The sequence below is a fragment of the Scyliorhinus torazame genome, chromosome 8 (assembly GCF_047496885.1).
Source record: "Scyliorhinus torazame isolate Kashiwa2021f chromosome 8, sScyTor2.1, whole genome shotgun sequence".
In the NCBI taxonomy this organism is placed as follows: domain Eukaryota; kingdom Metazoa; phylum Chordata; class Chondrichthyes; order Carcharhiniformes; family Scyliorhinidae; genus Scyliorhinus; species Scyliorhinus torazame.
Window position 1 is genome coordinate 101,568,616 of NC_092714.1, and position 61,287 is coordinate 101,629,902.

Sequence of the window (61,287 nt, forward strand, 5' to 3'; positions counted from 1 at the left end):
TGTGTCAATCTGTCTGGAAGGTACGGGAAATGAAGGATGTACCCCACAACTATGTAACAATCATGAAAAAGAGGAATCACTCTACCAACCACTTTAATGAATGTCTCTCGTCTGGTTGACCGAACATGATGGAGTGTACTCTGCTGGGAAGTTTACTTCTTCTACATTGTTCATTAATCACAGTTAAGTCATCCTGTTGTGTAGTGTTGCTTTTTTTCTAGTATTACTGGTTTGCCTGGTCAGGGCCTGTTTTATCACCGTCCTGTTTTACTGCCCTACGTAGTATTGGAATTGTGACTCTTTCCCAAGAGTGTGCTAGTTTTCAAATAGGTTTGGGTGGCACTGACTATTTAACTTTTAGGATGCAGCAAAAATACTGTGTTAGATGGGAAAATGATTGTTCTCATGGCCAATTTGTCTTCATAATATTTATGTGTTATACGATCGATAATTAGTAGATTAATTATAATTACCATAGAATCATATAATTACAATTCTTTAAAAATCCTAAATTGGGGCAAGCAATAATTTGAAATATACCTTTCTTAGGAAGGGGGTTTCAGTCATGGCAGTAAATTTTTTATTATTTCCTTACAAACTAACTCTTAAATTCCCATTAAATTGTTAGCTGAGTTATTGAGGCCCATTCTCCTCTTAAAACTTTTGAAGGTGTTTATAATTATTATCGTATATAAATAACTATTATAAAATATAAGACTTTTGTTTCTCCTTGAACAGGTTAGGCACTCTGCTTCACATTGCTACTATTCAGTGGTTATGTAAGTTGTATTTTCCACTAACTGGATGCTATTGTCAGTTCAAAAAATACATTCTGCCACCATAAAATGACAACATCATGACCATAAAATTGATAACATTGTGTGTGAATTTCAGTACCAGTGTGATGCCAGGTGTGTAGGCCGTACATACCAACGATTGACTGATCAAATCAAGCAACATGTTCCTTTGCTTATTCACATTAGTGAGAGTACAGACTGCACTCAACCACCTGGCACTTGAAAAACCCAAAGCAAAACATCTACTGCTAAATGTGATTCTGCAATTGGGCAGCACTTGCTCAACAATCCTGAATGTGATAAGGAGGTATACAAGATGATAAAAGGTATGCATAAAGTAGATGTGGAGTGGATGCTTCCTCTTGAGGGGCATTCTAGAACAAGGGGCTGGATTCTCCGCAGCCCCGCGCTGAAATCGTGTTTGCCGCGGGGGCGAAGAATCAACCTTCGTGTCAAATTCGAGCCCGGAGCCGGTCCGGCGATTCTCCGGGACCCGAGAATCGGCGTTCTCGCGAATTACTCTGCGTGGCTGGGGGACATTGCCAGAGGCCCACCCAGCAATCCTCCGCTCCCGACCGCCCAAGTTCCCGACGGCGTGTAACTAACATGCGATAGTTAGTCGGGACTCTAGTGTGAGTCCGCAGCCGCTCTGGTCGGGGACAGTGGGATTGGGCACCACGGGGGTGGGGGGGGGGGGGGGACCTTATGAGCAGCCGGAGGACAGATCAGTCGGGTCGGTTGCAAGGGCACGCGACCGATCGGGGGAGCCTACATCTTGCAGCTGCCTCCGCAGTCTGAGTCCGCCATGGACGGGGCCCGTATCCACAGCTAAAGCGTGAATTACTCTGGATCCCTGCTAGCCCCCTGAATCGGCTAAAACTTTCTTCAGGAATCTTTGGAGTGAAACGCCAGCGTATTTACGCCGGCGTGGTAACATAGCCCCATTTTGGGAGAATCCAACCCAAGAGGTTTAGAATAAGAGGCAGCAAATTTAAAACGGAGTTGAGGAAAAACTACTTCTCCCAAAAGGTTATGGATTTTTGGAATTCTCTATCCCAGAGTGTGTTGGATGCTAGGATAGTGAGTAAATTTCAGGAGGAGTTAAACAGATTTTTTAATTGGTAATTGGTTGGAAGGTTATGGAGAATGGGCAGGACAGTGGCGGTGAGGCCAAAATGAGATCAGCCATAATCAAATTGCGAGCAGACTCGATAGGCCGATGGCCTAATTCTGCTCCTATATCTTACAAAGTTATGAACAACTAAATTAAGATAATCAATTGTGCTCTTTGGGTGACTTACGTATGCTGCTGGAAGCAACCTGCATCCATATGCAGGGACCTGGGGCGAAATTCTCCTACCCGCCCCGTCACATTTCTGCGCCGACCGGCCGGCGGGAGTCTCCGTAACACCGGCCGGTCAATGGGGTTTCCCATTGTGGGGCAGCCCCACGCCGTCGGGAAACCCCCAGGCGCCGGCAAAACGGAGACTCCCGCCGGCGGAGAATGACGCCCCTGTTCTCTGCAAACAAAATAAATATGTTCGAGCCTTGTACCCTTTTTGGATTACCTGTGAGCTCAAAGAACCTATCGTTCCCATGGCTCGCCCCATGATAATCAGGGCACCTTCATCAAACGGTCAGCACTCCTTCTGTAGTATAAATTGTTATGACCAATTGAAATTTGGTATCCTTGTATTTGTCCTGATGAGTGCAGGAGGAAAAGCTTTAGCAACATGTTTCTCTTTTAAGCAATATTCAAGTCCTGTACAGCCAAGTGACTTTGATAAATGTTATTAAAGCATGTGCTGGCTCAGATTTTGTTGCCAAAAGAACAGAGATATGAGTGGTATTACTCTTATCAATGTGTAAATTGGTCAGCAGCTTGTGGTGAATAAGGGAACCCAACAAATTCCGAACTGCCTTTTTGCAGTAGGATCCAAGTTTTGTAAAATCCTCCGGTCCGCCAACAGTTTTCCTGGGCAGTGCGTCCTCGCTGGCAGGGGAATCCTCCATTCCCCCTGCCGGGAAACCCATGGGTGTGGGTGCGCTACCAGCGCAATGGAGAATCTTGCCGGCGGAGAATCCCACTGCTTGTATTTGTTTTTATTTATCAAATACTTTACATACAATTTATTATGTGGATTTAAAGGGCAGCACTGTGGTTAGCACAGTTGCTTCACAGCTCCAGGGTCCCAGGTTCAATTCCTGGCTTGGGTCACTGTCTGTGCGAAGTCTACACGTTCTCCCCGTGTCTGCGTGGGTTTTCTTCGGGTGCTCCGGTTTCCTCCCACAATCCAAAGATGTGCAGGTTAGAGTGAGGATAGATAGAGTGGAGGTGTGGGCTTAAGTAGGGTGCTTTTTCCAAGAGCCAGTGCAGACTCGATGGGCCAAATGGCCTCCTTCTGCACTGTACATTCTATGATTCTATGACAGGATTTTGTGGTAAGAATAATCAGTGAAGCAATTAGCACTCACTGTTAGTAAGGAGTAAATTGAGCAGCAACTAACAGCATCGGCAGAAGCATAGTTGAATGTGAAAATCCGACAGTTGCTGTCCTCTTAGAATGAGATGTCCTGCTCCTCTACAAACTTTGCTTCATCAGTACCTCAGCAAGAGACTTGGTATTTGTACATATGCCACGATGTGAAGTTGTGAGACTCACTAAATATCCATTCAAGTGTAAATAAACTTTTAACAGCACAGTCAGGATTATAATCACTGCCAATCAACCTCTCTGACACTGAAAATTTACTTTCATAAGTTCAGATTCCTTAAGATATTAATCATCATTGGAGATATGAAAAAATGAAAAAAAGAATTTTACATTGTCCCATGGCTGCTTGCTTGCGGCGGGAAGCCAAGGGCCGCCGATTGTGAAATAGAAATGTGCGCACTTACCTGCGCTCCTATATTTTGAGGAACTTTCCTTTCTCTTCAGCAGCCTGGGGCCTCCAGCGCCCAGGTTTGTGCAGACTCCAGCGCAGAAGGAGTACATCCCCATCCCCTTATGACACGAACAGCCTGCGAACACCCATTGAAACATATAGAAAATAACAGGCAACCATTTAACAAGTGTTTTAAAGGTATGTAGACATTTTTTTAACTGATTTATTTGCTCATTCATTTAAACAGGCATTGCTGTTGTTGTTGATTCTTTTAAAGTAATTTTTACTTTTTTTTATGATTATGGTTGATTAGTTATAAGTGAACATAGGCTTGGCTATTTGTTTTAAATCTGTGAAACCATTTAAATCTGCACGATATTATTATATAATTTTACATGTGGCATGCTTAAAAATATTTGTATGTTTTAATTTAGATTATGGTCACAAGATTTTAAAAGCACCCCAGGTTTTTTTTGCTGTCACTGTCCTTGTGACAGCTGATTTTTTTGATTTGTGTTTATAGAATCACTGCAGTGCAGAAGAAAGCCATTCAGCCCATCAAGTCTGCACTGGCATTCTGAAAGAGCACCCAGGCCCAGGTCCCCACCCCCACCCTATCCCCATAACCCCGGCTAACCTTTGGACACTAAGGGGCAATTTAGCAAGGCTAATCCACCTAACCTGCACATCTATGGACTGTGTACTGAAACCGAAGCACGCAGAAGAAATGGCGACAGAACGATAGCACTACTCCCTCATAGCGCCAGGGACCCAGGTTCAATTCCGGCCTTGAGTGACTGTCTGTGTGGACTTTGTGCTTTCTCCCTATGTCTGCGTGGGTTTCCTCCGGGTTCTCTGGTTTCTTTCCACAGACCAAAGATGTGAAGGTTCGGTGGATTAGCCATGCTAAGTTGCCCCTTAATGTCCAGGCATGTACAGGTTTGGTTCCGGGGTTAGGCCAGGGGAGTTGACTCAGGTAGGGTAATCTTTCAGAGGGTCGATGCAGACTTGGTGGTCCGAATAGCCTCCTTCTGCACTGTAGGGATTCTATGGTTCTATGTCATGGTTCTAGGAAACCCATACAGACACGGGGAGAACATACAAACACCACACAGTCACCCAAGGTCCGAATTGAACACAGGTCCCGGTGTTGTGAGGCAGCAGTGCTAACTAGTGTGCCTCTGTGTTTCTGCCTTGTTTACTTCAATTATCTTATTCATTTATAATTATCTCAATTAAATGTTATGTTCCAATGTTTCAGTGAGACATTTTGTAGAAGCTTGTAAAGTTTAATGTAAAACATTTATTAACGAAAATTATACTATAAATACAAAACTTTAAACCAGTTAACATTTAACTTAACGTTTAACTTTATCAGCTGAAAAATTACAGAAAACTGCCTCAACTTTTACAAATTTCTTGCAATAAAATATATTTTCTCACTTAAACACAACGGCCTTGTCTATTTTTAAAGTGGAGTGAGGATTGGGGGGGTGAGGGAGGGAACAGAGGGGAAGGGTAGGGAGGGAAGAGGGGGAAGGGGTGGGAGGCAAGATGAGGGACGGAGGGAAGGGGGGGTTTTGACAATTGTTAATTGACAAGCTCAAGAGCCGAAAGCAACAGCTGCTGAAGTGCAGTGTCCTGGCACATATCCCTCTGACATCATTTCGGAATGTACTTTGGCAGTACACTCTTATGGGTGGATGATTGGTTCGCAGCAATACCTGTCAGACAGATAGTTCACATTAGCTTACACAAGGCTTGCATATATCAACTAAGGCATTAAACTTTGTTAACACATTTTAAGTAATCACTGAAGCTTCTAACGATGAACATTGCATCAGGGTGACTCATAAACAATTCAACTTAAAATGCATTGCAAAATCCAAATGTACTTTAGCTCTGAACCTGCTGAGAGGACATTAATGTCCTTGAAGGAGCCAATAGCGCCATGATCATCCGAAACCAACTCCGCTGCACCGTCCATATGCTTAGGATGTCAGAGACCCGACTGCCAAAGCAAATCTTCACCCAGATCAAGGAAAGATCCCGAACAAGAGGAGGACAAAGGAATCTCTTCAAAAACACCTTGTAGGCTTACCTCAAGAAATGGAACATAGGTGTCAATGCCTGGGAGACCTTTGTTCAGAACAGACCTACTTGCAGGAGCCTCCTGATTGAAGGGTCACAATTCGAGAATACCCGACAGCAAGAGGAGACCCGGAAAAGGAACTTGAGAAAGGAATACCTGCAACTTAGCATTCAAGGACCCACCTTTTGGAAACTCCTGCCAAGTGAGTGATTGAAGATGCAGCTCTTGGATCGGGCTCTTCAGCCACGCAAGGACCCACAGAATCCGTGACCAGTAACACGGAGTATCTTCGGTGGGCAATCATACCCGTTAGTGAGTGATCACCACATTCTATCCATTATAGTTCCTTTAATGGAATCAACATCCTCATGACCAACCAAATTTAAAAAAAAAAGTTATTTCACCTTCTTTAACTTCAAGCTCACTTTATACAGTAAAGTACCTTTTTAATGGAATTAACAGCCTCATGACAAACCACAGTTTAAAAAAAATAAAAAATGTATCTTCTTTTCATTTTATTTGCATTTTAAACATATATATATATAAACGCTAAGCAATAATAATAAAATACTTTAACCAAACAATAAAATGTCTCCTGATGTCTCCTGCCTCTGCTAGGCTGAAAAGTCTCTGTGTAAATAGCACTTCAACTGGATTTTTCATTCAGCAACGCAGGGCTTCAAGCCAACAAAAAAAAATTGTCCGGGAGTTTAAACGCTGCGCGCTTTCAGCGCAAATGTCTGTGCATGCGCATGTCCGAGTCATAGCGCCGTGCATGTGCAGTGCAGCAGTGACTTAAGTCGCAAATCCTGCAGGAGGTTAGGGGACTATTCTTTCTTTCACTCTTATCTCCCTCATTTAATCATATCTTTCCTTCCCTCTCTTTATATCACATTCCATACATCAATCTTACATTGAATGCAATATTCTAACTTCCATTTCCTTTTTTGGACTCTGCGTTTCTCAGTTTGATTGTTTGAGGAGGCACACCATTCCTTTCTCTGTTCACACATGTGTGAGAGCCCCTGTAGAGGACCCACATTATTTTGCCTCTCTAGCAACCCAAATGCAGTATGAAGGCCACAGGTGGACAAGTGTAAGTGTCATGAATAGTAAGCACCATTTGTTCACCACCGACTGCAGAATCCACACCATGAAGTCAAGTGTCACCTCTGAGCAACAAATGATGGTTCAGGCTTTACTGGAACAGGTCACCTCCTGGTATGCCCCATTCTGTATTTTTCCTCAAACTTCGACTCCAAAAACATCCTCAATGTGATTTAGGAATTGAGAAAGAAACAAAGGAATGGCGGAGAAGGAAATAGGTTGATTTGGAGTCAAATCAGGCACAGTATGAGAAATAAGGACTAAAAAAGAAAATGCTGGAAAAACCCAGCAGGATAAACCCAGCTGGATAAACCCAGCAGGATAATGCTGGATAAACCCAGCAGGATAAACCCAGCAGGATAATGCTGGATAAACCCAGCAGGTCTGGCAGCATCAGTCGAGAGAAACAAAGTTAACTTTGCAGATTTAAATGATGCTTCAACAAAAACGTTAGGCATGATTTTCCTTCCCCGTTGCGCCCGACACCGATCCCGTTGCGCCAGGAAAATAGCGGCCAAAATCATGATTCATGCCCATTTTGAAAATCACCCGCCCTGTTCCCAATAGTGAGATCCAGATCACGTCCAAAACAGCTCATTAAACCGAATTTGCATTCATTCTCTAATTCCTTCCAAATACAAAAATGATTGCTGGTGTTGATCCTGTGGAGGTTGTGCTTGTCGCAGCCGAGGCAGGCAGACGCCGAAGATGAAGTAAGACCAAGATAGGCTGGAGGCATCAACACATGTGTAGGGGGCCACCAGACACCCTCAAGACACGGCCGCCATTAGGCTGAGGAGGGGGCTAGAAGGAGAGGCCAGCGACATGCCAGTGTGTACAGGAGTAATTGGTCCTTCGATGAGCTGACGGACAGCACACACGCAGAAGACTGCGTCTCAACAGAGAGACAGTGCAGCACCTGTGGTACATCCTCCTGGTCTTGGCACCACGTGGACGAGGACACCCGCTTCTGGTGGCTGTGAACATCACTGCAACCTTAAAATTCTGTTCCACTGGGTCATTCCAGGGCTCGAGGAGAGACCTGTGTGACATTTCACAGTCATCAGCCCACAAGTGTATACAAGAGGTGACGGATGCTCTGTACTCCCGGGCACTAGACTATATCATCTTCAACTTGGACCAGACCCATCAAGATGCCTGGGCTGCAGGATTCACCGTCATTACTGGGATGCCACAAGTCCAAGGAGCTATCAATGGCACACATGTCGCCCTGTGAGCACCGGGGCATCAGGGAATGCCCTATATTAGCAGGAAGAGGTTCCGCTTCCTGAATGTTCAGATTGTACGCAACTACCGCCTCAGGATCATGCATGGGTGTGCCCATTATCCTGGGCGCATCCATGAAAACTACACCCTGGGACACTTGGAGATCCCCGCTGTCTTCGAGGACCACCCCAGGATGACGGGTTGGCTTGTGAGGGCTACCCTTTGAGGTCACAACTGATGACGCCAGTGCAGAGGCCTAAAATCAAAGTGGAGACCCGATACAATAAGGTCCACGTGGTGCCCTCATGGCTGCTGAATATTGGTTTCGCTGCCTGGACCAGTCTGGCGGGGCGCTACAGTACACCCACAGACGGTCTCCTGCTTTGTGGTGGTCTGCTGTGCCCTCCTCAATCTGGCACAGCAGCGAGGTGACATGCTGGATGAGAAGGAGGAAGAGAAACACACATCTGAGGAGGTGTAAGAGGACCAAGAAGGGCTAGAGGACGAGCCCAAGGAGGGATCGGAGGTTGGAGGACAGGCAGTGGCAAGAGTCCAACATGCCTCACCGTCTTGAGATTCTCATGAGCCGAGGCTCTGTCCTTCAGCTCAACACTCGCATACCCATTCCATCCCCGCTCGCTCCTCACAAAGCACACCGCCCCTTCCCCAACCAGCCTGTTCCACTCTCCAAGGGTCTAGGTAACATCACTCCAGGGTGATGGGCCTGTGTCAGCACAGTCAGTGGGTCCCTATATAAGGCAGGAGAATGATGACCACTCGCTGAGATTTGGGTGGGGGGCGGGCAAGCCCACTGTGAAGGTTAACATGACAGAAACTTCACATGCATTAGGTATGAGATGTTTTAATATTAAACATTTTAATGTGACATATTCCCATTCCCCCGAGTAATGGATAGTGATCCCACTCAATGCTCCTCTCTCTTCTTGATCCTCTGTGGTCTAGTGCTATCGCTAGGTGTGTCCCCAGGATGCACATTAGAGATGGAGGCAACCTGGTTTTGCGTGGTCTTTGATGCCTCTGGCGGTCATCCTCTGGGAACCTGGAGCCAGAGTGGCCAGGCTGACTAACCTGTGTCACAGGCGTCGCCGTGCCACCGTGTTCTGCTTGTGACAGGAGAAGAGGATTCAGAAGAACTGGAGACTGCACTAATCTATTTGGTGGACGGCCTGTGAATGGGCTCCAGCACTTCCTCCTCCTTGAGAGTGCCGGGAGGGTCCTGGGTGACTCCATGGGATGGAGGGGCAGCTGAAGTGAACACCAGAAACCTCTGAGCCATCTGCGCTGCCAGTCTTGGAGGTTCTCATTGTGTGCACGCTAGTGTCAACACCCTGGCCGATGGTCCTCAGTGACTGGGCCACGTTCTGGAGTGCCTCCGCAATGTTCACCTTTGTCTGGGACATGTCCCTCAACAAATGAGATGTCGAGGCCCTCAGTCATGGTCGTCACAGACTGAGGATCAGTGTGGACACCACCACTCTAGGCGTGGACATCGTGCTCTAGGTTTTTCAATGCGGTCACCACCCTAGCAGTTGTGGCCTGGGATCCACGTTGTCCTGCACCACCTCCTGCGCTTGAAGGCTTTGGGACTCCTCCAAGCGGCCTTGCAGTCACTGGAATGTCACTGATACCCCTTCCTGAATGTCATGGCTATGTCCTATCATCTGCATCAGCTCTGAGAGAACCTTGTCCAGTGGCTCGGCATCTAGCTGATACCCAGCTGAGTCCAGGAATCCAGGAGACCTTCGACTGCTGTCTCCTTTGGATGTTCCTGTCCTCACCTGATCTGCATCAGCAGCTGTGTGGTACTCACCAGATAGTGTCCCTGAAGCCTGTCCACTAATGTCGCCCATCGAGGTGTGTGTCTTTGAGCTGGTGGAAGTTTGGGTGATAGCTGTGACGCATTGCCAGTGTTCTCCTCGGAGCTCTCCTCCGAATGTTCTCGTTCTCTTGAGAGCCAGGGGAGGCAATGACTCCAGATGTCCCAGCCCCATCAGATGGTGATCCTGCAAGACAATGGACATGGACATGTGGTCAGTGAAAGGAACGGATAATTGTGTGCAACATCTACAACTCACAGGAGACAGCTCATCTGGATGAAGGGACGAATCACTGAGTGTTTTTCAGACAGAGATCGATAGGTTCTTGATTAATAAGGGGATTAAGGGTTATGGGGAGAAGGCAGGAGAATGGGGATGAGAACGTATCAGCCAAGATTGAATGGCGGAGCAGACTCGATGGGCCGAGTGGCCTAATTCTGCTCCTATGTCTTATAGATTTATGGACAATCCTCACTTCTCTGGTGCAGGCCAGCCTCGCTGTCGGTCTCTGCTCTCTCCTTGGCCAACCTCGCTGTCGGTCTCTGCTCTCTCCTTGGCCAACCCCGCGATCTCCAAGGCCCTTTCCTAAAGAGGGTAAGGAATTGGATCTCTGGGATTCCGCCACCCTGTCTTCGCCCTTTCCCTCTTATTATGGGCTATTTTCTCCTGCAGGGACAAAGAGAGGGCCTTTTAAACCGCATGCTTGATGGATCAGGGGGTTATATCAGGTGGTATGTGTGGGCAACACACCTACACATGAATGGGTTGTGACTGTGAATGCCAGTGGATTCTGAGAAACAAGCTTGTAGATCAGATGTTGGGAGGGTGCGAGGTCTCGGCCAGTAGATTTTGGAGGGGTAGGTTGGGAAATTGAAGTGTAACAGGTGGAACTGATGCCAGCAGAGAGGTGGCAACTTACCCTTGCAGCTCGTTGGAGGATATTCATCTTCTTCCTACATCGGACGGTGGTCCTCCTGGTCATGCTGCCTGCACTCACTGCAGCTGCCTCCCAGTGGGCATTGCTGACCTGCTGCTGGTTCTCCGACCCCCTAAGGGGAACATCCATGGCATCGAGAAGCTTGGCCAGGTCGGGTTCCCCAAAGTGAGGAGTAGGTCTCCATGCCGCCATCTATTGTATTGACTTGGTTGAGTGCTTTGAGAGCGTTTAAGATTTCTAAGTGTTGTAGTGAGCGGGAACTGCTGCAAGCTTCCCGCCGCTGGGACCAGCGAGGCCGGCAACGCTATTCAACGATAATTGGACCACTTATCGAGGCCTCACGGGATTCTCGCCGTAAATGAAGGCTCGCCAGCAGATTCGCTGGCACCACGCTCGCCAGCCCCCCCACCGCTAACAACATCGAGCAGCACATAAATTGCACTTGTTCAGCCAACCCCAGCCAGCTCACAACAATGGTGCCTCGGAAACCGGTCCCGAGATTCAGGAATGCTGATCTGGGGAGGCTGCTAGACGCAGTGGAGTCCAGGAGGGATGTCCTGTTCCCCCGAGGATCCCGGAGGGTCAACCATAGGGCAGTTAGTGCTGCCTTGGATGAGGTGGCGGTGGCTGTGAGTGGCGGAAGTGTGACCAGGAGGACTGGCATCCAGTGTCAGAAAAAGGTCAACAACCTACACCAGGCAGCACAAGTAGACACCAACGCAACCACAGCCTAACCACCCTCTCGAGACTTTCCGCCCCCACGCGAGCATCCATCACCCAACGCTCCATGTGACCCCCAACCCTCTCTCCATCCCCCTCTCACTTCAACCCTCCCAACTCTGCCTTCGCAACCCCTCCCACCACTGCAAACCACGCATGTGGCGAACAATGTCCTCTCTGTGTCTCCTCAGGAAAAGGTCTCCCACAATCGCCGGGTGAGGGCCCAGACTGGCGGTGGGGTGCAGGACATAAGAATTCTCATCATCTTTGAAGAGCGTGCTCTGGAGTGACTGGCGTGGCCGAGGACAGGGCAGTCACCAAACGCGGAGGTTGGTGGACCCCACAGAGGTGGGGAACCAACGGGCTCCACCCAGAGGGCCTGTCAAATGTGAGTAGTGATTGCCGTACTGACTGACCCATCCCTCCCACTGACCACATGTCCATTCTCCAGTAGATCCTCCAGTCGACAGCACTGGTGATCATCCCAGGTGATCCACCTCTAGCTGCCCAGGAGAACAGCTCAGAGGAGAGCTCCGAGGAAGACACGATTGATGTGTCACAGCTGTCATTTCATCCTCCACCAGCGCAGATAAACGCACCATGGTAGGAACAATGGTGGTCAAGTTTATGGGACACAATCTGGTGAGCACGACACAGCTGATGATGCGCATTAGGTGGAGGCAGGAACCTCCAGGCAAGTCAGCAGTCGGAGGGCTGCTGGATCCCAGGACCCAGCTGGGTCCCAGCCTAATGCTCAGCGTGTGGAACAGGGTTAGCCGGAGCTGTTTGAGACAATAGGGAGTGGCCGGGACGTTCAGAGGAAATGTCAGCATCACTCCAGATACTCCAAGGTCCATAGCCGCTTGGAGGCATCCCAGAGGCTACGGGTGCAGGAGATGGCACCGGCAAAGCGGGAAACCGAGGCTAATACTGCGAGGGTGGCGACTGCAGTGGAAAGCCTGGTGCACGACGTCGGCCCCATTAGTGAAGGTGTCCAGGGTGTTGTGTAGTCGGTGACTGGTCTCGACAGAATGTCCACCTCGTTGGGGGATGTGACCTAGTACCAGGCTGCCTTGATGAGGTTCTGCGGGACATTTCCCACTCTCGGATGGAAAATATCTGAGGCGCTGCGGGGCTGTCCCAGTCACAGGTGAGCTTTGCCGAGGCACTGCAAAGCATGTCCCAGTCACTGAGGAGCATCAGCGGGGTGTCGACACGATGGTGCAGATCATGGGGAATCGCCAGGGCTGGCAAAGCCAGATGATGCAGGTGCAGCCGGGGCTCGAACCAGCTGCCCCTCCATCCCAAGGCGAACCCCAGGGCACTATGAGCGGGAGGAGGGGGCGCTGGGTGCCAACCCAGACCTGTCCCATGGAGTGGCGATGGTGGCTTCCAGCTCCCCTGAGTTCCACCCCTCTGATGAGACTGCATCTCAAGGTCAGTACATGGGACAGGGTGACACGGCTGTGCATGTGCCGCCGGCAAATAAGCCAGGGCCCTCCGGCCCCAGAGCCCCCAGAGGACGCCCGCCAGGGGCATCGAAGGCCACGGGATGAGGTAAACAGCTGTCTGCCTTCACCTCAGATATGCATCCTTGGGACTCACCTAGACATAGTGGTAGAGCTAGGAGGGCCAAGCACATTCAGGCTCACTGAGGGCACTGAGGGAGAGGGAAGAGGGTAGGTGGATGAGAGGGGTGGGGGAAGGTTGCGGCACCATCGGGAGAGTGGGGAATTGTTACACACAATAAATACCTTAACCACAATTGCCAATTCCCTATTCGCAATAGCCTTTAGCCGCGCAGCCAGAGGCCTTTGTTGTCAGTGGGAGTTATGGGTGGTTGGTGGGGCAGACGAGCAGGGACATGGCTTGCCCCTGAATTTTCTCCCCCCAGCGTACCCCCCAAAACCCTCCAATGGCAACCCACACCCACGAAGCATCCTCCACCCCCCCGCCGAGCACTGTGTTGGCAAGCCCAGCGCCCTCAGGCTCTTTGCCTGTGAGCTTGGCTCCCCACCAAAGCCTTTCTGCCAGGTTCACACTTTTCAAAAGGAGTTCTAATCGGCGTCAGCATGAACCTTTGCTGGGCAGGTCACTGAATGACGGGAGGCCTTTGGATATGGGGTGGTGGCTCTCGTTAGTTGTATGGAAATAGCGCTTAAGTGGTGATAATTAGTTTCTCACCACGCGACGGCGAGATCCTGATTACACCTATGGGAGCGGGCCAGTTGCATCGTAAACTGCTTGCCGTCTGGCGCGGTTCTCGTTTTCAGCCTCTTCCGTTATTCACCGGCGTCATTGCGTTCAAGCGATAGCGCAGCGAGGCCATATAATTGCGCCCTTAGTCATTTCTCGGGTGAATCATGCTCTTTAACTCTATGTCTCTCCACAGATGCTGTCAGACCTGCTGAGATTATCCAGCATTTTCTGTTTTTATTTCAGATTTCCAGCATCTGCAGTATTTTGCTATTATTTGAGAAAAAAGGACAGATGGCAGTTGGGGTGTCCAATGGTGGTTAGGGTGAGGGGACACAGAAGCGGATGGGCATCCATGGTGGTTGGCAGTGAGGTGGGGGAAGTTGGTGGGTGATGGTGTTAGGAGTGGGGGGAACACAGGGTCACGGTAGGTTTACTGGGTAGTTTGTTGGGCCTTCAGGAAACACTCCTACTTCTCCTAGCCCTTTAGCAGTGCTGTAGAGCCCTTATCTCATGCATTCAGCCCTTCTTGATGCATTGCAGCTGCCAGGTATCCCATAGCCCAGAAAATATGGTCAACATGATTTAAAACAGAATGACAAATGAAGGTGTACAGGCTCAATATATTATCTAAATGAACAACCTGTTGGTCTTGAACTAAATTGTTCTTGGGTGATAGAACAAAACAAGAAATGGTAAATTGGTAGTTTATTTTTTACTCTGTCCATTTTATTTAACAATGACTTCAAAAGTGTGTAAAATGAGCTGCCAATTGACCACCACACATTTTGTGCCAATATCCAAAATAAAGACTCCCCATACAATCTCTTACTGCTACTGAGAATCTTAAAGCAGTGGAATATATTACTGCACAAAGAACCTCATAATGCTCCATTTATATGAGGGCAGCATGGTGGCACAATGGCTGGCACTGGTGCCTCACGACGCCCAGGTCCCAGGTTTGATCCTGGCCCTGGGTCACTGTCAAAGAACAAAGAACAAAGAAATGTACAGCACAGGAACAGGCCCTTCGGCCCTCCAAGCCCGTGCCGACCATACTGCCCGACTAAACTACAATCTTCTACACTTCCTGGGTCCGTATCCTTCTATTCCCATCCTATTCATATATTTGTCAAGATGCCCCTTAAATGTCCCTATCGTCCCTGCTTCCACTACCTCCTCCGGTAGTGAGTTCCAGGCACCCACTACCCTCTGCGTAAAAAACTTGCCTCGTACATCTACTCTAAACTTTGCCCCTCTCACCTTAAACCTATGCCCCCTAGTAATTGACCCCTCTACCCTGGGGAAAAGCCTCTGACTATCCACTCTGTCTATGCCCCTCATAATTTTGTATACCTCTATCAGGTCGCCCCTCAACCTCCTTCGTTCCAGTGAGAACAAACCGAGTTTATTCAATCGCTCCTCATAGCTTATGCCCTCCATACCAGGCAACATTCTGGTAAATCTCTTCTGCACCCTCTCTAAAGCCTCCACATCCTTCTGGTAGTGTGGCGACCAGAATTGAACACTATACTCCAAGTGTGGCCTAACTAAGGTTCTATACAGCTGCAACATGACTTGCCAATTCTTATACTCAATGCCCCGGCCAATGAAGGCAAGCATGCCGTATGCCTTCTTGACTACCTTCTCCACCTGTGTAGCCCCTTTCAGTGATCTGTGGACCTGTACTCCTAGATCTCTTTGACTTTCAATACTCTTGAGGGTTCTACCATTCACTGTATATTCCCTACCTGCATTAGCCCTTCCAAAATGCATTACCTCACATTTGTCCAGGTTAAACTCCATCTGCCATCTCTCCGCCCAAGTCTCCAGACAATCTAAATCCTGCTGTATCCTCAGACAGTCCTCATCGCTATCCGCAATTCCACCAACCTTTGTGTCGTCTGCAAACTTACTAATCAGACCAGTTACATTTTCCTCCAAATCATTTATATATACTACAAAGAGCAAAGGTCCCAGCACTGATCCCTGTGGAACACCACTGGTCACAGCCCTCCAATTAGAAAAGCATCCCTCCATTGCTACCCTCTGCCTTCTATGGCCTAGCCAGTTCTGTATCCACCTTGCCAGTTCACCCCTGATCCCGTGTGACTTCACCTTTTGTACTAGTCTACCATGAGGGACCTTGTCAAAGGCCTTACTGAAGTCCATATAGACAACATCTACTGCCCTACCTGCATCAATCATCTTAGTGACCTCCTCGAAAAACTCTATCAAGTTAGTGAGACACGACCTCCCCTTCAGAAAACCGTGCTGCCTCTCACTAATACGTCCATTTGCTTCCAAATGGGAGTAGATCCTGTCTCTAAGAATTCTCTCCAGTAATTTCCCTACCACTGAAGTAAGGCTCACCGGCCTGTAGTTCCCGGGATTATCCCTGCCACCCTTCTTAAACAGAGGAACAACATTGGCTATTCTCCAGTCCTCCGGGACATCCCCTGAAGACAGCGAGGATCCAAAGATTTCTGTCAAGGCCTCAGCAATTTCCTCTCCAGCCTCCTTCAGTATTCTGGGGTAGATCCCATCCGGCCCTGGGGACTTATCTACCTTAATATTTTTTAAGACACCCAACACCTCGTCTTTTTGGATCACAATGTGACCCAGGCTATCTACACCCCCTTCTCCAGACTCAACATCTACCAATTCCTTCTCTTTGGTGAATACTGATGCAAAGTATTCATTTAGTACCTCGCCCATTTCCTCTGGCTCCACACATAGATTCCCTTGCCTATCCTTCAGTGGGCCAACCCTTTCCCTGGCTACCCTCTTGCTTTTTATGTAAGTGTAAAAAGCCTTGGGATTTTCCTTAACCCTATTTGCCAATGACTTTTCATGACCCCTTCTAGCCCTCCTGACTCCTTGCTTAAGTCCGTGTGGAGTTTGCACGTTCTCCCCGTGTTTGCGTGGGTTTCGCCCCCACAACCTAAAGATGTGCAGGGTAAATGGATTGGCCACGCTAAATTGCCCCGAAATTGGAAAAAATGAATTGGGTACTCTAAATTTATAAAAAAACAACATAAATGCCTCAGTTCCAAAACCAAAAATATCACTTTTATTTTAGAATTAAACGGAGCATTTAACTGAAAAGAATGAAAATGTATTGATGTACACCAATGATAAAGCACCAGATTTTTGTTTTAAATGCTCTTGAGATGTGAGCATAGCTGGCAAGCCAGCATTTATTGCCCATCTCTAATTGCCCTTGAACAGCTGGTGGAGAGCCATCTACAACTGAATGGCTTGTTAGGCCATTCAGAGGGCAATTAAAGTCAACCACACTGCTGTAGGTCTGGAGTCAATACAGACCTGACTAGATAAGAATGATAAATCTTCTCCCCGGAAGGACATGAATGAACCAGATAAGTTCTTACATCAATCTGGTAAGTTCATGATCAAGATTAGGTTCATGGTAAAGAGACTGAAGTTTAATTCTAGATTTAATTAGTTTTAATTTAAAGTACCCAATCCTTATTTTTCCAATTTAAGGGGCAATTTAGCGTGGGCCAATCCACCTACCCTGCACATCTTTGGGTTGTGGGGGTGAGATCCATGCAAACACGAGGAGAATTTGTAAACTCCACATGGACAGTGACCCGGGGCCGGGATCAAACCCGGATCCTCAGTGCTGTGATTCTAGATTTATTAAGTGAATTTAAATTTGTGATGTGATTTTAATTCATAGCCAGGATTTTTGGAATGGTGGGGTTTCCCTTCCTGCCATCTGAGGAGTTGACAGCGATCCCATTGGCACCATTATTGCCTGCACCATAGCCATTTAACCCTTGTTAGCATTAAATAATTGAGATGGAACCTCCACCCCTCACTTGGGATGAAGCCCTGCCTCAGAGAGCTGCAGGCCAATCTGATTGGCACGGACCTCTCTAGTCCCAGCAGGGTCAGAAACTGCAGTGAACAGGACTGGGACTGCAGGCAGTCCCCTAAGTCCCAGGAATCCAGGAACGGGTAAGTTTTGGAGAGTTCAGGGCAGGGAGAGGAGGTGAAGCCTGGGAATTGGGCAGAGAGGGGTGGAAGAGTTGGTGGAGAGGCCTGGGAGGGAGGAAGCACCTGCAGGGGGCAGACATTTTGGTGGCGCAAGCACCCGATGTTAAAGCAGGCTATAGACGGAGGTAAAAGCAAATTACTGCGGTTGCTGGAATCTGAAATCAGATGTAAATGGAGATGCCCTCCTCTCCTTCTCGTCCAGGGCATGAGCATGGTCACTTTTCAGGCTCCCCCCACCCCCCTCACAAACTCCTCCCACCAGCTTGAAAATTGAGGCTGGGTGGGAAACGGTCCTTATGTGATCTTTAATGAGCCATTGAAGGGCCTCAATTGGGCGTAGGATGGACGTGAAGGGAGGATGTAGCAGCATCGGCCTCACCTGTCCCCCTGTAAAATTGCTGAGGTTGGGGTGGGCAAGGGCCCAGTGGAAATGCCATCTGCAGGATTCTACAGCAACCCCCCGCCTACAAACCAGCCAGTGGGGGAATGTAAAATTTTGCTTCCAGTCTCCAGAACATTTTCTCAGGCCCCTGGATTACTATAGTAACATTACCACAAGGCCATTACCATCTCATTACCATCTCACATTACCATCTCATGCACGCAACATGCGTAATCCTGGTTGACTCTCCAAATACATTTTAGCATATTGGCAGGCCAGCTAATATACAATATATATTATGCTGTATCCATATTGCTTCTATTTTGGATTTGCTTCTTTTAAGCAATACTTTCCCACTTGCTTTGGCCCTTCTCCCACTCCTGAAAATTTAGTTCTCATTATTATTGTTATTATGAATACATTGATTGGGTGTACACAGGGTACGACCATAAAAGAATGCAGGAACATTTACACAGGAGAACGTTCCCACATATTCCGGTTTCTTTGCTAACATTTTGGGTTCCCAGCAGCATTGATAGTGGGCTGAACGAAGATCAGTGGCTGCCTCCTTCATAAATGAATGGCTTGTGACACAAGTGAACCAAAAGAAAAAAAGATTACTTCTTAAAAACCCTGAAAAACATGTTTGTCTGAATTTATATTCAAACACAGCGATGCATGTGTTTGTAAGGCGCATGCTGCCCTCTGCAGGATTTAAATCAGCTTTAAAATATATTTCTCTAATTGATCATTGTTCTTAGGCCTTTGGTGTCACCCGGTGTTATGACCCTTAAGATTTATTTTATTGTGGTTTGTTAGCAGATTGGGAAGATCATTCGAACTTTGTTATACAGAGCATTGCTCAGAGAAAACTGATGAAGGAAGCAATTGTCTTTCATTTGCACTAAATTGGCACGACGCAATTGTTGTGAGATTTGAGCTGAGAATTTATTATTCAAGAGGATAAAGATTATGTGGTTAATGTTGCTAATGTACAAGCCTCACTGGAATGCCACGGAACATGTTGGAGATTAGGGAAACTGTGGAGAGTGGTTTCAGCCAGCTGGATAGCGACTTTCCATTCAGAAAAATCATGCTGGAAGGACCCTTGGAGATCTAAAGCATGATGATAACCATCATGAAAGTGGTTTGTCCTCGGTGAGGTGTAATTTGAATGGTACATTCGCGGAAGCCACTTCAAACAAGTCTTTGCCCTGTGTAATAAACTAGTCTTGCAGTGTCATCTGTACTCAAACCCCGTAAACTGTTCGACCTAGTTTGTGTGTTAATCATTAGACAAAGCCAAGCCAAACAAAACAACTAACAAACAATTTTTATTCTGTATACTGGACCACCTGAAAGTCGTGCAATCCCCAAATAATGGGCTGGGTTCTCCGGTCCCCCAGTCGCGTGTTTCTCAGTGGCAGTGAGATTCTATACTCCCGCCGCTTATCAATGGGATTTCCCATTGAAGCCACCCCACGCTTCTGGGGAATCCGCGGGCAGGTGCGCTGTGCCGGCGGGAACAGATTCCCAGCAGCCAGAGAACTGCAGCCAATGTGTTGAAGTGGCAAGTGAACTGTAAATTGCACCATTCAACAAGTGCGCTGCACTCAACAGAATTTTAAACTTCTGAACTCTGAATTTTAACCACTTTGAACATAAACTTTGAATTTTAAACTAGCGCAATATTTAATTTCACTTCAGTTCAGAGAGAATCGACAATTTGCTGAGGATTGAATAGGGTTGAGTAGGGTTGAATGCTAAAGGAAACAGCTACATTTTAATAGAAGCACATTCAGGTTTTGCAATGATGCACTTTTACAGACTTCATTTGTGAATACAAAAAGGATTTATTAATAAGAAAATAGCAACTTCATGGCTGCATCTAGCTCCGTACATGTCTCCTGCCTAAGGGGGGGACTCCACCCCCCAGGGTGATTACTCATTCTGAGTCCCAGTTGATCCCCCAAGCCAGGTGACCTTTACTCTGCTGTGTTGCCCTTAAAGGGATAATTACCATGTCATGAAAATGAAGGGAGAGGAGAGGGAACGCAAGGAAAAGATGGGGGAGATTGAAGAGATGAGGAAGTCAGCAAGAGGGCATGAGAAAGAGGAAGGACATCAGGAGAGGAAGGGGAAAGTGGAAATGACCGAGGTGGGGAATGTCAAACGAGGGAGGATGGAGACAGAGATTGAAGGGGAAGGAAGAAGATGAGTGACATATAGGGAGACGGGGGAAAAAAAGATGATGAGGAAAGGGAGGAAATGAGTGGAGGAGAGAGGATGGGAAGCAGCAGATGGGAGAAGAGGAACTGAGGAGTAGGAGGAGGAAGGCAATAGAGCAAAAGAAGGAAGATAATTGTCAGAGAATTTGAGGAAAAGGGGAAGACAATGGGAACAAGTAGATAGGGAATCATCATAGAATTTTATAGAATCATAGACTTTACAGTGCAGGAGGAGGCCATTCGGCCCATCGAGTCTGCATTGGCCCTTGGAACGAGCACCCCACTTAAGCCCACCACCCGACCCCATCCCCGCAACCCAGCAACCCCACCCAACCCTTTTTGGACACTGAGGGCAATTTAGCATGGCCAATCTACCTAACCTGCACATATTTTGACTGTGGGAGGAAACCGGAGCACCCAGAGGAAACTCACACAGACACGAGGAGAACGTGCAGACTCTGCACAGACAGTGACCCAAGCCGGGAATCGAACCTGGGACCCTGGAGCTGTGAAGCAATAGTGCTAACCACTGTGCTACCGTGCCACCCAAGAGAATATGGGACTAGTAAAGAAATAAAGATTAGGGTTGTTCTGTTGAAAATTAAATAAAATTTGGGATTAGACTTGGAAAAATGATGATCAAGGTGATCAAGGAGCTGATCAACAAGGATGGGAAGATACAGCATCAGCAATTGCTCCAGTTACAACAGGGCTATGGTATGGGGACAGGGAGAACAGCAATTTACACGCTGAAGTAGTGGAAGATCACTATGTGGGCAGGCACAGAAAACACAACACAGAAATAGAGGTCTCTGGCCTTGTTGAGCACAGAAAGCCTGGGTTCCAACAGCAAAGGGGGTGGTGAACAGCTCAGAGTGGCAGATGAATGGAAACGGGTCAGACAAGCTAGGTGGGCATGAAGACAAGGGCAGCAACAAGCAGCAGGCAAAATGACTCAGCAGCCATTTCACGTACATTGGAGGGAAAGGAGGAGCAGGTGGAGCAGCTGCAAGACCAACATTAAACAGAAGGGGCTGGCAAGCACAGAACTCACAGAACATAACAACATACTAGAGTGGTACAAATACACAAACTCAGTTTCCAAGATAAGGGCACTGGAAAAATCTTTACTTGCCTTCAGCGTGTCTGTCATTTTCTTAAAATGCATTGCTGCAACACCACCCTCTGGTGAATGTTAAATAAGGCAGCTAGCATTTCGTGCTGGTGTCGCCCTTCAAATTCAGTACAAGTAATCGAGGAAACAGGGGTCTGCAGAAGGACATGGGACAGGCTAGGAGAGTGGGCAAAGAAGTGGCAGATGGAATACTATTCTCTAAATGGGGAATGCTTAGGAAATCAGAAGCACTAAGGGACTTGGGAGTCCTTGTCCAAGATTCTCTTAAGGTTAACGTGCAGGTTCAGTCATCAGTTAGGAAGGCAAATGCAATGTTAGCATTCATGTCGTGGGGACTAGAATACAAGACCAGGGATGAACTTCTGGGGCTGTATAATGCTCTGGTCAGACTCCATTTGGTGTATTGTGAGCAGTTTTGGGCCTTATGTCTAAGGATGTGTTGGCCTTGGAAAGGGACCAGAGTAGGTTCACAAAAATGATCCCTGGAATGAAGAGATTGTCATATGAGGAACGGTTGAGGACTCTGGGCCTGTACTTGTTGGAGTTTAGAAGAATAAGGGGGGGGCTCTTATTGAAACTTACAGGATAAGAGTGGACATGGGGACGATGTTTCCACTTGTCAGAAAAACTAGAACCACAGGGCACAACCCCAGGCTAAAGGGATGATCCTTTAAAACAGAGATGAGGAGGAATTTCTTCAGCCAGAGAGTGGTGAATCTGTGGAACTCTTTGCCGCAGAAGGCTGTGGAGGCCAAATCACTGAGTGTCTTTAAGAGAGATATAGATATGTTCTTGATAAATAGGGGGATCAGGGGTTATGGGGAGAAGGCAGGAGAATGGGGATGAGAAATATATCAACCATGATTGAATAGCAGATGGCAGGCTCGATGGGCCGAGTGGCCTAATTCTGCTCCTATGTTTAATGGTCTTAAGGGAATTGATTATTACATAATGTGATATTATGCTCAAAGCACCATCGACATGTCTAATACTTTGGAACACTCTTTTTATCTATAAAAGGTGAATAAATGGAGAGTGAAGAATGAGTGAATCATGAAAATACTAATATCAGTATAACCACAGCCAGCTAGGAAAAACTTTCCAGTAAAAACATTTAAAGTACTGTCGTGAAGGGTGTTCCGATGCACAAATGATCCAATGCGGCTGTAGAGGTACAACTCTGTTTTATTGTCTTAACAACGACAACTACTAACTGCTGGCTTGGGTACGTGCTTCGCCAGCTAACCTGTGGACTCAGCCCTATCACTATCTTAGTGAGGCACTCAGCACATGGTCTATGTCTGAGTGGCATGCTGTGAGCTCTGTGCTCTGAGCTATTTCCTGGTGTAATGAGCGGGAACTGTGGTGTTCCCTGTTTTATAGTGCGTGTGCTCTCACTGGTGATTGGCTGTGATGTTATGTGTGTGCTGGTTGGTCCAACTACCTGTCCATCGGTGTGTGTGTGTGATTGCACCATGATATGCTGATGTGGATATCATGACATCCCCCCTTTTCACAAGGATATGTGCCAACATGCTAATCCAAATCGTTGGTCTTGTATTCTAGTCCTCACGACATCCAAAGATGTGCAGGTTAGGTGGATTGGCCATGATAAATTGCCCTTAGTGTCCAAAATTGCCCTTTGTGTTGGGTGGGGTTACTGGGTTATGGGGATAGGGTGGAGGGTTGACCTTGGGTAGGGTGCTCTTTCGAAGAGCCGGTGCAGACTCGATGGGCCGAACGGCCTCCTTCTGCACTGTAAATTCTATGATAATCTATGATAAATAGAAATGTGTACTGAGTACATCTGAGTATGTGTGTACAATATTTACAACATGTACATGAAGCTAAACTATATACAGAGGACGGTGTCAGGTGCAACAGAGCAATGAGGTTGTACCAATAACAGAACAAATGCAATCAGCAAACGACGAGAGAAAACTTCTGGAACAATGAACGACAAGAAAGAAACTCGTTAACAGTATTGTAAAACAATTCAGTGAGTCCAATGTGCAAACAGGCTCATAAGTCAAGTCTCAGGTGGGCGACAAATTCGGGTTGACCGCCTCAAGGGTGGGTCAGGATCCACCGGCTGAGGAATGGGCCTGGCCATGGGCGAGAGAGGAAGAGGCAGAGTGGCAGTAAGCTCAACAAAGTCGACATCAGGGACAACAGGAGGGCGTGGCACCGGTGCATGATCTCGTAGCGAGCGCGGAACCAGATGAAGGGTCCGGCGATTACGGCGGCGAATGGAGCCATCGGGCATGTGAACCAGGAATGAGCGGGGAGCCACGTGGCGGAGAACCTCGGCGGTTGCCGAACAGCCACCCTCCGGTAGGTGTATGTGTACGTTGTCTCCAGGTGCCAGGGCAGGAAGATCAGTCGCCCAAGCGTCATGTGCCACCTTCTGCTGAGCACGCTGTTGTTGCAACCTTCGCAATACTGCAACATGGTCAGGGTCAGGAACATGAATGGACGGCACAGTGGTCCTGAGGGTGCGACCCATCAACAGCTGGGCTGGCGAGAGGCCCGTGGACTGTGGGGCCGCGCGATAGGCCAGCAGGGCTAAACAGAAGTCAGATCCGGCATCAGCAGCCTTGCAGAGGAGCCGCTTCACAATGTGGACGCCCGTTTCAGCCTTGCCATTCGACTGAGGATGCAAGAGACTGGACATCACTTGTGTGAAGTTGTATGAAGTGGCAAAGGAAGACCATTCTTGGCTCGCAAAGCAAGGCCCATTATCAGAAATGACGGTGAGCGGAATTCCATGGCGAGCAAAGGTTTATTTGCATGCCCGGATGACAGCTGATGACGTTGTGTCGTGCAGGCGTATGACCTCCGGATAACTTGAGAAGTAGTCAATAAGAATAATGTAGTCCCTGCCGAGCGCATGAAAGAGGTCCACGCCCACCTTCGACCAGGGGGACGTGACCAACTCATGGGGCTGAAGGGTCTCAGGGGGTTGCGCCGGCTGAAACCTTTGGCAGGTGGGGCAGTTGAGCACCATGTTGGCGATGTCGTCGCTGATGCCCGGCCAGTACACAGCCTCTCAGGCCCTCCGCCTGCACTTTTCAACTCCGAGATGGCCTTCGTGCAGTTGTTCGAGGACAAGCCGGTGCATGCTGTGTGGGATCACGATCCGGTCCAACTTCAAGAGGACACCATCAATGACGGCCAAGTCGTCCGGGACATTGTAAATTGTGGGCACTGCCCCTTGAGCCACACTCCCGTCATGTAGAACATAGATCATAGAACATTACAGCGCAGTACAGGCCCTTCGGCCCTCGATGTTGCGCCGACCTGTGAAACCACTCTAAAGCCCATCTACACTATTCCCTTATCATCCATATGTCTATCCAATGACCATTTGAATGTCCTTAGTGTTGGCGAGTCCACTACTGTTGCAGGCAGGGCATTCCACACCCTTACTACTCTCTGAGTAAAGAACCTACCTCTGACATCTGTTTTACATCTATCTCCCCTCAATTTAAAGGTATGTCCCCTCGTGCTAGACATCATTATCTGAGGAAAAAGGCTCTCACTGTCCACCCTATCCAATCCTCTGATCATCTTGTATGCCTCAATTAAGTCACCTCTTAACCTTCTTCTCTCGAATGAAAACAGCCTCAAGTCCCTCAGCCTTTCTCGTAAGATTTTCCCTCCATACCAGGCAACATTCTGGTAAATCTCCTCTGCACCCTTTCCAATGCTTCCACATCTTTCCTATAATGCGGCGACCAGAATTGCACGCAATACTCCAACTGCGGCCGCACCAGAGTGTTGTATAGCTGCAACATGACCTCATGGCTCCTAAACTCAATCCTTCTACCAATAAAAGCTAACACACCTTACGCCTTCTTAACAACCCAGCCAACCTGGGTGGCAACTTTCAGGGATCTATGTACATGGACACCGAGATCTCTCTGCTCATCCACACTGCCAAGAATCTTACCATTAGCCCAGTACTCAGTCTTCCTGTTATTCCTTCCAAAATGAATCACCTCACACTTTTCTGCATTAAACTCCAATTGGCACCTCTCAGCCCAGTGCTGCAGCTTATCTATGTCCCTCTGTAACTTGTAACATCCTTCCACACTGTCCACAACTCCACCAACTTTAGTGTCATCTGCAAATTTACTCACCCATCCTTCTACGGCCTCCTCCAGGTCATTTATAAAAGTGACAAACAGCAGTAACGCATTACACGCTGTAGAAGGGGGTCAGACGCAGTCTCACGACGAATGTGGGCCAGACGTGCATCAGTGGCCCGCAGATTGGCCGATGTGAAGGCTACTTGTGCGTCGACCTGACAAACGAACCCCCCCCCGAGTCGGGCGGTGTGTTGACCGCCCTGGACAGAGCATCTGCGATGATGAGATCCTTCCCCGGGGTGTAGACAAGTTGGAAGTCGTACCTCTGGAGCTTGAGCAGAATGCACTGGAGGCGAGGGGTCATATCGTTGAGTTCCTTCTGAATGATGCCGACCAGGGGCCATGATCGGTCTCCACAGTGAACTGCGGAAGACCATATACATAATCGTGAAACTTGTCGATGCCAGTCTTCATGCGCTCGGCAGGGACTAAATTATTCTGATTGACTACTTCTCAAGTTATCCGGAGGTCATACGCCTGCACGACACGACGTCATCAGCTGTCATCCGGGCATGCAAAGAAACCTTGAGACTCCTTCTCAATCTGCGCATAGCGCTGTTCTGTGGGGGTCATGGCCCATGACGCATAGGCGACCATGATGCGGTGTCGTCCCGTTGCAGGAGTACCGCCCCAATTCCAGACTGGCTGGCGTCAGTTGAGATCTTTGTTTCCCGTGTGGTATCGAAAAACGCCAGTACTGGGGCGGTGGTGAGCTTGACCTTGAGCTCCTCCCATTCACTCTGGTGTGCGGGCAGCCACTGGAATTCCATTGTCTTTTTGACCAGGTGGCGAAGAGCAGTCATGTGCGAAGCAAGGTTGGGAATGAACTTCCCCAGGAAGTTGACCATCCCGAGAAAGCACAGCACTGCCTTCTTGTCTGACGGCTGCTGCATGGCTGCGATGGCTGCTACTTTGTCGGCATCCGGCCGCACACCCGACCGGGAGATGTGTTCCCCAGAAAACTTTATCTCAGTCTGGCCAAAAGAGCACTTGGCTTGGTTAAGGCACAGGCCCTGATCTCGTATCCGTGCAAAGACACGCTGGAGATGACTGATGTGCTCCTGTGGTGTGGTGGACCAGATGATAACACCGTCTACATAGACGCCTACCCCTTCGATGCCCTCCATCATCTGTTCCATAATGCGATGGAACACCTCGGAGGCTGAAATGATGCCGAATGGCATCCTTTTGTAGCAGTATCTGCCAAATGGAGTGTTGAAAGTGCACAGCTTCCTGCTGGACTGATCCAATTGAATCTGCCAAAAGCCCTTTGAGGCATCAAGCTTGGTGAATATTTTTGTCCAAGCCATCTCGCTCGTGATTTCTTCTCGTTTGGGTATGGGGTAGTGTTCCCTCATAATGTTGTGATTCAAATCTTTTGGGTCGATACAGATCCGGAGCTCGCCGGAGGGCTTCTTGACGCATACCATGGAGCTGACCCATGGCGTTGGCTCCGTGACCCGGGAAAGCACTCCTTGGTCCTGCAGGTCCTGCAGCTCTGCTTGAGGCGGTCCTTGAGTGGTGCTGGGACCCCACTAGGTGCGTGAATGACTGGGGTGGTGTCCAGTTTGAGCCGTATTTTGTACGTGCAGGGCAGTGTGCCCATGCCCTCGAAAACCTCCTGGTTGTGCGCGAGGTGTGAATGGAGCTGCTCCCTAAAGTCTGCATCCGGGAAATCGGACGTGCCTTCTGGAGACAGAGTGTGTACCCGCTGAATGAGGTGGAGGATCTTGCACGCCTGTGCGCCTAACAGAGAGTCCTTTAAGGATCCAACGATTTCAAATGATAATGTGGCTTTATGTGAGTTGTGTGTAACATCGAGCTGGCAGGACCCTGTGGCCGGGATGATGTTTCCATTATAGTCAACCAGCTGACAGTGGGATGGCAGAATCGGTGGTTTAACCTTCAAGGTCTGAAAGGCTGATCATGCGAGGAGATTGGCGGAGGCACCAGTGTCCAGGCAAAATGTGATCTGTGATCAGTTGACCGTTCGGGTGGCACACCACTCATCGCCCGGATCAATGCTGTGCACTGGCAGCGGCTGGTGGTTCCGACTTGGGGACATCCGGTTCTTGTGGATTACTGCAACGCGGAAGGGCTACCAGTCGTCGGTATCGCTGGTCTGCATGTTGTCAGGATATGACTCAGTGTATGGGGGCTGAATCGCCCGCACGTCCCTGCGAGGCTGGCGGAATTGTTGGGAGTTGGCAGGTTGAGCTGCTCGACAGCAGGCAGCATCGTGGCCCATCCTGCCACAGCGGAGGCATTGTCGCGCTTTGGCCGGACATTGCCGCTTTAAATGGGCGGAGCCGCACGTCATGACGTCATGGTGTTTGTTGCGTTCATTGCGCCACTGCGCATGCGTGGTGCGGTCCTGCGTAGAGCGCGCCTGCGCATCACGTCCCTCTGCGTCAACGTCCCCTCTTTTGGCGCATACAAGCGCGGGAGGCCTCGGAAAGCGCGCAAAATGGCCACCCTTGTCTGGGCCGCGGGGGAACTGGATCGACTGGACGCGCTCCGCCTCGTAGGACCCGTGCCGTGCTGTTTTGGTCGCCTGGATTTGGGAGTACCGGCTGGTCGCGTTCTCATGGAGGACGCAGGTCTCGATGGCAGTCGCTAAGGTGAGGCGCTTTATTTTTAGGAGCTGCTGGTGTATGGTGTCCGAGATGACCCCAAAAACTATCTGATCCCGTATCATGGAGTCGGAGGTGGCCTCATAGCCGCAGGACTGTGCGAGGATACGGAGGTGTGTCAAGTGAGATTGGAAAGGCTCATCCTTACCCTGCAGGCGCTGCTGGAAGAGGTACCTCTCGAAGCTCTCATTGACATCCACGCTGAAGTGTTCCTCGAACTTCAGAAGCACCGTCTTATATTTTGTCTTGTCCTCGCCTTCCGCGAATGCCAGGGAGTTATAGATGTAGATGGCGTGTTGCCCTGCCGTGGAGAGAAGGAGGGCGATCGTCCTGGTGTCTGATGCATTCTCCCTGTCTGTGGCTTCTAGGAAGAGCTGGAAGCGCTGTTTAAACAGCTTCCAATTTACGCCGAGATTACCAGCGATTCGGAGCGGCTGCGGCGGGCTGATGTTTTCCATGGAGCAGGATGGCGGATTTCTGAAAGGGTGCAGGTAGGTCTCACGGTCGCTGGTTAGCTTCCACTACTGGTGTCATGTCGTGTTGGGTGTTCCGATGCACAAATGATCCAACACGGCTGTAGATGGTACAACTCTGTTTTATTGTCTTAACAACGACAACTACTAACTGCTGGCTTGGGTACGTGCTTCACCAGCTAACCTGTGGACCCAGCCCTATCACTATCTTAGTGAGGCACTCAGCACAGGGTCTATGTCTGAGTGGCATGCTGTGAGCTCTGTGCTCTGAGCTATCTCCTGGTAGAATGAGCGGGAACTGTGGTGTTCCCTGTTTTATAGTGCGTGTGCTCTCACTGGTGATTGGCTGCGATATTATGTGTGTGCTGATTGGTCCAACTGCCTGTCCATCAGTGTGTGTGTGATTGCACCATGATATGCTGATGTGGATATCATGACAAGTAGCACTAACTTCACAGCCATCAATAGAATGATGGGATTGATTGAAACAGTGTCTCGGCTTACAAGCAGTCAGAACACAAATCCCTGTGACGGCTTCCTTAACTGAAATTGAACATATCCACACATTGTTTTTTTGAGAAATCAAATTAATTCATCCTTCAGCTATAAATCCTTCCACCTTGGGATTCATGCTCATCTGACTCCACTCATCCCATTATTGAGAAACCCACAAACTTACTCCCAAGTGATCAATGACATTGATTCAATTAAAGACATAACAAAATAAAAAGGATGTAGTGCAAGAAGTATTGGTGCGGTTTTCAAATCTAGATTTATTGGCCTAAAAATCCAATGGTGTTGCATTCAGCATTTAGGCACTCAACAAGCACCGGAGATGGGCAGGGAGCACATACACACAGTACACTGGCCATCATATTGGTACATGAAAGGCACCAGGACCTACAAGTGAAAGAGGGCTTAGCTTATTTCTATGTAAACACTGTTTACATAATCCTGTGCAAAATTAACTTGCACTAAAAGAATCCTTTACTGGGCCAGCTAGCTGTGTTAATGAAAATCAGTTCGGTATCCAGTCTAACCAGCCATATTAAAGGGACCAATACAGGCCTCCATCAAAAAAGATGTTTTTGAAATTATTCAACCCCATGCTTGGTTGCAACAAGATTAAGTTGAAAAGAATACCTTCCCTTGTGGATACCTTGTCCCAGCCCGTACCAGCCTCCCCGAACAGGTGCCGGAATGTGGCGACTCGGGGCTTTTCACAGTAACTTCATTTGAAGCCTATTTGTGACAATAAGCGATTTTCATTCATTTCATTTCATATTTAAGGTGTGATTCAATGTTCCCGCTGTGTCCAGGCGCAAGGGGTAAATCAAGCACGAGCTCTAAATCGGGCTCCGTGCTAGGCCATTCGTGGTTCACCCGACTCTCTCCGCCCGGCGGGATCTGGATCTCGCCCATCTGCATAATTGCTCATTTAAATACCAGGATCTGGCGCCCGGGCCTTACCAGCTGCACCTCGGAGTCTTCGCCAGGGTGCCATTTAGTATTGGTCCACACAAACGGGGAGCAGTCGTAACCACACCTGGGGTGTCTCCCCATTGGAGACCCCAGGTGGTCATGGACAGGGCAGGGTGGCATTCTGGCACTCCCCTTGTCACCCTGTCACCCTTCTAAGTGCAGCCTCGATGGGGAGAAACTCCCTGAGGCCAAAAAAACCCAGCAAAGTGCCATTGGATAGCGGGATGTTCCTCGGTGCTGCAACCGCCGAGAAACACTCTGCTCATCGTGTCCAACAGTGGACTTTAACTTGAGTCCGCTGAATCGCGACCCATGTTTTAAAAGGAGCCAATGTAATCGGGCTTTCTTGAGGCAAAGAAAGGGTGAGTTTATTAGCAATTAAATGTGAGAAAAATGATGAAGCATATCATTGTACATTCACACAGGTTAAAAATGAGAATTGGGGCCGAAATCTAACGGAAAACATTTGTGCGCAATTGGTGGGGTGTCGTTCAACGGCCGCATGATCGGCGAGATCGTGACCTGTATCTAATGGCACATTCTGCCGAATATAAGCCGCAGGAACATTTGCTGGCTCGCTCATAGTCTAAATCACGACACTCGCGCCCCCAGCTACTCACCGCTAACAAGAGGGAGCTGCTTTTAAATGCTCCCTCACCACACTCAACGCAGAAGAAAGAAAAATGGCAGAGCGCAGACCAGCTCCTCACTTCAGTGATGCTGAACTGGACAGACTGTTGGACATGGTGAATGCGGGATGGGCCATCCTGTTCCCCGAGGGGGTCAGAGACCCAGCAGCAGTACCAGCAATGCCGCCTGGAAGGCAGCGGCAGCTGCCGGGAGTGCGGGCAGCTTGTACAGGAGAGCCACCATCCAGTGTCAAAAGAAAACTAATGACATTGAACGAGCTGCAAGGGTAAGTCACCACCTCTCTCCTGGCACGAGTTCCATGTGCCACCCCACAAAGTTCCAACCTCTCCCCCACAAGTAGCTGGTTGAAACCTCGCACCCTCCACACACTGATCCTCGTGCTTGTTCCTCAGAACCCCATGACACCCACCAGCGCAGCCCCTTCATGTCCAGGTGTGCTGCCTTTCACATGCCACCTGCCACAGACCCGACTGATCCATCAAACGGGTGGCTCTCACAGCCCTGTCTCTGTCCCCGCATAAGAAGCTCGCCCACAGCAGGAGACAATGAGACATGATGGGAAGTGATGTACCCAATATCAGAAATGGGCCCTGGAGATCACGGGTGCAACAGAGGACAGAGAAGTCACCGAATGCGAGTTGTTCATGTCAGAGAAAATCCTCCTTCGCTCTCACTAACCTCTCTCAAGATCTCCAGCTGATGGAACTTGGTCATTCCCTGATCCGTGAACCCAACCTTTAGAAATCGTTGCCCAATGTCAGGCTTTTGTTCCAGGGAAGGTTAGGCTGCCTTCGAAGTCAGGGGGTTTTGTATGTGCGGAGGGGGGTGCTGCAGGTTGTTTTTGCCACATGGTCATGCCTGGAGGCAGTTGTTGCTGTTTCTCTCCTGGTGTACAAGGTGTTGGTCTCGGGGAGATGACGGATATCATATGCTGCAGGAGACTCCGCCTCAACAAACGGACAGTGCGGCACCTGCGCAACATCCTCACAGACTTGGCACCCCGTGAAGGAGGAGGACACCCACTCCCAGTGAAGATCACCGCAGCCCTGAACGCCTGTGCAATGATCATGCCAGGGCTCGAGTGGGAATTTGTGTGGCACATCACAAGCTACAGCCTACAAGTGCATCCATGAGATCACAAATGCCCTGTAAGCCAGGGCATCAGACTTTATCAACTTTGAGCTGGACCAGGACCACCAAGATGCCTGGATGCAGGATTCTCCACCATCGCCAGGATGCATAAGGCCCAGGGGGTAATTGAGGGCATGCATGTCGCCTTGCACGCACTGGAGCATCAGGGAGTGCCCTTTACAAACAGGAAGTGCTTCCACTCCTGTGGTGATATGCATCACTGTAAATACACAAGGGGTTAATGCAAATACACTAAGACTAGATGAACACTAGAGGGAGCACCAGAGACATCATGACACACAGTCAACCAATAGGTCAGTAAGATAGGACACAACCAATGGGCATTCAAGACACATCCAGATGAGACACTACCACAGTGGGGCATTACACCAACCCATATAAAAGGACACAGCACACATGCTCAGGTTCTTTCCAGTGGAGACACTTAGTGAGTACAGACAGGGTTGATTGAAACACATCACACCCACCACGTGGATTGTAGCAGACTGGTTTGTCAGTCTGAGTAGCTAAAGCAGGATTAACAGTAGCGTCGAATCCAAGTAGGAGAATTGTTAATAGTTTAATAAACGTGTTAAAGCTATCTCCAAGTCTGAACCTTCCTTTGTCAGAGTGCACATCAAGGAAGCAGCTTATGCTACGTCAAGAGCATAACAAAACAACTCCCTGAATATTTAACCTGTGTGCGTCCCGCCTCGGGATCATGCATATGTGTGTACACTTCCCAGAGAGCATGCATGACAACTATATCCTGAGACACTCCGAGATCCCCGGCATCCTCGAGGAACACCCCAGGATGACAGGTTGCTCTTGGGGGATAATGGGTGCCTGTTGAGGTTCTGGTTGATGATAACTGAGACTCAATATAATGAGGCCCATGTTGCCATCTGCACTGTCATTGATCAGATAGCTGAAAATGTGGTTCCAATGCCTGGACTGCTCTGGTGCTGCACTGCAGTAACCCCTCAGAGGGTCTCCCACTTTGTGGTGGTCTGCTGTGCCTTCTACAACCTGGCACAGCAGCAGAGTGACATGCTGGAGGAGGGGCTTGCGGCCTCATCAGAGGAGGAGGAGGAGCGGGCCAGGAGAGGATGGAGGACAAGTCTGGGAGGACTCACAGGGGATGCTGGAGGATGGAGGCAGGGTGGCAGCAAGGGTCCGGCATGCCCGGAGGACCAGGGGTGCCCTCATCGTCACCCGATTCTCATAGGATGAGGTGTTGTCTGTCAGCTCATCACTCCCACTCCCAATCCCTCCTTTACTCTATTCTCCTCCTTCCCCCAATTCCCCGGAATTGAACCCTGGTCCCTGGTGCTATTAAACAGCAGTGCTAACCTCAATGCGCCACTGTGCCGCCATGGGGAACTGGAGTATCCTTGGTGGTAGCTCCCGGGTTGGCATCCAGTGTGTCCTCCTCCTGATGGTGCCCGTAGGGCCCTTGCAATCTCCAAGGGATGCAGGAGCAGCTGGAGTGAACTCCAGAGGCCTCTGAGTCAGCTGGCCCTGCCAGTCCTGGAAGCTCCCCCTTGTCTGCACCATGCCCTCCGTGATGGTCCTCAGTGACTGGGCCATGCGCTGCAGTGCCTCAGCAATATCCACCTGCATCTGGGACATGCCCCTCATTAACTGGGACATGATGTCAAGGCCCTCAGCCATGGTCGTCATGGACTAAGCCATGCCTTGGGCACCATAACTCAAGACGCAGACGCCATGCTCCAGGCTTTCCACAGCGGTCGCCACCCTAGCCGTGTTGGCCTCAGTGCCATGCATTTTTGGCATCATCTCCAGCACCCGTAACCTTTGGGACTCCTGCAATCGGCAATGCAGTCCCTCTTAAATGTCACGGCTGTGTCTTATCATCTACACCAGCTCTGGGAGAACCTTGTCCAGGGGCTCGGCATCTGACTGGGACCCAGCTGAGTCCTGGGATCCAGCATACCTGCGACTGCTGTCTCCCTTGGATGTTCCTGCATCCACCTGATGTGTATCAGCAACTGTGTGGTGCTCACCAGATTGTGCCCCAGGAGCCTGTCCACGAATGTCACCCACCGAGGTGTGTCTCTCTGTACTGTCAGAAGGTGGCGATGATAGCTATGAGGCATCGATGGTAGATTCCTCCGAGCTCTCCTCAGAGATGGTCTCTTGGGGGGGAGTGGGAGGGATTAATGACTCCGGATGGCCCAGCCCCATCAGATGGAGATCCTGTGAGACAATGGACATGTGGGCAGTGAGAGGGAAGGATCATTTTGTTTGGCATGAACAACTCACTTGAGACAGGTCATCTGGGTGAAGCAGGAATGCCTCCTCACCTCTGCAGAGCAGGCTAACCTCACTGACGGGGATTGCTCTCTCCTCGGTCAACTCCGCGAGTTCCACGGCCCGTTCTTCACAGGGGATGAGGACTCAAACTTCTGTGACTCCGTCATCCACCCCCGTCTTGTCTCTTTCCCGCTTATTATGGGCTATCTTTTCCTGTGGGGACAAAGAGAGGGCATTGTGAGCAGCATGCTTGATGGATTGGTGGGTCGTATACCAATAGCATCTGTGGGCACCGCACCTCGACATGAAGGGGTTGTGGTGGTGAGAGCCAGTGGGTTTTAAAGAACCAACATGAACAGCGGATTTGGGGAAGGAGCGAGCTATCTAGTGATTTGTGGGGGGGGCAGTTGGGAATTTGAAAGGTGGCAGGCAGAACTGATGCCAGGACAGAGGTGATAACTTTCCGTTGCAGCTCAGTGGAGGTCATTGGTCTTCTTCCAACATTGTACAACGGTCCACCTGGTCATGCTGCCCACACTGACTGCCGCTGCCAGTGCCTCCAAGGTGGTATTGGTGGCCCTGCTACTGGTCCCCCCATCCCTCGGGGAACAGGGTGTCCCATCTCGCATTGCTGACGTCGAGAGGCCTGGCCAGGTAGCCATCCACAAAGCGAGGAGAAGGTCTGCACACTGCCAAGCTTGTGCATAGACTGGGCGGGAGTGGTGACAGAGTGCTTAAAAGCAGCTCCCCCTTGTTAGCGCGAGATACTGAGTCACAAGTCTAGTGAATCTGATGTTGAGACAGCCAGTGATGGCGAGAAGCACGTGGAGTCTCACTTCCGGCACTGAGTGCGATTAAATATGGGCCTCAATCACCAGTGTAGCCATTGAGAAACATCCCGCCAATTGTGCCCAAAATGACACTTGGAAATTTTTCCGTGAAATCACCCACTATAAAGTAAATTGTGAAATAGCAAGCACCCTGTTGTGACAATGTGAAATCAATTCTGCAACATATTTCCAGTAATGGAAATATTGAGGCATATTTCAACAGACTGAATTAAATAACAAGCCATTTTTTTTAACGCTCCAGTCAATTTTATTCCCAAAGATTTAAAGGGCAGGGATTTTAAATGCCTTGTCAGCTTGCCAGCTCCATTTGACAGGTGCTTTTGACAGTTTTTTGATGTTGCCTTTGACAACTTGCTTTGACATGCCCAATTGGCAGATAGGTCTGACAACTCTGCCATTGATTTTGATGGCCTGTTGACAGTTCCAACGAACTTGACAGTAATGACTTTATGGAGCTGGATTCTCTGATTTTGAGACTGAGTGCCGACGCCGGTGTGGAAACAGTGCTGTTTTACAACAGAAAAAATGGCGCAATAGCTGAATGGGCTAGCACCTTCGCCAAGTGGAACACAACCAATTCCATGCAAACCGGTGCCGGATTCGCCAGGTCCGTAATTGGCGCACATGAGGCTCACATGCCACAGCCGTGCTTAAATGATCCATACCCCTCACACACACTGGGCGGGATTCTCTGAACCCATGCCAGGTTGGAGAATCGCCGGGGGGCGCGCAAATCCCGCCACGCTGCTTCGACGCCGGGCTGACGATTCTCCGGCGACCGGAGAATCGGTGACAATCGTGCTGGCGCGGTCGCTGAGGTACTGGTCGGGGACTGTTTAAAGTGGCCCCTATGGCAATTCTCCGTGCTTGACAGGCCGAGTGCCCGCCGAGTCCCAGCAACGTCGTTTGCGTCTGGTACTACCCAGCGGGACATCGGCATTCTGGCTACGGGGGCTGCCCTGGTGGGGGGACGGGGGGAGCCGACTCCAGGGGGGCCTCCATGGGGGCCAGACCCGCGATCAGGGGCAACCGATCGGCGGGCGCGCTCATTCCGGATGAAGGCCTATGTTCCTCCGTGCTGGTCCCCTCTAGGGCTCCGCTATGCATGTTCCTCCCCACCAGCATTGCTGGTTGAACGCCAAATGCCATTGTCTCCAGGGGTTGAAAGGTCTACATGCTAGCATGGCGCATAGTCCCGTTCCCAGCCAGGTGCCATGGGCTACACCGTGGCCCTGGTTGGCAGTGCGGGCTCTGCTTATGCATGTTCCTCCCCACCCCTGCACCCCTGTCCCATCGATGTCCGGCATCATTGGGGCACCCGGTCCTCGCACCCGTCCCTACTGCCAGGGGTACCTTTAGCTGGCACTACCATCACTGGGGTCTGCCATGGGTGTTGCCCTGGGTGGTCAGACAGTGGGTGGCGGCCAGTTGCGCAGGGTGTTTGGAGACGGGAGAGGGCACTGTGGCAGGGAGTGGGGTGCATGGGTGGGTGCGCCCAAATGGCCGGTGTCACTGTGTGGAACCAGGGGCCGAGGTGAGTGGTCAGTGGGTGCACAGCAAGATGACCGCCGTAATGGCGTCAGGAACTCGGCCCATCAGAGGCGGTGAATCCTGGGGGCCCCGGAGAATAGGGTGTCAGGCCCACTAATGATATGCCTACTGTACTTTTACCCCATGCGGCAAGCAACTCATTTATGCCATTTTCGGAGCATCCCGATTTAGCATCAAACCGCCGCCTACCGTGATTTTGGCATTGGAGCTATTCTCTGGCCAATCGCGTTTCACGATTTTGGCGTTAGCAGACTGAGAATCCCACCCATGAACGTTTTATGCACACCTATGCCTGCCTTAAAAATTGCCAAAGGGCACCTGACCTCCCTCAAAGGTGTCCCAGGACCAGATCCAAAAGGGTACCTTACCTCTCCAAAGGGCTACCCTGGCTGTCCAAACAAATCCACTCAGTTCAGACATGCTCCCACTTGCTCTAACCTTCACACTTGGGTTTTGTGCTCCTGGCCTGCCAAAATTCTACTTCAGAGGAACTAGCTGATGATTTAAATTGCAAGCTGCATCCATAAATTGCACTTGCACAAAATACCATCCCACCCCCCACGGGATTGGGAATTGCCGCATTTGGCGGCAGAACTTAGAATTTTCAGCCATTTCCACTATTTTTGCCATGATGGAGAGCTTCTCTCTCATGGTGAAAATCTAGGCCTTAACATTGGTTGACACCTCAGAGTAGGAGTGAGTAAGTACTGGCCTTCTGGCCACCTTTTATCTCGCAAACAATTCCACCAAAACAGATTATCTGGTCAGTTATCCGATTGCTGCTTTTGGGACCTTGCTCTAAACAATTTTACTGCCACATTTCCCAATAGTGATTGCACTTCAATAGATCTTTATTGGCTATGAAGTGTTTAGGAACATCACAAAGACATGAAAGAGATTGTATAAAGGCACGTTTGTCTCCTTCTTAAATATTTAATCCTAGTCTCTAAATGTTACCCAATGATCATCTCCGGACTCTATTTATTTATACATGTTCCTGCCCTGAGTACTGTGTGGCAAATCGTTTAGGATGTTACAACTGGGGTCTTCCTTAGTTTTGCATTGCATTCCCATTAGTCTGTCAGATTCAGTTATCCGCTCTAATAGTCTCCCACATTGCGTATGCATTCCTGTGTAATGATGTGCTAAATTCTGATGAATAATCTTGATATCTGTTTCCATTGTAAATATGCTGTGGGCTCCTGCTCCTAAATGAGAAATTGACAGATCTTTTATATAGGACCTCGTGGGATTAATGTCCGTGGTTATTGCCTCTAAATGTAGTGCAAACGTTTCTTTTGTACACAATCTCTTGAGATTGTATTCATTTCAGTGGTTCCAGATCCTAAATGGTAGCATTATAGTTATTTTGCACAATTTGTTGTCCTAGTGGCACTGATCATCTAACTAGAGGACTGGTTAATTAGTCGGAGCATTGAAGGAACAACAGCTGTGATTTTATGCAGCGGTGTTTTAAAACCCATTCAGTGCAGTTGGTTTGAATTTCAATTGTTCTTTCCATGCTTCTCTTGCAAATCTGTCAACACCAGTCAAATCTAAGGAGTGACAATCATGATCAGTGTGCATGTTACAGATTGCAAGCCTCTTTAAGGCCGTGCTTATACTTAAGCGAGATGTGTCAAAGTAGGTTACAATTCTGAAACAGCATCATCATGATCAGCATTTTCTATTGGTACGTATGGTAATGTTGTACATAGCTGTTGATTCATCAGCATTGAGCTGGTGACAAACCTGTAGCTAATGATGTAGCTCTGTAGCTGAGTAGAGCTAAAAATGGATTGCTTCCTGAATCCAACGATTTCTTTAACACTTGCTTTCCCATTCGACTGTGGATGTATGGGCTTGAAGTAATATGTTGAAAATCATACTTTTCTGAAAATTCTGTCCAATCGCAGCTGTCAAAACATGGACCGTTATCTATCATGACAGTAATTAGAATCCCATGTCTGGCAAATACTTCTTTGGTTGCTTTTATGACCACTTTCGAACTAGAATTGGGCAATTTGATCACCTCAGGATAGTTCGAGAAGTAATCTATGATTAGTAAATAATCTTTACCATGGAAGTAAAATTGATCAATGCCAACCTTTGACCATCGAGTCTTGACTGGTTGGTGCATCGTCAATGTTTCTTTTTGTTGCTGTGACTGGCTTTGTTGACATTTTTCACATTCTGCTACTAGATTAGTGATGTCTTCATTTATGCCTGGCCAATAGATTGTTGAGCTCTTCGTTTGCACTTTTCCATCAACAGATGGCCTTCATGCACTTTACTGTGGATAGATACATAGATACGTAGAAGATAGGAGCAGGAGGAGGCATTTTGGCCCTTCGAGCCTGCTCCGCCATTCATAACGATCATGGCTGATCATCCAACTCAATAGCCTGCTTTCTCCCCATAGCCTTTGATACCATTCTCCCCAAGTGTTATATCTAGCTGCCTCTTGAATATATTCAATGTTTTAGCGTCAACTACTTCCTGTGGTAATGAATTCCACAGGCTCACCACTCTTTGGATGAAGAAATGTCTCCTCATCTCTGTCCGAAATGGTTTACCCTGAATCATCAGACTGTGACTCCTGGTTCTGGACACATCCATCATTGGTGTCATGTGAGAGTACCTTTAAGAAATGGATGTTTAAGCAATGTACCTTTAAGAAATGGAGCTAATCATATTACTGAAGTGATGTCAGAGGATGGGGGATAGCTGAGCTCACTTCTGCTTTTTTGAGTATTCAGTTTGAGAAGGCAGCTGGGAGTGTCTGTGTGTTTTGCTGAGAGCTGCAGGAAGAAACAGAGCTGGTCTGTTGATGGCTGAAATCCAAAGACTATAAATATATTCAATGTAACCTGATGTGTTCTTATTTTTGAAGGTTTGAAGTCTTTTGGATGTTTAAAGAAACAGTTTGAAGGATTATTTAGTGTTGTAGTCTTTTGGGGTTATCTTTGAAGTAATGGGTGTTAAGATATTCAATGTTTGTTTTGAAAAGGTTAACTTGAGTTCATAGAATAAACATTATTTTGTTTTAAAAACCATTTGTCCATTTCTGCTGTATCACACCTGGAGAGTACACCGTGTGCTTCCCACACCACAATCTATTAAAAGTTGTGGGTCGGTTGAACTCCATGAAACACTTTGGGATTCTGTAAACCTGGACCCATAACATTGATAACATCTTCCCTGCGGAGACAGTGAACGTCGGCAGGCCGTAGACATAATCGTGGAACTTGAGAATTCCAGTGAGAAGGCCCAGGTATTCCTTTTCAATTTGGGCGTACTGCTGCTCGGTGGGTGCCATCGCCCGTGATGCGTAGGCAACCGGTGCCCAGGATGAGGTGTCATCGCGCTGTAGCAACACCGCACCGATGCCGTCCTGGCTATCATCTGTCGAGATTTTTGTTTCGCTGTCAGGGTCAGAAAATGCCAATACAAATGCAGTGGTGAGCTTGGCTTTCAGCTCCAACCACTCTGCTTGATGAGCTGCCTCCCACTCAAAGGCAGTAGACTTTTTCACCAGGTGTCTGAGGGCCATGGTGTGTGAGGCCAGGTTTGGGATAAACTTGCCCAAGAAGTTCACCATTCCTAGGAAGCGCAGCACCGCCTTCTTGTCTTCAGGGGTCTTCATGGCTTTGATGGCCTTGATCTTGTCTGTGTCCAGGCGCACACCCTGCTGAGATATCTGGTCACCCAAGAACTTCAGTGTCGATATGCCAAAGCAACACTTTGCCCTGTTCAGCTTGAGGCCATTGGCATGGACACGGCGGAATACCTGCTGGAGACGAGAGATGTGCTCTTTGCGGGTTGTGGACCAAATTATAACGTCGTCCACATACACACGAACCCCTTCAATGCCCTCCATCATCTGCTCCATAATTCTATGGAAGATCTCCGAGGCCGAGACAATGCCGAACGGCATATGATTATAGCAGTACCTGCCAAACGGTGTGTTGAATTTGCAGAGCCTTCTGCTGGACTCATCCAGCTGGATTTGCCAGAACCCGTGTGATGCATCTAAAAACCCGACGCGTGCCATCTCACTTGTTAGTTCCTCCTGCTTCGGGGTGGGGTAGTGTTCCCGCATTATATTCTGGTTGAAATCCTTGGGATCAATACAGATGCGCAGCTCCCCTGAAGGCTTTTTTACACAGAGCATCGAGCTGACCCAGTCAGACGGTTTTGTGACTTTGGAGATGATGCCCTGAAGATCCTTTAACTGCGCCTTCAGGCGCTCCTTCAGTGGATCCGGAACCCGGTGTGGAACGTGGACCACAGGCATGGCATCAGGCCGCAGCAGGATCTTGTACCGATGTGGCAGAGTGCCCATCCTGTCAAACACATCCGGATACTGAGCGAGGGTGTCGCCAATGCTGGCTTGAAGATCCATGTTGGGGGAGGTCATGGCATCGACCCGCTGCACAAGATTTAGCTGCTTGCATGCATGTGTGCCGAGCAGGGAGACCCTGTCTGGCTTGATGATTTCAAACCTTAGCCTTGCGTGAATGCTCCTGTTGGAGACAAGCAAATGGCAGGATCCCAGTGCTGTGATGGCATTGCCGTTATAGTCCAGGAACTGGCAGGCTTCTGGAAGGAGCTTGGGTGGCTTCTTGATGCGGTTGAAATCTGCCTGTGAAAGGATATTGGTAGAAGCACCTGTGTCCAGCTTGAACTGGATAGAGCATTGATTTACTTGCATCACTGCATGCCATTCGTCCGCAGAATCCACAGTGAGGATGGGCAGGCTCCGTGATGATGTCGGTGGGGCATGTTCACGTGTGGTGATGATGCCCACATGGTAGGGGAACTCCAGGCAATTGGCCTCTGGATCCGTAATGTTGCCAGGATCAGAATCCTGTAAACCTTGTTGGACACTCCGTACGCACCTGCGTTGGAGTTGGGAACGCTGGCCCTTGACTGGTGGTGCAGACCTGCACAAGGCTGCATAGTGCCCAGGCTTCCCGCAATTTAAACAGTGCCTGCCTCTTGCAGGGCAGTGTTTCTTTAAGTGGGCGGTGCCACAGTTCGGGCACATCATGACGTCGTTACGCTCCGTGTCGTCGCACATGCGAAGTGCGGTCGGCAGACGTTCGCACCTGCGCAGTGTGGTGATCTTCCGCTTCGTTATCCCATTCGCATCGCGCATGTGTGGGGCTCCGCGAAGAGCGCGCGAAATGGCAGCTTTCATCAAGGCTGAGGCGCTGCATCCGGGCGATGGCCTGCACACTCTCTGCCTTGTGGGAGGCAAGTTTCTCAGTTTTAGCCGATTTGTCTTGGGAATACCGTTTTTTGGCGTGCTCATGCACTGTACACGTTTCAATCGCGACTGGCAGGGTCACATGCTTGATTTTTAAAAGCTGCTCTCTCAGAGGATCAGAGTGAACTCCAAAAACGATTTGGTCCCTGATCATGGAGTCAGCAATATCACCAAAGTTGCAGGACAGCGCTAGTAGACGGAGATTAGTTAGGAAGGAGTTGAAAGATTCGTCTTTACCTTGTAGACGTTGTTTAAATATATAGGGCTCGAAGATTTCATTGGTGTCCACTTCGCAATGACTATCAAACTTGTCGAGGATGGTCTGAAACGTTGTCTTGTCCTGGCCTTCGGTGAAGTGAAACGAGTTAAAGATTTGGATGGCTTGATCCCCCGCAGTTGAGAGGAGAAGCGCGATCTTTCTTGCATCAGACTCACCCTCGCGGTCTGAGGCTTCGATGTACAGCAGAAACCTTTGCTTGAACGTCCGGCAGTTGGCACTGAGATTGCCGGAGGTCCGCAGCAGTTGAGGAGGCTGGATCCTCTCCATGGTGCCGGGATGCCTTTGCTGGTCGTCACAAAACAGATTGAGGTAAACCACCTAAGGATATCAGTCTATTATTGATACAATGTCATGTTAAGCACACTGAGATAACACGGGCTGCAACTGGATGCAGCTATGACTGAAATAGACTCCAGACCTTGATGTTAGTTCAATTTGATTTATTGAACCTGTCACACAGTTAGCACAGTTCTCTGTGAGTTCGACTCTCTGCTAACCTAAGCGTGATCTCTCTGTCTGACTGAACCAGACTAGCTCTGAGCCACGTGCTGTATGCGTTACGTGATACATACACCGGACTCACTCTGTAGATGTCCCTAGCGGAAAGAGGCGGAGTGTGAGTGCCTTGTGCCTTTTATAGTGGGAAACCACCCCCAAGTGTTCTGCCTGCTGATTGGTTATGTCCTGTTCTCTGTGTTCATTAGCTGCCTGTCTGCATCTCATTAAGTGCATGTCTGCATATCATGGCAATACCAAATTGACATTTGGCTCGATTAAGTTTTAAACCATACTTGTCTGTCCATTGCATTACTTGAAGAAGTCTTGCGTTGTGTTCTTCTTGAATTGCTGACCAAATAATTATGTCGTCAACATATACTCTGACACCTTCAATACCTTCTATCATCTGCTCCATCGCTCGATTAAATTATCTCTGAGGCTGAGATTATATCAAAAGACATTCTGTTAAAACAGTACCTTCCATTGGGAGTGTTGAAAGTGCATAACCTTCTGTTGGTTTCATCCAATTTTAGTTGTCAAAAACCTCTGGAGGAATCTAGTTGGTAAATATTCTGGCGTGTGCCATTTAACTTGTGATCTCTTCACATTTGGGAATAGGGTAATGTTGCCTTTTTATATTCTGATTGAGATCTTTAGGATCAATGCAGATTCTCTATTTGTTTTTTTGATGCACACCATTGAACTAACCCAGTCAGTGGGTTCTATCATTTTTGTGATGTTCCCCAGCTGCTGCATGTGGTTAAGTTCCTGTGTCAGGCGTTCCCTCAAGGGGGCAGGTACCCTCCTTGGTGGGTGAATAACTGGCTTGCCATTCTCCCCAAGCTGTATTTTGTACTTGAATGGTAATGTACCCATTCCATGAAATATGTGTGGAAACTTGTCAATGATGTCATCAATCTGGTCCTTTGCATTTGCTGAAATTATGACTGTACTGTAAATTCACTTCACCAACTGCAGTAGCTCACATGCCTGTTCACCTAATAATGATGAACGTTTCGGTCCCACAATTTCAAATTTTATTGGCATTTTGATGCCGATAAATGCTTGGGCAGTGAGATAACATGTTATTAATTAAGTTGTTACTATCGTCTCATAACTGGCAATCATTGTCATGTATTTGAGGCTTTTTGTTCAATTGGGCTCAGTCCAATTGATTGACCAAATTAGCATGAGCACCGGTATCCAATTTGAATTGAATGTCCATTCCATTAATCTTCAATGGAATTGTCCAGTCATTATTATTATAAACAATTGATATTGGTTTTAGGTTTTCCACTTCAGAAATTGCCTTTGGAATTGTAATTATTTTTTCTGCAATGTCGACAAAGAAAGGGGGCGGAATCCTCCGAGCCCGCTCCGGGTCGGAGAATCGGCGGGGGGTGCGCGTGAATCCCACCACACCGCTCCGATGCCGGGCCGCCGATTCTCCGGTTGCCAGGCCCCTGTAGGGCTCTGCCATGTTGCCCAAAAGCCGGCGCAGAGACAACCATGGCGGACCCACGCAGGCCATGTAGGGCCAGCTCTCGCTGCCGGAGCAGCACTCCGGCAGCGTGCTAGCCCCCGAGGAAGGGGAGAATGACTGAGCCTGGAAGCCCGTTGACGCCGGCATTGCTCGGACCGGTTTTGACACCGCCGTCAACACTTGGCCGGGATTTCAGAGAATCCCGGCCAGTGTCTTCCAAGTCGTAATTATCGTGAACAGTGTCGGGTTTATTCACTTTAATTTCACATTTGTTTGAATTTACTTGTTGTACAGCTCGGTCTTTAGTAACTGTATACTATTTTTATATTGATGCGAAGTCGTACCCGTTCTACATTGCACTGACACTTCACACAGGTTTTACTGAAGGCTGGGCATTTTTTTACTGGTTGAGCGTGACCACAAAGTTTGCACATCATGATGCTCATTGCGTCATGCGCAACATGGCCGCCGTCTGGAGCACGCTGTTTTTTCAAGTGCACCACAACATCAATGACGTGAGTCACGTTGTTAGTTTTTGCGCCACTTTCAAGGATCAACATTTCGGAGTATTGATTTTTGGCAAGTTCGCTTGCGCGGCACATATTAATAGCATCTTCTAATGTTAACTTTTGTTGTCTGAGCAATCTTTCACGTAGCTTTTCATTTTTTATACCAAATGCAATGTGACCATGCAGAAGGGAGTCTATTAACATTGATAAATTACAGGTCTGCGCTTTGAGCCTGAGATCTGTAATGTATCAGTCAAGTATTTTGCTTGCTTTCTGGACTCTTTTCCGAAATATATATCGTTCAAAAGTTTCTTTAATTTGAAGCTCACAATGTCTGTAGAACATTTCTATAACTTTGTTATATTTTTTCTTGTCAACCTCATTCTCAAAATGGAGTGTGTTGAATATTCCTAAAGCCTGCGGTCCAGCCATTGCTAGGAAAAGCACTATCTTGCACTGATCACTGGCTGCTTCGAGGTCTAAGGCTGAGATATACAGTACAAACTGTTGTTTGAAATCTGTCCAGTTTATATCTATTTTACTCAATGTCCGGAATTGTTTTGGAGTCTGCAGATCCTCCATGAAGCTTTGACTGGGCCGTTTTTTTCGACGTGACTGGCTTCCATGAGGTTGTTGTGATCTGGGTCTGGTTGCGATTTTTTTTCGATCTTTGCAAGTCTTTTTCGAATGGAGATTTTTTTTTGTTTCCCTCTAAACCTTATTATTCTACTTTAGGAACCAAACCTGGTACCATGTGATGTTCTCTATTTTATTTGTTTGGATGTCTTGAATGAGTAGTGTTGAACAAAGAACATCAAGCTACGTAAATTAACAAAGCTGATTTATTAAAATTACTTGAAAAAGAGTTGAATGTATTCCTAAAGTATAAGGGGCTGGATTCTCATCTTAGGACTATGTGCCCACTTCGTCGTCAAAACTGTGGACTTTCACACCAGAAAAACTGGTGTGAAAGGGCCGCATATTCCAAGCCCTGCAGGGGGCTAGCAGAAATCCGGCGTTCATTTAGCAACGTTTGCTGCAGGAACGGGCCTCTGCACTTCCGGGCCGGAGGCCGCGCATGCATGCGGCGGCGGCCTCCAGTGGCCGCGCGTGTTCCATGGTGGGCTCAGACCGTGGAGCTGGATATTAAAAATAAATCCCCCGATTAGCCGCGCACCCAACCCTGACCGCCCGCCCGAACATTGCCCGGCCGCATATAAGGTCCCCCCTGCCCTCCAATCAGCCCGCCCCGACCAGGGCAGCCACAGACTGAGTCCACAGCCGCCACGCGAGTATCCCGACCGGCAGGACAATGTTAGATCTACGCCGTCGGGACTTCGGCCAGTTGGGGCGGAGAATAGCGGAGCGGGCCTCCAGCAATGGCCGCAGGTAAGTGCTTTGCGACGCGGCGTACTCGGGGCCCGAAGAATCGGGGAACCGGCGCCGGTCCGGATTTTGAGTGCCGAAATGGATTCTCCGCCCCGGCCCCAGCCGCGATTTAAGCGTCGGGTGTGGAGAACCCAGCCCAAGGTTGCTAAAATAATTTATGCTAAACTCTAAATACAGAACTCTCACAATACACAACTACTCTAACTCACACCTTAACACCTTCTCTCGAATCAAGGGTCTTTGCGTGACATTTATGTGACTGTTCTTGATCACCCTCGGGTAGCAAGAAGTATTTACATTAAATTGTTAACTCCTTATCTCCCATAGAATATACATATTGTTACAGATCCCAGGACCCAGCAGGGTCCCAGCCCAATGCTGAGCCTGTGGAAGAGGTCACCCTGGAGCTGATGGAGACATTAGAGAGCAGCCGGGACATTCAGAGGGAGATGTCAGCAACACTTCAGTAGGTCCATAGCCTCTTGGAGGAGTCCCAGAGGCTGTTAGTGCCGGAGATGTCGCGGGGAAATCATGGCACTGAGACTAACACTGCTAGGGTGACAACCGCAGTGGAGAGCCTGGTGTACGAGGCGGGCACCATCAGTGACCGTATCCAAGGCATTGCGCAGTCGGTGAAGGCCATGGCTGAGGGTCTTGACAGAATGTCCGCTTCTCTGGGGGGTGTCACCCAGTACCAGACTGGCCTTGATGGGGTTCTGCGGGTCATGTCCTGCTCTCAGATGGGAATAGCCGAGGCGCTCCGTAGCTTGTCCCAGTCGCAGGTGGGCATTGCCGAGGTGTTGCAGAGCATGTCCCAGTTGCTGAGGAGCATTGCCGAGAGCGTCAACACGATGGTGCAGGCATCAGGCAGCCCTAGATCTGGCAGAAGGAGGTGGGGGGGGGGGGGGGGGGGTGATTGAGGGGGGATGGGGGAGGTGGAGGGAGGGGCGGCACCATTGAGAGAGTGAGGAATTGTATAACACATTAAACACCCTTAAACACAACCAGTATGCGCCTCTGACACTTTCATCTGCAATGCAGGTCAACCGCCGAACACTTCGCCCATCTCGCCAAGGTCTCTCCCCCTCCCGGGGCACAAGGTGTGCAGGTGATGGGCATGAGTGAGCACTCAGCAGACAGGCAGGGGTCAGACTATGGCATAGATCGATGAACAGTGACGCCTACTTCTCAGCGGGTTATCAACACCCCCCCCCCCCGCCCATGACAGTGCTGACACAGTCCCAGCACCCTGGAGTGATGTGACACACACTCTGGGCGGGTGGGAAATGGGGGTGGGAGGTGAGTAAGGTGGCGATGATGGACGAGGCCACGTCCTAAGTGAAGCAGGTGGGTATGAGAGCCTACTTGGCCCTCCGGGCTTGCTAGATCCTCGTTGCTGCTGCCTGTCCTGCAGCTTGCGGCAGGGCCTCAGGTTCCTCCCTGGGATCATCCTTCAGCCCCTGCTGGTCCAGCGCTGCCTCTTCATCCTCTTCCTCCTCCTTGGAGGTGGCCACATGTTCCTCATCGCCAACCTCCATTTTGTCGTCCCACTGCTGTGTGAGGTTGTGGACAACACAGCAGACCACCACAAATCAGGCGACCCTCCGGGGGGTGTACTGCAGTGCACTACCGAGATATTGGAACCGCATCTTGAGGAGTCAGATGCACTGCTCAATCACAAACCAGATGGCCGCATAGGCCTTGTTGTACTGGGTCTCCGCCTCGGTCTCCGACTGTCATACTGGGAACCATGTCCCCAGTGGGTACCCCTTATCCCGCAAGAGCCAGCTGCCCATCCTGGGATGGTCTTCAAAGAGGTCAGAGATGACCGACTGCCCTAGGATGTAGTTGTCGTGGACACTCCCCAGGAAGCATGCACACATGTGCATGATTGTCATGTGGTGGTTCCACACGAACTGTATGTTCAGAGAGTGGAACCCCTTTCTGTTAACGTAGTGCACTCCCAGATGGCCCTGTGAGCACAGGGCAACATGTGTGCCACCCACTTTCCCCTGGACCTGTGGCATCCCGGCAATGGTGGATAAACCTGCTGTCTGGGCATCCTGTTGGGTTTGGTCCATGTCAAGTTTATGTAGTTTTCTGCCCGGGCAAACGGCACCGAGACCTGTCGGATGCACCTGTGGGCTGTGGCCTGAGTGATGTCACACAGGTCCCCGCTCGAGCCCTGGAAGGATCCTGAGCTGTAAGGTTTCAGTGCTGTGATGACCTTGATGGCCATCGGAAACGGGCGTCCTCTTCCTCCATGTGTTGCCAAGTCCGCGAGGACGTGGCACAGGTGTCGCACTGTCTTCTTGGACTGGGGAGCTGCAAGTCACCTGACTGACAAATAGCTCTCAGAGGCTGGTTCTTAGATCAAGAGGAAACCACAATCTCAGCCACTTAACAGACTGACTGCCATCAATTCAAGTCACGGTTTCCCAGTCCTGCAGAAGCAGGCACCCCTAACCTTTCAGCTGGTTGGGTATGCGCAGAGCCACTGCCTCTGCAAAACCTTCTGGCCATTAACTCTGTTCTCGATTTGCAAATGTTACTAAACCTGCTGAGCATTTACAGAATTTTCTGTTTATATTTCTGCAATATTATGCTTTTTAAAAAATTACTTCAAAAGTGGAACCTAGCCAGTTATTTTCCTTAAATATTTTGCTTCCTCAATAACTTTGAAGGAAAGCGAGCTTTGAAATGGTCAGAACATTTTCACTTGGCAGCACGGTGGCGCAGTGGGTTAGCATTGTGGCCTCACGGCACCGAGGTCCCAGGTTCGATCCTATCTCTGGGTCACTGTCCGTGTGGAGTTTGCACATTCTCCCCGTGTTTGCGTGGATTTCGCCCCCACAACCCAAAAATGTGCAGGCTAGGTGGATTGGCTGCGCTAAATTGCCCCTTAATTGGAAAAAATGAATTGGGTACTCTAAATTTATGTTTAAAAAAAAGAAAAGAAAAAAGAACATTTTCACTTGCAGTTCAAGCTGATATTTGAGTGAATTTTCAACTGATTATGGCCTACTTCTATGAAGAAACTACACAATCGCCATTAGTAGAATACAATTTGAGTAAACATTGTGTTTGTTACCAATGCGTGGACCAGGGTGTGCACAATGTTATTGGCAGCCATCTTGCATTGCTAAGAGACAGTGAACAAAACCCTTTTCTTAATTCTTCCTCCAGAACATTGTGATTTTCAGCTGCAGAATGGCATTTTGCGCCTTAGAGTTAAACCTTGTGAACCTGTGTGATCAGGCTGGTTAAACAGGAGAACAGATTTATATTCATTGACTTCAATTTGAGATTCCATGGGGACATATGCTGGAGGGAAGTAATTCCATTTCCCTTTCTAATATTCATAATAATATGTGTGCGTAGTCATGTTGAAACCTCAAATCCATCTTTATTAAAAATAAAATTGTACTTATAACAACATTGCTATTGTTTGGTGGACATCAAATTAAAAAACATTGCATTTTCCATAGTTAAATATTTGTTTATTCCCAGTGTTTACATATTTATTGTGAAAAAAATGTAGATAAGACCATATTTTATCATCACCCTATCCAAATGTATTAAAATTTGAAAGCCCCAAAACATTTTATTTACATTTGCGCTTGTGATGTGAGCATTGTTGGTCGGGCAACATTTATTCCTTATCCCTAATTGCCCTGAATACTAATGATGAGACTTCTCTCTGAACCACTGCAGTCCTTCTGATGTTCCCTGTGTAATATTAGGTAGCGTATGGCAGCTTATGGCTGAATAGCAGTGAAGGAACAGTGATGTATGTTCAAGTAAGGATGATATGTAACTTAAAAAGAAACACTTGCATTTCTATAGCACCTGTCCTGACCACCAGATATCCCAAAGTGCTTACACCCAATTAAATACTTTTGAAATGCAGAAACTGTTCTGATATGGGAAAATTAGCAGCTAATTTGAATGTAGCAAATTCCCACAAACAGTAATGTAATAATCATTTGATGTTGGCTGCTGAATTAATAATGGTCAGGAAACCAGAGATTATTTTTCTTCAAAATAATGCCATGAGATCTTTTACATTCACTTGAGTGTGGATAGGGCCCTGGTTTAACACTGCATTGCAAAGGGTACCTCCAACAGTCCAACACAGTGCTGTACTGGAGTGTCAGCCTAGATTTTTGTGCTCCAGTCCTGGAGTGGAACCTGAATCTGCAATCAGATCATGCAGCGATGAGAGTGCTACCAACTGAACCATGGATGAAACTTCACTGATAGGTGAATTTGGAGGTGATGGTGATCCCATGACATTGGTGCTTTTGTTCTTATTGCTGGTGGAGGTCATGAGCCCTTGATAAGTTTCTGGAATACATCCTAAAGTTGTTGCATACTGCAGCCACTCACCCCATCTCATAGTATACCTATGAGCAAGAAATAAAATGGCGTGCTCTCAGCCGAATTAACGGAATTTCTTCTAAGCTACAGCTCTCTCAGAGGAGGTTTATACATTTTATTATTACTTTGACTCCTTCCACAATATATAGCAAAAAATAATATTAAATTAAGGACTCCAGCCTAACAATATATAACTGAAACCAAGGACATATATTAAGTATTCTCTGGTCCATCTCTATGCATTCCCCAAAAATGCAGTTAAAAGTATCATAGAGAACTATAAATGAACAATACAACGTATAATATGAAACACTATTGAATCATTGTTAGAAACTGCAGCATCAACCTACCTAAACTTTCAAAGCTAAATGTTAGTAAATGATGGATTAACACCTGGAAATAGTTGAAAGGTACTCATAAAGATTCTTTAAAATCATAACAATTGAAAGGTTTTGAAGCTGCCGCTCTCTTCTCTGATTATATTAAGAACCTTATTGTGCTTATGTCCTTAGCTTTTCAAACTATGTGTTGTATAGAGATCTCTAGTACAGTAATCACAGTAATGCATCTGTAATTTGAATTGCAATTCATTATACCCAACGGTATAATCCTGTAAGTAACTGAAATTCTTGCTGACTTGACAACACTCTCTAGAGTTGGAAAGATAATGGACCATTTATTTTCTCTTAGTCTGACAGCTGTTGTACCTGATACCTTTTGTTGAATCTCTAAATGAGCATTCTCCCCACACTTTGAAAACAAATATATACTGGGGGCGTGAACATTTCTGGCATTTATTGCCCATCCCTAGTTTTCCTAAAACTGATGGCAGCGGGCCTTCTTAAACAAATGCAGTCTAGGTAACCTAGAAAATGCACAAAACCTTTTGTCCTAATAGAGTGGTTCCAAGGCACGGTTCCTGCCCCTGCCAAATCCCCGCCGCCGGAGAATTCGGCAGCCGGCGGGGCAGGATTCAAGACGCCCCCCGGCGATTCTCTGACCCGCCGGGGGGTCGGAGAATCCCGCCCATGGTATCTGTGGGGATTTATTGGTGTTGATAGTTGTTAAGATGGTTACTGTGGGTTTATTAAGTGTTAACTGGTTTCATAAAAAACATTGTTTTAATTTAAAAGTACTTTAACTCTCTGTTGCACCATACCTGTAACGTGTGCTCCCCATAACCACAATCTATTAAAACTTGTGTGTCAGGTGAACTCCATGATACACTTTGGGATTCTCTAAACCCTGGCCCATAACACTATTTACTGATGACTTTCCAACAGTTAGATTTATTGAGCAAAGTTTTTGTAGAAATTATTCAGTAAAATGATGATCGAAAGTGTATAAAACTGAATAAGATATATATATTCACATAGTAATCGTTCATTGAATTTCTTTCAGGTGAGACATTTATATTTTCTCTGCTGAGCAACCCTATTCTTCTGTGAGCTGTGAGATAAAGCAAGCTTGACTAACCAGGCCCTAAGGGAAATTAGATCATGACTGCAGTGAGCTGCTGACATCACTAAAAATAAAATGCTTTTTTGTTCAAGGAACAGAAGTACTTTTTCCTCCAAATACAAATAGATCACTTCCATTCCGAAGGTGTACAGAGTGAGGTGGATATTAAGCATTCAAAACAACAAAACTGTTTATGATCTTTATCAGTTTGGAACACAATCCCCACAGGATATTGTTTGGCATAAAACACAAACCTGGAGACACAGTGCTGCTAAATAATCCAAGACTTCTGAATATCATTGTTCAATAGGCTCATACATAGCACAAGAAAATAATATTTTGAACAAAGTATAATCCATAGTATTTCATTCTAACTATATGAAGCAACAGATCAAAAGGGCATCCTGGAAAGAGTTAACCACTTTAGAGTTTTCTATAAGTATTTTGTATTGAAGGGAGGGGGAAATATGTACTATCTATTGACTTCACAAATGGATTTCCTGCTAATTGATTATGGAGGGGCATGGATAGCTAATCCCCGGCTGTAGCTCTGGTGAGTCAACTGTGATAATTTTATATGGAGAACCAAGACAGATGCATATTTTTGATGAAACATTCGGGGATATGTGGGCTCAGCCACAGAGAAGTAAGTTACACATTAATGCATCATCTGCCTATTAAAATAAGCTTTATGTGGGGCAGCACGATGGCGCACTGGTTAGCACTGTTGCCTCATGGCGCCGAAGACCCGGGTTCGATCCCGGCCCTGGGTCACTGTCCGTTTGGAGTTTGCACATTCTCCCCGTGTCTGCGTGGGTCTCACCCCCACAACCAAAAAGATGCGCAGGGATTGCCCCTTAATTGAAAAAAAAAATTGGATACTCTAAATTTATTTTAAAATATATATATAATATAACATATGTATATATAAAATAAAAATACATATTTTCAGTAACAAACTGATCTTTATTCAGAGCTCACTAGGACAGTATGTTCTAAACTCATTTTGAATATTTTAAACTGCATGTACTTTCATGTTTTAACACCAAGTTTACCCCCAAGAATAGTGAAAAGCAAACTACTTCAGGGGTGAAATTCTCCGACCCCCCGCCGGGTCGGAGAATCGGCGGAGGCTGGCGTGAATCCCGCTCCCGCCGGTTGCCGAAGTCTCCGGCACCGGATATTCAGCAGGGGCGGGAATCGCGCCGCGCCGGTTGGCGGGCCCCCCGCTCGATTCTCCGGCCCGGATGGGCCGAAGTCCCGTCGCTAAAATGCCTGTCCCGCCGGCGTAAATTAAATCACCTACCTTACCGGCGGGACAAGGCGGCGCGGGCGGGCTCCGGGATCCTGGGGGGGTCGCGGGGCGATCTGGCCCCAGGGGGTGCCCCCACGGTGGCCTGGCCCGCGATCGGGGCCCACCGATCCGCGGGCGGGCCTGTGCCGTGGGGGCACTCTTTCCCTTCCGCCTCCGCCACGGTCTCCACCATGGCGGAGGCAGAAGAGACTCCCTCCACTGCGCATGCACGGGAATGCTGTCAGCGGCCGCTGACGCTCCCACGCATGCGCCGCCCGGAGATGTCATTTCCGCGCCAGCTGGCGGGGCAGCAATGGCCTTTTCCGCCAGCTTGCGGGGCGGAAAGTCGTCCGGCGCCGGCCTAGCCCCTCAATGTTGGGGCTCGGCCCCCAAAGATGCGGAGCATTCCGCACCTTTGGGGCGGCGCGATGCCTGTCTGATTTGCGCCGTTTTGGGCGCCAGTCGGCGGATATCGCGCCGTTTCCGGAGAATTTCGCCCCAGATCTGGGAAATCTGGGAAGCTAAAAATGGTCAAAAAGCATCTGTGGATATATAATAATAATAATCAGAACTAAATTTAATAATTCAGCTTCACAGTGGCATTTTCCAAATTTTAATGGATTCATCAGCCTCCAATATAGTGAGCAGGAAATTCATACTCAATGAAGCTGACACAGGTATTAAACCGTTTGCAAATGCAAATAAACAGCCTAATACCTGTTTGACGCTCAATATTGGTTTGCCAAGGCAGTCAGCTACAGTCCAGTAAAACTGAGGCCACATGTGACCTAACGTACAGTCAGCTACCAAAAAGGCCATTTTAACTAAATGTGGAGCTACTACATCCCTGCCCCATGCTGCTACTATCCACCCTGTCCTCTGCCACATGACTTCCAGAAATCACTACACCACCCTGTTTTCTGACCAGAATACATCCTCTTCAGGGATGTCTCCACCTCCGATGCCTGGTCCCCTGCCAGCACTTACCCGTGTTGAGCTTATCTCTGCTAGCCAACTCCAGCATGTTAAGGCCTGAGACTCAATAGAGCACTGCGTGGGCCTCTCTACTTAGGTGCAGCAATTAATTGCTGTGTGCTCATATATCTTGACCCAGGTCTCTTATTGATTATTTGGGTTTGGGCATATGCAACTTAATCTCAAACTTTACCGATGATACAAAAATAGAGGATTTAATTGGCCAACAGTGAGAAGAACTTTAAAACACTTCAGGAATACAGACAGGTTGATGGAATGGGCAGACAGCTGGTGGGTGCATTATAATGTGACAAAATGGGGGAGATTTGAGGAAGACAAACAAAAAGGGATTATGTATGCACTCAATGGAAAAACAATGAACAATACAACTAAAAGTTAAAATACAGAGATCCTGGGCTGGATTCCCCCAAAATGAGGCTAAGTGTTGATGCAGTAGTGAAAACCGTGGAGTTTCACACATGTGACCCCCTCCCAGGGGGACGGTCCTGCCTCCACCCTGACCCACATGGCAGCACCCACCCATGCCAGCCGCAATGGTCAGGTACCCTGCGCACGAATGCCATCAGAGACCCAACCCCTGGGCTGCATGCGCCTTCTAACACTGTTGCTGTTTGTGTTTGCCCCCCAGGAAAAGACCACTTATAAGTGCTCAGAGCTGGTTTAGCTCAGTGGGCTAGACAGCTGATTTGTGATGCAGCACAAGACCAGCAGCGTGGGTTCAATTCCTGTTCCAGCTGAGAATTCTAAATTCTCCCTCTGTGTACCCGAACAGGCGCTGGAATCTGGCGACTACGGGAATTTCACAGTAACTTCATTGCAGTGTTAATGTAAGCCTACTTGTGAGAATAAAAAGATTGTGTTTGACAAATCTGTTGGAATTCTTTGAAGATGTAACCAGTACAGTTGGCAAGGGGGAGCCAATCGATGTGATATATTTGGACTTTCAGAAAGCTCTTGACCAAGCCCCGCATAAGAGATTATTATGCAAAATTAAAGCGCATGGGATTGGGGGAAATGTATTGAGGCGGATAGAAAACTGGTTGGCAGAGAGGACAGGTGACGAGCACACAGGGAATGAACACACAGGGGACCACGACCCAGCAGGCTCTGGACTTCGTGTCGGAGGACATTGATTTTGCAGCACTGCTATCTCCTACACCCTCCGCCATCTCAGAGACTACCACCTCAGTTGGGCAAATTAGTGAGGAGGCTTCTGGGACACTCACTGGTGCACACCACACAGCCGTTCCTGTACAGCAGGTGGAGGTAGGAGCAGCCGAGGGGCCGGAAGGTCGGAGGGCAGCCCAGCCCCAACAACCAGCAGCCGCCCAAACGGGTCCCGGGCTCCTGGAAGATCCATTCCCACCCATAGTTCAGGTGCAGTCAGAGACCCAGGGACTAGACGAGGGAATGACAGCCGGCTTCCAGCACCTGTAGGCGCAGATGGAGGAGTCCAACTGCCTGCAGGAGTAGGGAGTGGTGCCAGTCATGTGTGCCACCCAGGCCGACACCGCATGGGTGACGTCTGTGGTGGAGGCAATGGGGGCGACGGTGTCGGACATGGGCCGGAGTGTGCAAGTCCTGGGGCATTCTGTGCAGGCGGGGGCCGTGGCCTAGGACAGGGCTGCCCAGTCACAGACAACCATGTGCCAGAGCCAGCTGCAGATTGCAGCGGCACTTCTCAACGTGGCCCAGTCACAGCAGTCCATGGCTGAGAGCGTCGGCGCCATTGCTCAGGTGCTGGCCGGCGTCGCACAGACCCAGAGGGTGATGTTGCAGTCTCAGAGGGAGATGGCCCACTCCCTGTGCTCCATGGCCACTAACATACAGACCCTGGTCGATACCAGAGCAGGCATCCAGGACTAGGCAGCGGCAGGTGTCAGAGGGGCCTCAGGGGTTGGCTCCTCCCGCACCCCCATCCCTTGGAGAACCCCGGGGGCCACCGGGCACCCCGAGGGAGGAGGAGGTGCTGGGGCGCGTGCCGGTGACTTCTGCAGGGGATGACCCGGAACACTACAGCACCTCGGACTCCCCCCCCCCACCTCCTGTCCCTGGTGCATCGGGTGGGCAGCAGGCAGAACAGGGTGGCACCACGCCATCCAAGGAACAGCTGGACCCATCCAGGCCTGGCCGCCCCAAGAGACTAGTGACAACGGGGATCCTAGTCGCAAGGCATGAGTCTCAACAGTCTGCCTCCATTTCTGTTGTACCGCCTGGGGAACCACCTAAGCATAGTGTTAGGGCCGGTAAGGCCAGAAAGCTAGACACTAGTTAAGTTGGCATGCGTGCAGGGCACAGTTTAGTTATAGGGGCTAGGGCACAGACTGTATATACCTCTTCACATTAAACACCTGTTATCACCGTTCAAACCTGTTCTGTGCTCTCTCTGATGGGTGTGGGGGTGGGGCGGTCAGTGAAGACCACTGGGTTGAGGGGTGGTGGACGTGTGAGGCCAAGTGGGTGGGCCGTGCAGCCCCCACCCTGCTCCCCCGACTGTCGCATCATCCTGTCCCCAGCTCTTCGACAGGACCGTATGATGGACTGGCCAGCTCGCATGCAGGGATCACCCAGGTGGGAGGTGCTACTGTGGACATGAGTCAGACATTGTCTAACGATGTGAAGCTCGGAGCTCATCGCAGAGGGGGCTGTCATCATCCTCCATACCATGGACCAGACCCACTGTCAACACCAACCCAGTGCCCCCGGCTCATTATGCCGCAGGTATATATAATGGAGGAGGGGTGCATGCGGGTGGTTCGGTGGTGTGGGAGGTGAGGGTGGTCGGTGGTGTGGGAGGTGAGGGTATTTGGTGGTGAAGGGGTGTGGTATTGTGGTGTCCGTGCCCCTGCCCAGCAACCCCCCTCCCCGCTAGTTGGCGAAACGTGCGTCGACTAAAGCGTCCCGTGCTCACTGGCACTGCCGATAGCATGGCCAGCCGAATATCCCGCTCATTGTCCCCCTCCCCATCATCCTCCTCATCTGACGAGGCATGCCCTTCTTCGCATCCTCCTCCAGCACATCGCCCCTCTGCTGGGCTATATTGTGGAGGACGCAGCAGACCACCACGATGCGGCCGACCCTCCTGGCCTCGTACTGGAGGACACCTCCAGAGTGGTCCAGGCACCTGAAGCACATTTTCAGGACCCCGAAGCATTTCTTGACCACACCCCTGATCGCACAATGGGCATCATTGTAGCGGATCTCCACATTGCTCTGTGGCCTCCGTACAGGCGTCATCAGCCACGACTGCAACGGGTAACCCCTGTTGCCCAGCAACCAAATCCGCAGCCGGGGGGGCGTCCCTTGAACATGCCGGGGATCACAGATTGGGCCAGTATGAAGGAGTCATGAACACTGTTCATGTATTGGGCGCGGACGTGCAGGATCTTCATCTGATGGTCACCGACCACCTGAATGTTCATCAAATGGTACCCCTTTTGGTTGGTGAACAGCGGCCTGTTATCCGCCGGCGGCCATAGGGCAACATGCACCCCATCAATTACTCCCTGGACCCGGGCCATCCCGGCGACGGCAGCGAAGCCCGCTGCCCAACCATCCTGGTGGGCGCAGTCCACAGGGTACTGTATGTATCGGTCCGCAAGGGCATACAGGCGTCGGTGATGTCACGGACGCAGCTGTGCGCCGATGCCTGGGAGATGCCGGACAGGTCCCCACTCGCTGACTGGAATGACCCAGTGGCATAAATGTTCAGGGCGACTGTCACCTAGATGGCCCCTGGAACGTGTGTGTCCCCCCCACTCCCAAACGGTACCAGGCGTGCCCATGTGGCAGATGTGTCCGACAGTGTCCCGGTTCAGGCACAGTCTCCTCCTGCATGCCTGGTCCGGGAGTTCCTCAAAGGACATGTGGCACCGGTACACACGGGGCCTCATCCGGCGCCTCCTTGACACCACCACCATCTCCTCCTCATCTTGTTCCTCCTCCACCTCCTTCGCGTCCCGTTCCTCCACCTCCTCCTCGGCCTGTCTGACGGCAGCCCTCGAGCCTGAGCGGCTGCCACCTGCCCCTCTGCAGCTCGTTCCTCTGCTGCAGCCTCCATCTCCTCTTTGCACCGCCTTCGCTGATGCTGCCACAGGGCTGCATGTAGGGCAGCGGTCCCCGCCACAGCGCACCAAACATGATACTCTGCAGGGGGTGAGGGGGGAACATGTCATCATAACCCATACACCCGTGCACATCCAGGTACCATGGGCTATATGGTCACCCCGGTTGGCACGGCACAACCCCAGCCATGCATGCCCTCCACCCCTGCCCCATCGGTGCCCCCGCTCCTGGCACCCGCCCCTGCTGCCAGGGCCACTGTTTGATGGCACTGCCCTCACTGGGGGCTGCCGTTGGTGTGGCCCCGGGTGCTTTCCCTGGTGGGTGTTGCTGGTTGAGTGGAGTGGCCGGGGCGGGGGGGCAGCACCCACCCATACAGCCGTTTCCTCGGCGTCCATCCAGGGGCTGGGGTGGGTGGGCAACAATATGGCCGCCATAATGGCGCTCATTGCATGGGCACTGCCCTGTCATGTCGGGGCTCCCTGACTGCTCGGCCTGTTCCCCCCCTCCCTTCCCTGACCCTGGCATGGCTGCCCCCCCCCCCCCCGCCCTCCCCCCCCTGACCCCCCCCCCCCCCCGGCCCCCACACACAGAAAGCATGGCCGGTGTCCATTACGGGAGCCTGCAGCCCCCCCACGCCAATTCTTACCTCCTCTCGCAGCCGCCCCAGCCAACCTACCAGCTTCACAACTTTTTTCAGGTGGTTAGAACCACACCGTCGGGAAATCGGGCCATCCGGGCCGCAGGATCACTGAGGCCCCGGAGAATCGGCCTCGGGGCGGATAATGCGATCCTCAAGGCCGCGTGGCAGGTGCCAAGATTCTGTCGGGCTGGGGGGTCCATAGAATCCGAAACCAGCGTCAAGCCCGATTTCAATGTCGGAGCCAATTCTCCGGCTGATCGCTTTACGTGATTTCGGCACAATGCCTCGGAGAATCCAGCCCCCTGTGTCAGTGCAAAATCAATCCATTAAAAAAAAGCCAACAGCATTTTGGGTTTTATAAATAAGGGGATAGGATACAGAGGTAAACAGGGTCGCACGGTGGCGCAGTGGCCTCACGGTGCCGAGTACCTGCGTTTGATCGTGGCCCCGGGTCACTGTCCGTGTGGAGTTTGCACATTGTCCCTACGTCTGTGTGGGTCTCACCCCCACAATCCAAAAAGATGTGCCGGGTAGGTGGATTGGCCATGCTAAATTGCCCCTTATTTTGAAAAAAATAATTGTGTGCTTTTATTTAAAAAAAGAATGCAGAAGATGGAATCGTATATTTGAACACTAAACATTGGTTAGGTTACAGTTAAGAATACTTTATATAGTTTTGAACACTCATTGTAAATAGCTATTGAAAACATAAAGCATGGATTAACCTATGACAGTAATGAGAAACTGTAAGTATTGGACTTAAGACTATTATTAACATTAATTTTGTGGGGAGTTAGTGCAACCACACAGAATGAAAATGTGTTTGCATAGCGGGTATTTGGAGTATGGAATGCTTTGTCAGAGGGAGTGATTGAGGCAGCGATCATTGCATAAATTAATGGAAAATTGGAAAAGTATTTGAGATAAAGATAAGGAGCTCTGGAAAGAGAACAGGGAAGTGGGATTGATTTTGGATTGTTCTAGCAAAGATCTCCCACAAGCAATAATGGGCCAAATAGCCTCCTTTTTATGCTGTAGACTTCCATACATCTAAAAGTGTGAAGTTAAGTACAAAGTTGATGTTCATTAACTGCATATGTTTCACTTTCTCAGGTTTTAGTTTCACTCAATTGGCAGTATTTGAAACCAGTGACAATGACATTTTCGGCAGAGATGTAAAATACTAGCCAGCAGGTGTTAATTGATCACTTATCTCACTTGCTGTTTGTAGTAAAAGTAAGATGGTGGTGGTTGTTGGAGGTCATTCATCTTGTACTGGAACATAGCTGCAGGAGGTCCTCAAAAGCATGTCCTAGGCCCAACTATCTTTAACTGTTCCATCAATAATCTTCCTTCCAACATAAGGTCAAAAATGGGGATGTTCAGAGATGACTCAATCATGTACAGCACCATTTGCGACTCCTCAGATACTGAAGCAGTCTGTGTGCATCTCCAACAAGAGAGAATCTAACCATCTCCGCATGACATTCATTGGCATCACCATTACTGAATCCGTCAGTATGAACATAATGGGGATTATTATTGACTGGACCAGCCATATAAATACTGTAGCTACAAGAGCTGGTCAGAGACTGGGAATTTTGCAGAGAATAACTCACTTCTCAAAGCCTGTCCACCACCTATAAGGTGCAAGTCAGGAGTGTGATGGAACACTCTCTAATTTCCTGGATGAGTTCTGCTCCAACAACACTTGAGAAGCTCAACACTAGACAGGACAAAGAAGCCCACTTGATTGGCAACCCATCCACCACCATAAACAGGCACTCTCCCCACCACCAACAATAGTAACAGCAGTGTGTACCATCTACAAGATGCACTACAGCAACTCATTGAGGCTCCTTCAACAGCACCTTCCAAACCTGTGACCTCTGCAACCGGAAAGACAAAGGCGGAATATGCATGGGAACACCACCACCTTCAAATTCCCCTCCAAGTCACACACCGTACTGATTTGGATATATATCACCGTTCCTTCACTGTCACTTAGTCAAAATCCTGAAACTCCCTCCCTAACGACGCTGTGGGTGTTCCTACACCACATGGATTTCAGCGGTTCAAGAAGGCAGCTCACTACCACCTTCGCAATGACAATTAGGGATGGGCATCAAATGCTGGCCTGGCCAGCAACACCCACATCTCATGAACACATTTGTAAAATACCTGTGTTTTTACTGACTGTTCTATTTCTGTGATGAACACAAGACTATTCTTCAAAGCTCAAAGGAACCTTG

General features: G+C 49.0%; 1 long non-coding RNA gene across 1 annotated transcript; it reads right to left on the reverse strand.

Moving 5' to 3' along the window:
- Positions 1-5,084: 5,084 nt before the first annotated feature.
- Positions 5,085-31,096, reverse strand: LOC140428762 (uncharacterized). Its single transcript, XR_011948864.1, has 3 exons — positions 30,928-31,096; positions 9,941-10,133; positions 5,085-5,407 (listed from the first exon to the last, which is right to left on the reverse strand). It is a non-coding gene; the product is annotated as an uncharacterized lncRNA (long non-coding RNA).
- Positions 31,097-61,287: the final 30,191 nt, after the last annotated feature.